The sequence below is a fragment of the Lagopus muta genome, chromosome 2, assembly GCF_023343835.1.
Source record: "Lagopus muta isolate bLagMut1 chromosome 2, bLagMut1 primary, whole genome shotgun sequence".
NCBI lineage: Eukaryota > Metazoa > Chordata > Aves > Galliformes > Phasianidae > Lagopus > Lagopus muta.
In genome coordinates this window covers 23,099,466-23,171,554 of record NC_064434.1, presented here as the reverse complement: position 1 = coordinate 23,171,554, position 72,089 = coordinate 23,099,466, and the positions used below count along the sequence as shown (strand labels likewise).

At 37.5% G+C, this 72,089-nt stretch overlaps 1 protein-coding gene across 6 annotated transcripts; it reads right to left on the bottom strand.

Annotated features, from left to right (window-relative positions):
* Nucleotides 1-21,785: 21,785 nt before the first annotated feature.
* TINAG (tubulointerstitial nephritis antigen) lies at nt 21,786-69,911 on the bottom strand. Of its 6 annotated transcripts, none has more exons than XM_048935976.1 (12): nt 69,807-69,911; nt 65,877-66,303; nt 62,537-62,600; nt 61,493-61,582; nt 59,870-59,984; nt 53,647-53,770; nt 51,212-51,362; nt 43,721-43,901; nt 43,000-43,045; nt 38,376-38,481; nt 23,075-23,120; nt 21,786-22,006 (listed from the first exon to the last, which is right to left on the bottom strand). In XM_048935976.1, exons 2-12 carry the CDS (start codon nt 66,244-66,246, stop codon nt 21,896-21,898), a joined length of 1,404 nt encoding a protein of 467 aa, XP_048791933.1. In that variant the 5' UTR covers nt 66,247-66,303; nt 69,807-69,911; the 3' UTR covers nt 21,786-21,895. The 6 variants fall into 6 exon arrangements, 5 of the variants coding, with proteins under 5 accessions (XP_048791933.1, XP_048791931.1, XP_048791932.1 ...); XM_048935974.1 differs by having other exon boundaries at nt 65,877-66,351; nt 69,807-69,906; XM_048935975.1 differs by having other exon boundaries at nt 65,877-66,351; nt 69,744-69,834.
* Nucleotides 69,912-72,089: the final 2,178 nt, after the last annotated feature.

Here is a 72,089-nt window from a genome sequence, read left to right as displayed (position 1 = left end):
TTGTTCTTGAGTTCCAGCCAAAGGTGTCTGTTCAGCCAGTCCACCCTCCTTGCCCATTTGGCTTGTCTTCCATGACTTGGGAGATGGTCAGCTCCTGAACCTTTAAAATTACTTGCTTAAAGTATTCCCAACCTTCCTGGGCTCCCATGCCCTCCAAAACTCCCTCCCAGGGGGCCCTCTCAATCATCGTCTTAAAGAGGTTAAAGCCTGCCCTCCAGAAGTCTAAGGTTGAAGTTCTGCTGACTTCCCTCCGTGGTTCAACAAGGATTGAGAAATCCAGCATCTCGTGATCACTTTGCCCCAGATGGCCCCCAACCTTTACATTCCCCACAAGACCTTCTCTGTTAACAAATAGCAGTACCAGGATTTTGCTTCCCCTCGTTGGCTCCTTCACCAGCTGTGTCAGGAAGTTATCTCCCACACACCTTAGAAACCTCTAGAACTGTTCCCTATCTGCTGTACTATAAACCCAGCAGATGTCTGGGAAGTTGAAGTCCCCCACAAGATCAAGGGGAAGACACCTTGAGACCTGACCCAACTGTCCATAAAGCGTCTCGTCCACCTCTTCATCCTCCTTGGGTAGCCTGTAGCACACTCCCACAATAATAACAGTCTTACTGGTCTTTGCTTTTATTCTGACCCATCACCATCATTGGTTTCCATACATTCACGTTCTTCCTTAACATAGAGGGCTACACCACCGCCTTTCCTGCCTCGCCTATCTCTTTTGAAAAGTTGGTAGTCATCCATCACAGCACTTCAGGTGTGCAAGTCATTCCACCACGTTTCCATGATGGCAAGAAGATATGTAAAAGAGAAAAAGAAAACAGAAGAGTGGAATTAGTAATAGCTCACCCCAAAAAATCAGATCTCTAATGAAATAAGTATTTAAATTTTGGATGCTTACTCAGACTTTAGACACTTTATATGATTCTGTGAAGTCTGTGGAATATCATGCTCAGATTTCACATCCGATATAGTTTATAAATCACAGAATGACTGAATGGTTTGTAATAGAATGAAGCTTAAAGCCGACTCAGTTCCAACCCCTGCACATAAGCAGGGCTGCCCCACCACCACCTCAGGCTGCTCAGGATTCATCCAACCTGGCTTTAAGCACCTCCAGGGCGAGGGCATACACAGTTTCTATTCCAGAATCTCACCACCTTCTAAGTAAAAAAATTCCTCCTAATATCAAATCTAAATCTGCCCTCTTTCAGTTTAAAACTGTTCCTCCCTGTTCTATCACCATCAGACTGTGTAAAAAGTCAGTATCCCTGTTTATAAGCTCCTTTTGAGTAATGCAAAGCTCAGTGAGGTAACTTGTGAATGCAGAGGACATTTTGGACACAGAGGACATAGACAAAAGCCTAGTACTGATGGTGAAGACAAAGTTTAGCTTTGTTCTATTTGACTTAACATTTTTCTCTTTAATTGAAGCTACAGCTTTGACATAAGTTAAAATAGTTTTAAAATTAATTCTTACTACTGATTTCAGTCCACAATTGACAGTGTATTTTTGGGAAGCTGTTGTTGCATGCAAGTCATACATATCATGGCCAGAATTGTGTTGTAATGAGCTGAGGCAGTCAACAACAGCCGTAAAATAGCCTTAAAAATAGAAAAAAAAAATCTAAATACCAAAAAGAGAAAAATACAAGAATACTCACCAATGAAACAATCTCCATTAGAATATTTTTATCAACTCTATCCTGGTCCTCTTTTTTCTTTTTAAGTTCTGAATCTGCCAACAATGTGCTTGATATATTTCAAGCTGAGTAGAATAATAAGAAATAATGGAAAAGTGAGATAACATGGAGAACTTTGCTTCCACCCATTCAGATCTGGTCTAAGAGTGCATGAGATGGGGAAGGGAGCTCTATCCTTACTATATCAGGCATCAGAGATATCAGTGCCAGACACTAAATTCCTCTTATGATGCCTTCCCAAAAGACTATCTTCATCTCTTCATTCATCTCTTCATCCATCTCTCTCTCTCTCTCCTTTTTTTTTTTTTTTTTTTTTTTTTTTTTTTTAAATCAGAGGAGGAGTCTCACATTAAATCAGCACCTGAATTGAATGGATTAGTTGCTACCAACAAGCTGATTATACATGATTATTTTAAAACATGACACACCTGACATTATTTTACACTTGAATAATAAAAATAGCCTTATCTGTAACAATTTAATGTGCTAACTCATGTTTCATTTCAACTACTTATTTTAAGGTGCAGTGCATGAACTGATTTCTGGTACTTTGAAAGAGATACGTTTCATTCACATTTCGATTTCTTGATGTAAATGGTTTGCCCATTCCTTAATAATCTCAACATATAAGGTTTTAATGCTTGCTTTGATTTCATAAATTTAGGTTGGATACATTTCCCCTTAACAAATCCTCCTATGTCGTCTAAGCAGAATTTTCCAATCCTTACATGAAATTATATAGCTTCAAATCTGTAACATAGTATAATAACACTTGCCATTAATTTATAACGTAATTTTAAACCTGCAAGAACATTTCCCACCAAAGTACTTCCAGCAGAAGAACCTAAAAAAGACTGTATTCAAATGAGTTGTTTTGTTATCTATTCTTTTGGTTTAGCTCTTCATTAGCATTTTCTTTTTTAAACAGCAAAGTGACCATGCTTGGGTGCTTTGATTAATTAGTTAACCTTCAGTTTAGGTGTACTCTGTAACTTGATAAGATGCGTCCTAGGGTAAAAATAATGGGACCGTAGCTCTGAATTGTTAGATATGCACCTATTAAGTTCTCTCCTGCCTTTCCCCACTTGCCCAAGATATTTTTTCATAAAATTACTCACTGATCATGAATTTGATTTATGAGTGTCAATAAGAAAAAAGACCTTTCAGCTTTAGGGAGTTTGATTGTTTCAATGTGATAAAGAAATTATTGAAATTGTCAATGCAAGTTCCTCTGAACTCTTCATAAGATCAATTCCATCCAAAACAAAACAAGAATAATGCTTTCATTTAGAGTTACAATCTAAATTTCACTAAGGGAAAATGATATAGTGCAGCCATTCTGTTTTCAAAAAATCAGTATTAGACATTTTACATAAAGCTTGTAGTACTATAGATGTGATACAAGATGTTGGAGGGAGGTGTAGAAAGAGTTGTAAAATAAATTATTGCACAAGTATAGATTGGCTGTTACTCTTTGTTTATTATTATTTTTGAAGCGAGTAGATTATACCATTTCACATTTGCAAGGTTACTTTCTTGTGGATAAGATTCAAAGTTATTCTGCTAATAGAGTCTTCAGATGAGTCATGGTGATTCTTCTTGCTCATCTTCTGGCTCATAGATTTCTGTGCAATTAAGTCAAACACTCTGAACTTAGAGCTAAATCAGTCAAAATAAAATAAAGTTGAATATTACTTATATAATAAACCTGCTATTACAGATTCAGGACTCAGGATTCAGATACCAGGACAAGGGGAAATGGTGTTAAGTTGAGGGAGGGGAGATTTAGGTTGGATGTCAGGGGGAAGTTCCGTACAGAGAGAGTGGTGAGGTGCTGGAACAGCTGCCCAGAGAGGTTGTGGATGCCCTGTCCTGGAGGTGTTCAAGGCCAGATTGGATGGGACCCTGGGCAGCCTGGTCTAGTATTAAATGTGGAGGTTGGTGGCCCTGCATGTGGCAGGGGGGGTGGAGATTCATGATCCCTGAGGTCCCTTCCAACCCTGGCCATTCTGTGATTCTGTGATTCTGTGATTCTGTGGTCTCTGAGATTTGGTCTTTAGATAAATGCTCGTACCTTGTTATATGGCAGGAACAAATATTGCAGCATCCAGTTTGGACAAACATCTCAGTTGCTAAATGCAAATAAAGCAAAGATAAAGTCATCACCTTTTATTCCTCTGAGAGAATGAAATAAATCCAGCAATAATAGAAAGTTATGTGTGAGCTGTTATTCAGTAGCTGAGATCACTGATTAGGGTGACTGACACATTACTGTGTGGCCTCAGCAATCCTCTCTGAATTAGAATGCTTGGAAAATGATGCTATTCCAGGTTGTTAAATATTGTAAAAGTTTTCATGAAGAAGTTTTTTGTTTTTTTTTTTTTCTAATTGTGTTTTTTCCAGGCTGCTCTGGCTTTTAACAGCATGAATTTATTTTTATATTACTGATCTGGAGACCAATCACATACTGTGACAAGAATGTTCTTTAAAGAAAAAGATACAAATTCATGTGCCATTAAAAACTGGCAGGTGTAAACACAGTTGTGAAGAAAAAATATACCTTACCAATTTGTAAAAAAAATGAAAGTCTGGTTTTGTAACTCAGCTGATTTCCTGTGGGAAAAATGTGTAGATGTGTACAAGAGGAATATTTCATTGGCTTTCAGATAGAATCAGTCTATTACATTTTTCAGAAGTGCCAGATATTTAAGACAGGGCAATAGTACAGATATCTAGTGCTTAGCAAATTAATAAGGACATTCTGGAGTTGGTCTGTATAGAACAGCATTATTGAGCTTGGCCTTTGCAGACAGAAAATGGATCAGAGAAATCTCTTGATACATTGAGGACAGGAGGCTGAGATCTTGTACTTTTTGCAGCTTTTATCTTCTTGTGCTCTCATAGGACCATAAGATAAGGTCATCTATTTCAGCCCCCAGTCCCATCCCGTTCTTTGCAAGCTTTTAATTAACTTTTTGCTTGCCTCAAGCAGATTTATTTCTTTTCTTTTTTTCTTTTCTTTTTCTTTTTTCTCTTCCCTTTTTTTTTTCTTTGTTCCTTTTTTCTTTTTCCTTTTTTTCTCTTTATTTACTTTCTTTTCTATTTCTTTCTTTTTTCTTTTTGCTTCTTTCCCCCCCCCCTTCTTTAAGATTCTATTCTATATAAGGACTCAGCTATTTCCAAAAAGCAGAAGGTTCTTCAAAGGTAAGAAAATCCACATGAAACAGCACCTCAGGCAAAAGCCTCTGGAACCCACAGTGTGACCCAGCCTGGAGTAACCCCATAGTTTTAGTTATATTTAGAGTACAGAGTATAATTTCTGCCCATCTTGGGAAACCTGATCTTACTTATTGTTATACCCTTTTATCTATTGCTGGTGCAGACAATGCACATACTAAATACACAGTATCATTTCCTTGTTAATATTAATTTTCTGTGAAATCTATGGAATCCCTGCTGTATGCTGCAACTGTGTTCTTTGAGGTAAGCTAGCAAAAAACATCAGCTTACAAAAATTGCTTGTAATAATTCTCACTTCCCTGGATTTCAGATATGCATGAATATAGCTAGGGGTTTTACCAAAGCTCATCTGGTTTTTTTTTTCATCTTCTTTTATTGATGGCAGACATTCAAAATGATTATTTCCTGCTATACACATCCATGTTCTCATTTTGTAATTCAAGCCCAATTTTACGCAACAGATAACACTGACTCTCAGCTTTTCATTCATAGATGTGAAGATTATTGCAGTGTTCCTGAAGTAACTATGCATGATATAAAAGCATTTCTTTTACTGTCTTTAGAGTTACAACTCTCAGTTTCTCCAGATAAGCCTATTATAAAAGCCTCACTCATGCAGAGCATGATTCACCTTCTGTGATTTGTGATCACCTAATATATCTGTATCCCACGTTCTCTTATTCACCAACTATACAAGACCAGACAGCGGAATCCTGACCTGATTGAAACTCTGTGGGAATTTTCATGTTGCCTTCAATAGGACTAGAATTTCACCTGAAATCTTTGTAGCCTTGGCATAAAAATCTTTTATTTTATTTTATAGTTAGTGGTTGGGGGTGGAGAATATAGAGACATGCAGTGATACTGTTCACATTTTCTTTTAGGTATATCCTTTCCATTTGTGAGACACATCCATCAATAGGATCAGAGTGGATATCTAGGTGGAGTAGTCCAAATTTGCCAGTGTGGGAGTTTGTAGGATGAAATCTGCATAAGCATTTATTTTGTCAGTGCTTCTAAAGACCTAGACTTAAGATATCACAACAACACTTTTGCTTTGCCAGTGCAAGTGTTCTGATCTCTGGGTCTGGGTGATCAAAGTTTTAAACGAATCAGTGAAACAAAATAATCCAGAAAATTTATTACTTATTCATTATTTTATTTATTATTTTATGCTTTAGAGAGGAAAATTCACAGATAACTCCTGAAAATGCTCCTCTTCAAGCTTTCTGCAATCACATCAAAATATGTTTCTGTTTTGCGGAGAACAAGTTATACATGCAAGACTTTCATTTTCTTTTGAAGGTCACACAAAAAATATCATCCAGATTTCTGTACTCATCTGCTTTTGACAATGAGCTGTCAGATAATGAATCCTTTTATGCTGTCAGGAACTGTTCAGAACCCAATAGGAAGACAGAAAATCAAGCAATTACTTTTCTTTGCATTATAATCTCTCAGATTTCTTAGATAGCAAAATACCATTAAGGATGCAATAAAAGTAGAAAACTGTTCATCAGAAAGGTCTGTAGGGTGTTCTTTTTCAGATGACTGGAATATCAACCTGATTGTCAACTTCTCTGAGCCACTTACAAGTATTCACTGCCTAATCTAAAAAAACTAAAAATAAAAAATATTTTTTCAGTACTCTTTTTCATTACACTTTTCACGTTCTAAACTGGGACATGTGCTCTCAATTCAGAAAATGGGTATCTCAACGCAGAAAGTGGCTAGAATGAAAAAAAGACAACCAAGAGCCAAAAAGGAATAATGTATTTTTAAGTAAGACAAAATACTGCATTCAATTTTGAAATGATCATGCTAAGATAAGCATCTCATGCATAAGACCTTTCTTAAATAATAACAATAATAATAATGAAGAACAAAGAGAGGGATTGACTCTAACAGTTACTTAGACTGTATACACTTACAACTTATAAAGGATGCAATCATAGAATCATAGAATGGCCTGGATTGAAAAGGACCATAAAGATCATCTAGTTTCAACCCCCCTGCTATGTGCAGGGTCGCCAACCACCAGACCAGGCTGCCCTGAACCACATCCAGCCTGGCCTTGAATGCCTCCAGGGATGGGGCATCCACAGCCTCCTTGGGCAACCTGTTCCAGTGCATCACCACCCTCTGTGTGAAAATCTTCCTCCTAATATCTAACTTAAACCTCCCCTGTCTCAGTTTAAAACCATTCCCCCTTGCCCTATTGCTATCCACCCTCATGAACAGTCGTTCCCGCTCCTGGAAGGGAGTTTAAATGCTCCCTTCAAGTATTGGAAGGCCACAATGAGGTCTCCCCAGAACCTTCTCTTTTCCTAAGCAATCCCAGTTCCCTCAATCTTTCCTCATAGGAGAGGTGCTCCAGCCCTCTGATCATCTTAGCGGCCCTCCTCTGGAGCCATTCCAAGAGCTCCACATCCTTCCTGTGCTGGGGGCCCCAGACCTGGATGCAGTGCTGCATATGGCTCACAAGAGCCAAGTAGAGGGGGACAATCGCCTCCCTCTCCCTGCTGGCCACCCCTTTTTAATGCAGCCCAGAACATAGTTGGCCTTCTGGGCTGCAAGCGCACACTGCTGGCTCATGTCCAGCTTGTCGTCCACCAGGACCCCCAAGTCCTTCTCCACAGGGCTGCTCCCAAGGAGATCTTCCCCCAGTTTTATAAACACCTGGGATTGCCACAACCCAAGTGCAACACCTTGCACTTGGCCTTATTGAACTTCATCTTGCTCACCTCAGCCCACTTCTTCAGGTGTCTATAAATTCATAATCTTTTACTCACTAAAAAGGAGAGTAGCCACTATTTTCCATCTCTTTTATTATTAAGCTGTAGCACAACAGGGAAGCTCCTCTTGAAGCTATTCCACTGGCCAATGACTGAAATGGTCACCTTATACAAAATAGTGGAAATAAGGACTGTTTTTTGGTGTACTTGCTTCTCACATGAATGACCAAATTGTTAAGATAGAAAATCGTGCCTTTCTCCTAAAGCAAGGCCAAGTTTTATGCCTATCAATTGCATGCAAATCCTATACATGTGTGCCGGGGGTGATGTGGTGGTAGCTCAGAAACTAGGGACCATGATCAGAGCCCCTTCTCTGCAGCTCTGGGGCAGGTTGAGGTACAAGATTCAGATCCTTGGCCCTTGAGTATTGTCAGAAAAACTAACTGCAAGCAACCAGAAACAGACCCTCCAGGCAGCTTGTTAACCACAGAAGTCAAAATATCTATTTTATCTGTGTGTCTTTAATGTTCAGTAGCAGCTGAAAAAGGATTTTTTACCATCAACTTTGGAGCCTGACTCCAAATTCAACTGAAATCCTGATTTGTCTTTTGTGCATGTTATTACTTGTTCCTTTTATTCACCTCCATGATTTCTCGGAAAAATTCTTGCTGTGCATTTTCGGAAGACACAGCGCTAGTCAGAGCTTGTAACCACTGTAAGGACTTGTCTCAAAGCCCTGCAATTAGGTAAAGGTCTTTTTTATTGATTTCAGCAGAACAAATTCAATTGCTCATCGTTCAGTGATTCTTAATAACAGTTCAATATTTTTCCCTAATGATTTCCCAATTAACATTACTTGTAAAATAGAGATGCTACCTTTAGTGCACATAACAGAGCAGTGCTTTTCCTCCACCTACAGCACTTGAATAACTTCAGTATGAATATGCTTCCCTCCTCATTAAACTCAGAATTCATGCACAAATGCTTTGCACCACCTAACTTTCATCTACCCTACACTCCAGGATTGAAAGCATGTTGGTTTTTTTTTAGGATAGAGATGTGCATGCTTTAATCTTCTTGTTGTGGCCTGTGGAGAATAGTACTGGGTGGCTTATGGGAAGCACCCAGGAGCTATGGAGCACTGCGTCCTGTTCTCAGTAGTCAGATATCTCTGCTATCTCTATTTGCTGGTCCTGTCCTGGACAGCTTTCTGAAAAAAAGCAGGTAGAAGAAGGAGAAGGAAGAAAGGAGCTCTGATCCTCTCCCTGGAATACATTTCATATTAGCAGTGGAGGAAAAACAAGAAATACTAATAACCACTAGAGTTTTAACTGTGTGCAAGGCTCACCCTTACCTTCTAGGAGTCTATTCACTAAATATCTGATTCACATTCTTTGCTTGATTTTACTTTAAGTCCTAAGCATGCTTTTGAGTCAGGCTCTAAGGCATACATAGTAACATAATAGCTATCTGAGGGGCTCAAAATGGTAGTTGCTTTGACCCATATCCCAGTGGTGTTAATAGCTATTCAGAATCCTCTATAATAAGCAGCTGCAGTAATTTGTTCTTTTTGATGTATGCTTACTAAGCATAGCCCCTATCATTGACCTTGGCATCAGTGAGAGCACAACAGACCCCAGAGGTTTTTGTGCATGTGTTAGTTTATTTGAAATGATTACTGCTATGACCTCTTTTTTCCAATAATGAAGTATACTTGCTGCATGCCATAATAGCACTGAATATTTTACATTGTTATCAGTCATCCTGACCAGTTACTAGCTGTTGTTAAATCTACCATACATTAGAACTATTACTACACAAAAATTCTGCCCAAATTCAAAATTCTGCCCTGCTGTGTCCATTACGCTCACATTTTACAATGGGGAGTTGAGTAGACCACAGATTCTGTTACATGTTGTTTTGTTCTCAGAAACAAATTTTACGTACTTTAATGCAGTTATGTTGCAACAAAGAAGCATTTATCAGCTTTCCTATATGAATTTTTTAGTTTTTGTTCTATTTAAAATTAAAGTCCTAAAAGTATTTCCCATGAATTTAGAGACTAAGCCATCCTTCAGAAAACACAACTAAAATAAATTCTCTTTGTTTGTAGGTATTCTCTTTGGATGAGATTTAATATAAATCATCTCCATGAGTCTTTGTAAAGTCTGCAAATGAAACAGGGTAATGAAATTCTCTGTAAAGAGGTGTTCTCTCTTATGCCATGACATTATAACATGAAAGAAAGATCAGATTTATAGCTGGTAGTCAATCAGGGCTGTCTCCTACTATTATTAAATGGTTGTTCATTGTTCTCCAATATTTTAAATTGACATATTTCCAGATAATAATTCTTATTTTGGGGGATTTTGACTGTTTTCTTAATCAGTGTTTCATATGCTATTCGTTCTTAGGAAATAACCAGGTCAGTGGATCTGAATGCAAAGTCTCCAGAGGAAAAAAATAAAGCTTTTCTCCCATCCCAATGGGGTATATATAGCCCTTGAACAAAACCTGTTACAAAATGATTCGTGACATTTCATACTAACCCTTAAATGCTAATCTAGTCTGTCTCCCATGTTGTTTCAGACAGTGCTAAGAACATGGATTTAAATTCTAGATCCTGTAGCAACAGCATTTGAAGCAATCATTCAAGTTTCCAAAAACCCCAAGAGGAAGAAGCAAATTGTCTGGGAAATTCTGTGTTACATAAGTGCCTTTTATCCAGCAGAGCAAGAACCCTCAGACCATATAGTGGTCCAGAAAGTGTCTTCCACTATGCTATCAAGAAAAGCAGACAGGGAGGTTGTTTGCTATGAGAGGTGTCTTCTGGCAGACAAATCAAGTAGGAGAGATAGAATGTGTGATTAGGTTAATGGATTTCAAAGAAAGACCAATAAATTATCAACATAATGTACATAAAGATTTCTAGTGGAGGGGAAACTGCTTAGGAAAATATACAGTAGTATTAGAAATGGAAAATGAACTGTTCTTCTTTCTCTCCATAGAGCACCCACGCCACACATTTGAAGAGGGATTACTTCCAACAATGGACATGGATGCAAAGTTGTTTGAATATGCTTATGACTATCTTGTAGAGCGGAAGCAAAATAAAATTGGTGGTTGCCTGTTCTCTGATGCAGCACGCACCAAGGTGCTGCCTTCCAGGAGTTCAGATGCATGACTGCATGAACAATTACCAAGGCTCAACAAAGCTCACTCTGGCTACAGTGTTGTGATGGAGGGGACACCTGAGCAGAAGTGACAACAAGCTGTGGATCTGAAGGAAAGGAAGTAAAGAATTTGTGTGAGACAATGATCATCTGTTTCCAGCCCAGGACAACGGCCACACATGGTCAGAGACACAGATGCACAGCTGCAGATCAACAGAAGAAAAAGAGACAGATTATAAAACAAGACAGCAGGACACGAATGGAGTACTTTAGATCCAGGATATTAAGATGACACACAAATAATAAAAGATTCTTCAGTTCTGAACACCTTTCAAAGACTGGTTGTGAATGCAGAAGTAGAAGGCAGTTCAGGAGTCAGTAATCATAATATTACAAAGCATTTCATCCCTAGAAGGGAAAAGAAAATATTAAAGCAAAAACAAACAAACAAACAAACAAACAAAAAACACAAAAAAACCCACAACCAGATGCAAAAAATCTGCTTATCACCTAGAAGATACAATGATACACAATGATAAGTGTGGATTTGTAAGAAAGAAATAATGTTGAAACAACCCAATTTCCATGACACGACAGCAGATCTGGTAGTTTGGTGAAATCATGTATCTTGAATTTAATAGAACTATAGATCTTGTGTAACAAGGCATTCATTTGACATCCTTCGGAAGCTGGCTAATGATTAACTCACCACAAAATGGATAGGTAATTGAAGAAAACAGTTTTCAAGAGGTTAAAATGTAAAGGATGAATCAAATAGTATAGGAGGCTTTTGTGGGCTCCATAATCTTTAATAGCTTCATTAGGGACCTCAATAAAATACTTCAACAAATATGCAAAAGTTACCAACTGAGGAGATAAGCTTACTGGAAGAGGAGGATGAGAATGAAACATTACCTTGACCAAGAAACTGTCAGAAAAACAAATAAAGAAGAACAAATGCCAGTCCGGTGTCTTGTTGTCCATAAGAGATAGATGCAATCATGCACCCAAATCAGTTAAAAAAACAAGCAACTACAAGTAGTATGAATACAAAAACAGTGTTTGTAATGGTTGCTTACCAATTGGTCATAAGGAAGTAGTGCCCTCAATAGTAAATAAAGGCCATCATATTGAAAGATAAAAAATTCAATTGTTTGAATCACAGGAAGTAAGCATTCCCAGTGTGTTCTATACAGCACATGTGCCCAGAAGGACATATCTTTCCATTTGGGAATGATACACTTCCAAAAGATTAGTCCATTGGACTGATCAGAGATGTAGCAAGTTTGGTCAAAGGGGAAACGTGAAAATGTGACTAGTCAAAAGAAAAGAAAGCTACGAGGAAATATGATGAAAAGCTTAAACATCTGGTGGTTAAAAACAACAACAACAACAACAAAAAAAAAAAAAAAAAAAAAAAAAAAAAAAAAAAAAAAAAACCTTTTTCATCAAAATGAATGAAGAAGTATTGTCCAGAATTGCAGTTGTGTGGGTTTATATAAAGCAGCAAGAAAGCCTTCTAATGGGAAAGACAGGTAAGTACCTGAGTGGAGTGTTTAGAGATTATGAAGAACATCCTCTTCTGCAGGTTTTGAGAACTGCCCAGGGATCTGCCAGGAATGGTTTAGATATGGCTTTAGATAGGGGAGGAAATATGACTTTTCTGTTATTTTGAGCAAAATCCTACTTAAAGAAAAGGAAAAGAGTACACAGGATAATACCAACAGTCTACATTAGATAACAAGAGCCATTGTAGAGAATACTCATTGCTGACATCGCTTTTCCAGTAAGCACACTTTATAAGTTTGCTATTTATAGTTTCATATCCAGCACCCATCCCTGCATCTCCAGCACACATTCCCTGATGCTTGTTTAGTTCTGACTCTTTAGCTGAAACCAGCTTGTGATTCTGAAAGCCTGACAGCATTTTTCATGCAGTAAGGCATAGCAACTGTACAGTGTAACCAAGGAATCAAACTGTCATCCAAAATCTTCTCAAAAAGACTTTTCTGGAATTGAACATACTTGAGGTCTAACACAATGTCGCTCTACTCCTGTCAGTCCCATTTCAGCTCATTCTTGTGCTGAGCTGAGGCTGTTTGTGATTCCCCACCTTTGACAACACATTTTGTTCTATTTACTGGAATTCCATGTAGGCTGGAAGGAACTTTTAAGTTCTGCTTGCCTAATGTATCAGAAAGAAGTATGATCACTCAGCTGGAAACAGTACATTTCTCTGCCTTAATAGCATGCAGACAGCTACTGCTTTTGAACTCCTTTTTTTTTTTTTTTTTTTTTGTTCCTCTAATGTGTTTGTCCTCATGGCAATTTCATTAAAGAAACAAAGCTTCATGCATTTTTTAAACTAAGAAGAAAAATTTTCCCTATTTGCTCAAAACCTTTAGACTATTATTCACTGACACAATTTGACCTCTGTTTCATTCTGCAGGAAATGGCATAATCCAAGCCAGTGAAGTTTTCCCACTCACATTTTACTCAAAACAGTGCAGCTTTAATAGATACAAAAAGAAAACAGTGCTTAGCATGAATGCTTGCTTTTCTCTTAGCCACAGGAAATGCATAATGGAAGATCACTTAACTACTCCATGTGCTGGGTTTTTTTACGTTCTTAATGGACCTAGCAGATTGCCCAGTCTGCCTCTTGTCTCTGGTAGGAATTTGAACAGGTGCTTTGGGAAGAAACATAGGAAACACCACACATAGAATTATCCTTCCCTAGCGTGCATTCTACTGCTATTAATTCTACGAGTTATATTTAGAAATACTTGTTTTGAAAATTAGTTGTCAAATATATCCCTTAAAAGAAAATAGTGTAATTACTACAGTGTAGGAGGGAAAAAAAAAAAAAAAAAACATTGCTCCCATGAAAATATTTATCTTTTACATTACCCATTACTGGAAAAGAGAGGATTATTATCTACCTCAAAGCCAAACTTTTCCTAGTCTCATGCTGAGACTAGGAAGAACAAAGGTTTCTTTTTGTTGCTCTTTCAGTCAAGCAGGGGTGTCCAACCCCCAGACCTCTGCCCAAACATGGATCAGCAAAGCCCTGAGGACAGAACTGCCGTGCCCAACTCCTGAGACAGGGAAATGGGCAAGCAGGGGAAGGGGATGGGCACAAAGAGATTCAACCCACATATGAGTTTTGATGTTAAAGGAAACCAAAACTCCCAAGTGCATGGATAAGGCCTAATGACACTGAATCCCAAAGAGCAAGAGCCTAAACAAGTCAGAGCGGCCACCAGGGATAACTGGCAGTTAAATATGCTTTCCTTCCTACTCAGTCTATCTGTGAACACTGTAGCTGCTTGCATTTAATTTCTGCAGCTATGTCCTTTATGCTGTACTTACTATAAACTGGCTTTCAGGCTACTAATTTTTAATTTTCTCAGAGTGGAAGAATTTTGCATTACACAGCCGTACTCTTCAGAGCAGCAGCAGGATGTGTAAATTAGCTCAGGAACAAGATGCTGTGTGAGAGATCTGCCTGCTTAGAGAGCAGCAGGAGAGGGATGCACACTTGGGTATTTTGGATCCCTTGGGAATCTGTAACAAAAGCAACAGCAAAATTCTGACTTCACTGAGGAAGCAGCACAAAACAGTGCTAGTTGGTTGTTTTTGTGACACATACAGACAAAACAAAACAAAACAAAACAAAACAACAAAAAAAAACCCAAACCAAAAAGAAGTATGTGAACAGTTTATAATGAGCAGCACTTGGTGTTACGTAGCAAGATATTGCTGCACATGATTAATGATTCATGGACTCAGAAAATTGTTTGAATAGGAAGGTACCCTTAAAGACCCTCTTGTCCAACTCCTCTGCAATGAACAGGGACATCTACAGCTAGATCAGGTTGCTCAGAGCCCTGTCCAAGCTGATCTTGAGTATCCACAGGGACAAAAGGCCTGCCACCTCTCTGGGCAACCTGCTCCAGTGCTTCTGACTGAAACACTGATGTCATTTATCTGGACTTCAGTAAGGCCTTTGACACACTCTCTCATAACATCTTCCTTTCTAAATTGGAAAGATATGGATTTGGTGTCTAATGGATGAGGAACTGGTTGTGAGATCATACCCAGAGAGCAGTAATACTGCTTCGTGAAGTGTAGTCATGACATTTCTGAGAGCACTTGGCAGCTACATGGCAAATTATGAACTAAGGAAAGCTTTTAAAACAAAAAAATACCAAAACAACAAATGCACAGTGAATGGAGAAGGCATATGGAAATGGATTGATGTATGTTTCTAAATGTACACTGCAACTGAAGCTGCAGGTGGCTTGAAAGAACAAATGGTACTCAAGAAAAGTCTACTAAACATACTCTGGCCTAGGTTACTGAAATGGCCCTTGGATTTTTCTACAAGTGTCTGGCTGGTAGGATGAGAAGTGACTGAAATGGAATAATGAGCAGGAACAAGCCAGCTGATTGGGCTTAACCCAGTAATGGGGGCTCTGAAGGGTGATTTAGCATTTAAATGCAAATGCCAGGTAGCACCAGGGTGAGCTCTGTCTCAGCCACATAGACTTTCTTTAGAAACTAACAAAACTATTTGAGCAGGTAGACTAGGTAGGAATAGAATTAAGAATATTTGATTTTTTTTTTTAATTCTTTTTTTCTCGAGGGGGTAAGGTGTTATATTCCTTGTTCTTCAGGAATGTGTGAGGAAGGTCCAGCAAACATTCAAAAATCTTGAATCACTTTCAGTAGTTTATGCTCGTTGTGGCTTAATCATTGTGCAGTAAGGGACGCTTTGGAGCTGGCAGGGAGACAAATAAAGTCTGCCTGTACTTGCATCTCTACATTAAGTTCCTACATATTTCATGATATTTCAAATGCCTTTGAGTCTTCTCATAGACATTTGTGAAGAGAGGAACTTGAACATTCATGTGACAGCTCATGCAAATTCCCTAAACTTCACTTCGTTGGGAAGACGTGGTAGAAACAAGATAATAACACTTTGTTGAAATAAAAACTACTTAAGAAAACAAAGTATTAATAACATTAAAGCCCCAAGGTTGATGATAAGACACAAATATTTCTCTCCTAATAGCTATGTCACTTTTGGAGGTTTTCTACTGAAGGCATGCTCTCCTTTATCAAAGCAAAAGAATAATCTATTTCATACGGAAATACTGTGTGATGGGATATCAGTTACTGCACTTCACTTTTTCCTCAATTTTTAAAATAAATGATGTTTTCATAACTTATGAAGATTAATTCGTTAAGAATTTTGAATAACTTCAGGATATTCTGAAGGTTAAATAATTTACATTTGATGATTTGCTATAATTTATTAGTCAGAATGAGGAAAGCCACTAGAGATTATTGAATACTTAGGTAGTCAGTGCTACATCCAAAACACTAGTCAAGAAATTCTCAGAAGTATGTGTCTCTCTAAAATAATTACTGCAACATCTTTCTCCTAGACACATAACATTGTTGTTATCAGAGACAAAACCCAAATGACATTCAGACTGACCCAGTCCGGCTGTCCTTTTGTTCTCATGTTTCAAGATTTTCAATTCCTAATCAAGCATTTTGAATGCTGAAGGACAGACATCTCAATGAATCCTTTGGTGGCCTTTGGCAAAATCTTATTATATTAATTATGTTTCAAAAGTATGAATTGGCAGAGCTAGGTGTAAGATAAAAATCAAGCTTCAAATGCCTAATATTAAAATATATATTAAAAGAGTGTTTCTCTTTACTAGATATTGGAGTTTCTGGAGTCTTACATGCCTGGAGACATTCAAGGCCAGGCTGGATGTGGGTCTGGGCAGCATGGTCTTGTGTATGGCAACCCTGCACATAGCAGGGGAGTTGAAACTCGATGATCTTTATGGTCCTTTTCAACTCAAGCCATTCTATAATGTATTATTCTATACATGGGAAACTGAAGCACAGAAAAATGCAGAAACTTCCTCTGTCTGACACATATACTACAGACAGAGAGTAACACACCATTTTTTCAGGTTGAGAACCAGATTATATATTTAGCTTCTAAGCTGAAATTTAACTCAGTTTGCCTTCTGAATCCAGATGTCATGAGATAATTTTATTACAATGAGAATATAACCAAATTCCCAACTGTGATCATTACATCTCTACAGGAAAATATGAACTAGATATGACTGTGGTGATTTAAAAAGATCTTTTCAATTTCAGAAAGAGGTCTTTCACTAACTGCTTACAACGTCTTCTAATAAGCATGTGTCACCACAAATTGATCCTGAGGAAAGGATCAAGAGACGCTACTAAAAAATAAGAGTATACATTTTAAAAAAGACAGTATTTCCTAATAAATATGCCAAATTCTCTAACATTCAGAAACATTAAAGAGTAAAAAATACATATTTGTATTAAAAATGCATGCATAATTATTAGATAGCTCCACAACCTAGAAACTAAGCAAGTATTTTATATTCCTGAATTCCAGCGATGGGAGAGTTTCAGAATGTGAATAAATGTGAATAATCTGTGAATAACTTTACCATTTTAAAAAGAGATTGCAAAGATCACACAGTTATAGAAGAATGGCTTGAAATACGAAAAAGACTCTACCTAATTGTTTTTTAATTTATGATTTACTTTGATCTCACGATCCCATGAGATACAACTTACAAATACTTAACTGCAGGATTTACCCACACTTCTTTTAAGAATGCAATGTGCTTCTTTTACTTTGAAACATGACATTGATTATTATCTTTATTAAAACTAGATTGAGTGCAAAGTACAGTCAAGATAAATAAAGACCAGCAGAACAATGCCATTACAGATGATGCACATCTAAAGAGCCTAATGAATGAGATGCGTTCATTCTTTCAACTCCATTCATCTCAGAGAAAATTACAGCCAGAATGGAGAAATTGTTAATGAAACTTTCTGCCCTTCTAAAAACAGAAATCCCAGCTTGAAAATGAGCCTGTGCTTCTCTAGAGTATAAAGAGAATGAAAATGTAGCTATAAATAAGATTTGGAACAATTTTGCTGCATTAAAATGTTTGTTGATGTTCTGTAAGCCTGTTTTATCCCTTTTGAAAAACTTTCTATACCTTTCTATGGTAAGGAGCTGAACTTTTTAAAAGTGAGAAAGAGGGAGAAAGGGAGAGAAAAGTGGGGAGAACAAGGAGGGAGGAAAGAGTGTCTCCGCTTGAGCAGAGGTTGGGCCAGATGGACCCACAGGTCTCTTCCAGCACCATCATTCTGTGATGTGAGCCCAAGACACACAGTTACCTGCCATTTTCTACAATGGAACACCTCGGTTATGGTGGATCACAGGAGATCTGAGAGGTGAACTCATTTAACTAGCTGATCTTGAAGCAAACCTGCAAAAGCCTCTGCATCAATACAAGAACCTGTATGTACATTCATACACAACATTTTGTAACTTTAAATCAGGCTCTTAATTGATAAGTCAACTGGAAAACAGATATCAATTTGTTCATATCGAAATACGAAACACAGTGTAAAGTAAAAAGCAAAGTACAGCATGGTACTGCTGGTATATGAAGGATTACATGGCTTTATCAGACAGAATCTCTTATATCTTTATTCCAGGCACTATTTTTTGTGCATTTTAGAAAGCAAAGACTCTCTTTAAGATAAATGAAATATTGATTTTAGGTTCAAGCTAGACTCCATTAAGACACTCTTTTAAAGTCACATTGTGTCTGCAAAGAGTGAAGTTTTATGAACATAAATCAGTTTTCTAATACACATAAGTGAGCTTTTCATAAGCACCCAATATAATTCACCGAACTTCTCTGTTCATCAATAGAACTTGACTGGCTGCCTTCCTAACCACTTTCAGAAGACCTTCCCTGCATGTCTACTATTGAATGTACCACTGATGAATACGTTATACTAGAGACAGCCAGTTTCATTCTGAATAGAAAAGCAGTAGAAGTAACACACAATCAATAACTTACAGAAGCCTTTTGTGTGTGTTGAAAGTAGATGGTTTAAAAGCATATTTGAATAAAAGTAAGAACTTCTGGCCAACGTGCCACATGGTTTGGAATGCCTATGGATCTACTAGCTCCATCTACACTGACAGATGCAGCTTTAAACTCCAAAAGGTCTTTTAACAGGATCTTAGATTGTTGCTAGAACCATGAAATGGAGGGCAACACAGCTTACATCTCAAAGGGGCACTCCAGCCAGGGCTGCATTGTCCTTCATCTTGTTCTGTTTGGGTGATCATCAGATCTGGAAATCAATCTAATAGAATCAAAAAGTTGATTGCATGATTATCTTACTCTTCAAATAGTCCAACGTTTTCCTGCATCTCTGACATTTCTCTCTGATAGCCTAATCAAGAGAGGGGTAGAGTAGATTACAGGTAGGCAGGTGTTGTGGCTTAATCTGTCAGGTGGCTAAGCACCATACAGTCATTTGCTCACTACCTGTCCCAGCTGAAATTAAGGCAGCTGGTCATACCAAGGGAGGCAAAAAGATACACAGAGCCTGGCAACTAGTTCTGTATGTGTGTATGTGACAGCTATCTTGTTATTAAATGTAGTACAACAGAATCTGAAAAGGTAGGTGGCATCAAAGCTGCTGTTATACCCCTTCACATTCTTCTGCAATTGTCACTTGTGAGGTCTGTCTATCGAGAAAATGTGGTGCCCAGGAATTAGGATAATTTTTTTATTCTCCTGCTCTGCTGGAGTAAATTCTAACAGCCTCTCTGAAACTGCATGGAAACTTACAGGAACTCAGTTACAAGCATACACAGATGGCTTACTTTTATCTATACTTATATATCTATACTATCTATACTATACTATATCAAATTTACTGTCAAAAACATGAGCATGTTTATAATAACAAGATTAATACACAAATGAAAACACACTGAGAGGCAATACCTGAAGAGGAAGCAGAGAAGCATCAGAACACTGAATAAAAAATCTACTTTAAAAATTGCTAATTATTGAAATGCCATCTGTTCCTCCAAACACTCAGAAGCAGAAAGTTTTCCAGTGTAATGGAACAGTTAATTCTTCATAGTTCAGACAAATGAGTGATTCGTTATAATTTTTCTCATTCTATCTGGGACTTTTTCCTGGGTGAATCATTGTGAAATTATTTACCTTGAGAACACTGCATGGGCAGCCTCCCCCCTGGTGCTGTAGTATTTCTGCGTGTAGCATTGTTGTTTGCATCTTGGCCTGGTCCACCCACTAGATGCCAAACACACATTTTTTTAAATCCTGCTGCTCTGCTTCAGTGTAACTGCATTTATATCTTGTCAGAACCCATTTTGATTTTGGATACAATCAGCAAGGAAATAAAAGAGAAATGGGAGTGATTTCCAAGCCAAGCTGGGTGGAGTAAAGACATCAAGTTAATTCTTCTTTCACAGTGCTTAGCTCTTCTAAAACTTCTTGTGTTATAATTTGCTATAGATTTCAAATGATGAAAGTTTTTGTGTCTAAATTCAGTTTATTGTATGACACTAGAGGCCACAGAAGAGAATTGTTCTGCAGCAATATGATACAACATTTTTAAAATAGCTCTTTCAGTAGTGAACCACTACAAGTCAAGTCCCTAGTTTAGTTCAAGAAACATTAATTTAGTGGCAAGGACATCTATTGTATATTACCAACATTAACTGCTCTTGAAGGAAAAGCTATTACGCACCTATGCTGATGATAATGGAAGTCTAGTTCTTCATTTTCTAGAAATGAAAGACTGAGAAATAGTCTATTAAAGACAGAAAGTCGCACTGAATATTTGTTTACTGTAATTTAACGGCAGGATTTTCTCCCCATCTATATAACTTGCCACAGTTGTTTCTTTTGTAGGTAATTTTATGACTGATGATTCAGGTTGGCAAGTGCCCTTTGGAATAATTTAAAAGAGACTAAGAGAGACAGAGATTAGTTCATTTCTTCATATGCCAATAGTGGCAATATCTAAACTTTAAAAAATATACAGGCCGAAGGGCTCTCAAGCCCATCGAGGTCTGTAGCAATGCTGATGAGAGGGGATGTGTGGCAGTAGTAAGGGAGTGTTAGATCTGGAAAGGCCTTTAATTACGAATTACTTGCTGATACACATCTTGCTGGCCGGCTCCAGGAGCCATGTCTGGGCTACAGAGATGGCAGTGGGAACAAACACCAGAATGTCTTTTCTGACCTTTCCTCCAGGGCAGAAAAAATATCCTTCAGGAATAAGAGAACTGAGAGAATGAGAGAACTGGCATTGGTCTGCTTCTGGGTAAAACAATAAGTGGAACACAAGCAGCTGAGGAATTAAGCTTGTCTAGATCTTAATAGGGAAAAATTATCTCTTTTTTTCAGTTTTTCATTCAATTAAACTATTTAAATTGCACATTTTTAATTGCGGTTATGGGAATGGGAATATGTTGTTTCATTAGAAGCAGTTTTTATATTATGTAAAATACATAAACTTTATGAAACCTACAGTAAAAAATTAGTTTCCTGGAAGAGAAAATGATACACAGATACAATTTATGTAAGCTAGAATTGGAAACAGTTGTTCTGTAACAGGATTAGAATTCTAGTTACATTAATTTGTACTTTTTTTTATCTACTACAACCATGAGCAATTCTCTGTGAAGAGCACATCACATTTTTAAGGGGATTTGTGACCACACTATGTATCACAAAGAGATTAACACTACCAATATAACTCCATTTTTTTCAGGCACTGCTGAATCAGTCACCATTAATATAACAAAACAGTGATGAGATGTAAATAATAGGAGACAGAACTTCCCACTCTGTGAGACACCAAGGTCGTCAGTAGTCTTGGAGACAATTTGCTATTTGTACAGAGGAGTGTTTGTACCAGGTGAGACTGTACCACTCTTAGGATAGCTGCAGTGCGTTCAGTCAGGAAGGCCTAACGAACCACAGCAGAAAGAAATATAACATAAGAGATTAATTTTTTATTTGTCTAGAAAGACTCGATGTACAACAGTGGAAGAATAGATACACAAAGCACCATACAGTATAATACTTCAGGTAAAAGGCAGTGGCTATCCCAAAGTAGTTAAAATCAGCTTCTCAATATCACATTCATTTTGTCCACGTAGAATCCTAAAATAGCCATTTTCTCCCCAATACTTTCCCCATGAATTTGCTGCAATCTAAAGAAAAACAAAGAGGAAAAAAAATTAATGGTATTTTAAAATGCAAAATGTGAAGTTTAAAGGTAATCTCATGTGATATTTTTGTCTAATGAAAAAGTTTCTCAGATTCAATGAGAATAAAAATGCATTTTTTCCTTATGTCTACTTGTTTATTCCTTTTTATTTTGATCAAAATTTTAGTTCCAAAGCCAGAGTTAATTATAATGGACTACTATTGCTATTAGACTGTCTGATTTATTGAAGAAGAAACTATTAGGTAATCTAAATATCACCTGGAGGAAGTGGTAATTTAAACAATATTGGTAAACAGTATTGGTCAAAATTCAAATTAATGTTAACCTATTAATATTAGTTTCTTAACATTAATACGTTAACATATGTTGAAGAGACACAAGATATGAAAAATTGGCTTTTAACAAATCAGGTTTCATTCAGATTGTTATTGACATTTAGTTTCTAATGAATTCAGAAGGGTTTGTGCCTGAGATGTCAGTAGAACCAACAACCACAAGCCCTGCCATCAGCTATATGAATTCCAAATTACCTTCTGCTAAGCATCAGAATAATGGTATGAGCTGTTAATCTCAACCAAAATGATAAAATCTGACTGACTTTAAATTAATGAAAGGCTAAGTTTAATTTTTTGCTGACAGCTGGAAGACATTTTGCAATGCTATTTAAATTAATAGCTTGTCTTTTCAGAATATTTTCCCAAATAATATTGACACATATTGTTGAGTTTCATTCTCAGACCTCAAAAAGAAGGACATGTTTATGGACAAAAGTGAATAAGAGTTGTAGGAGAAAACACAGATATAAGTGTAAGGAGATCAGATGAAGTAGGATTTGAAATTGAGGAAGATCACGCTGTAGTTCAAGGGTCAACAGGATAAAACCTTGGCAGAAAGGGGGTAGAATTGTGCAGGAGACTTAAAGGTGAATGGAAAACAACAACAAAAGCAGATACTAAAAGAAAGAATGAAAGAAAAAGAAGGATTTTTTTTAAAATAATTTGTATTTTAGAAATGTCATCTCCTTCTTTGTAACAGAGTACTAAGGACTCACCCAGAACTTCTGTTTTTGTCCATTTTTGCCAGGTAATGATCCCCACCTGTTACAAGAGATGGTACAAGTGAGGCTTCTAATGCATTTGATCATATTTTGCAGCTTTAAACAAGCAACCAGAATAGAAAAGCTAATGATAGTTGCCCTAGTACCAGGGATGAAACAGCTTGACCAAGTGACGCCTCCACCAATGAAAATGAAGGTATTTGTCCTCCTAGCCACAAGTCAAATTGCCAGCAGGGACTAGAAAAACTTCTGAGCACAAGTGTGCCTATAGTGTCTCATTGCAATGATCTAATGTTTTCACTGACAGAATCTCTCCTCTGGAGAGTTTGCCAGCTGAAGTAACCCAACTGTGTAGGAGTATTTAAATTAATGTGAACACATTTCAATTCAGCTTAAGAACCACAGAAACTTTTTTTGTTAAAGATCTCATCTAACACCTTTACAAATGTAGCTGGTAAACTGGGACCAGCTGCTCTCAGCTCAGATTGAATTGCTGACAAACTAATTTGTTTTTCTGCACAGTGAGGGAAATGACATGTAAACCTGATATTTCTCTAACATCTTTCAGGACACGCTAAATGTTGTGGCAATATCCATGAAACCACACAAAGCCTGTCCCCTCCTCTGAGTGACAGGTGTTTTGTAGTTGGAGCTGAATTGCTCAGTGCTCTGAGATGATAAACTTCATTTTGCATGGATATTTGGTAGCAGAAGGTCCAAGGCCATCGTCTGGGTGTAGTTCGATCAGTGAATGCTACATTGCATGCCTTAGGTGCATGCGTATGTTTGCACATCTACTGACTGACTAAGGAACCCTGCTGGCTTTTCCTTAATTTTAAGGTGAATACTTGTTTAGTTGCTGTTCATAGGCCATGATGCTGGTGCCTGCTAAAGGGCACAAATAAAAAGAAAACCAAAGACGTGAACATCTATTACAGTTTTTTTTTCACAGTATAAATGAATCATAAAATGTACGAAATTATCGCACCAGAATCCTTACTAGTATATGACCAAAGTCAAATAATTTGGTGCATTTATGGTGCTCCAATCATTTTGAAAGGCAATTAGCAAAAATACAACAAGAAATCCTATGATGTGGATGGGGAAATCTGAGTTTCAAATCATCTTTGTAAAAAACATCCACAGCAGCATCAATTCCCCTGGGTTAACAGCAATGATCTGTGTGGAATAGCTGTACTTCTACTCAAAGGGGAAAACAAAAAAGCAAAAAAGACAAATTTAAAACCCCAGCTTCCAAATCTTTCAGAGTAACAGTTGATATGAAGAGACACTGAGCAGGATAAGCTCACAGTTTTTCACTGTAGTACCATGACTGTGTCTGAACTAAGAAACCAGGGATCTTTCCACCCTCATTTAAGCCAAGGACCTCAATGTCCTTCTCCTTGACAGAGATTTTGCAGGAAAGATATCCTGCAGCGTGTAACTGCCTCCTCATCCAGACACATGCTCTGCCTGTTGATATTTGCTGTTTCAATTTCCTTCAAATTTCACTGGTTGTATGACCGCAGGTTAGAGGTAAAATTCCACTGTGGCAAGTCATATTGCTTTTGTTTTCCAGACACTGCCAATCATGGGCTCAATGCTATCAGAAAAAAAAGTACAGAAGAATTAGATTAAAATGCTCACTTTGGAAGTAAAAGCTTCGTGGCTAGCATAGAGTTGAAGTCTGGATTACAGTTGTGATCCCAGCTGTAGCTACTACTCACTCAGCGCATGAAATCATAGAAACAATGTTGGTGATAATGACCACTTATTGTATTTGTTGTGTTTAAAAAAAGGTTTCATTATTTTTTTTCCTTATACCACCAGGAGAAAGTTTAGAGATTATTAATAATCTTTGCTATTTATTTGCCTAATGTGCTTTTGATACAATTAGTCATGATCATACATTTATTCATTTATATTCATTTATTCATATCAGATTGAGATTTACTTGTGGCCATTTTACTAAAAAATTACATCAGTTGCAGTTTGAAAGTCCACTATTTGCATCAGTCTTATGGATAGATGAAAATTTCCTTGTATTTTATGTTCTTGTATTCCTAATTCAGTACATTATCACTCTCATTTATCAGAGTGGCATGATGACCAGCTCTTGAGGTATCTCATCTTAAATTTCTGCCACTACATTGCTTTCTAACATGTTGTTTTCTAAAAAATCCCAAATTTGTTTTTATGTTTTGATAGAAATATACTGATTCTCCGAAATGTTCTAGAAGAAAACTTAGACAATAAAATAGAAACAGGTCCTTTTTTTCATCTTTGACAATAATGTAGCAATGAGTTTAATTTCCTGGATTTTATTCTATCTAATTGTATACAAAAAGCAATACTTGATATAAGCTCTCTATCTTACAGTTTAGAAAGAAGAGCTGTTTATTCAGTAATTCATTCCCACGTTGATTCATTTAAGTACTCTAAATAAAAATAAAATATACAATAGTCAAGAAAAGGGACTGTTCTCCCTTATTGGAGCAGTCTGTCTAGTTTTGACTTTCACAGACAAGAAAGACATGAACAGACTGGACCAAAATCATTAGTAACACCCTGAGCTGTTTGGATCTGGAGCACAAGATGTACAAGGAGAGGCTGAAGAAGCTGGCTCAGGAGAGGTTGCTTGGAGGAGATCTTTTTGTTGTCTCCAGTTTTATAAAATGGCAGCACAGAGAAGACAGACAGACTCTCCTGGGGTATGCACAGCCAATAGACAGAAGTTGACAGTCATGGTTTTCAGCAAGAGTAGTTGCAATTGGACATAAACAAAAGAAAGTATTTCACAGCATGAGTCACTAGTAGAATGAGAAGTTGTGGAATATCTGTCTTCAGATACACTCCAAAATTTTGGGACTTAGAAGCCCCAGGAGCTTGAATGAACTCTGAAACTGGTTCTTTGAGCTGAAGGATTGAAGTGAATGACCTTCAGACATCCTTTCTAGCCTAAACTACTTAATAATCTTAGCAATTGGACCTATGTTGGACTTGCTAATCCGCCATTCCATGAATTTATTTTGTATTCGGTATATAGCTCTTGTGTAACAGCTGTATAGCACAGTAGGTTAATAGACTGTGATGAGGCAGGTGATTTTGTCAGTTTTTTAACAGCTGTGGTTAAAGAACAGATGATAATGTTGGTTCATTTTTTACTGTTCAAAACCAGTCTTGAAGTTAATGCATGAATCAGGAGCAGGACTTAGCAGGAAAGGCAGAACAGACTGACAGCTCCACAGATGCTCATCTTTAGTGGCAGCAAACACAGCATGGAGTTCCAGGCCTTTTTGACAAAGCCTTTCCTAAATCTTGGCATGGTTGGTTCAGGCTCATTGTATAGGCTTGCTCAGATTCACCAGTTCTCATTTCTCCCAGGCTAATGTGCTTCTCTCCATCTGAAAAGCACTGAGCTGTAATGTAAACAGCTGTTGTTTTGTGAAATACGCTAGATATATACTGTTCAGTGTTGCAGCATTTTGGGTCCCGTGCCAGTTTGATTTGACATCTTGCCTCTGGGAATGCATGTCAGCTCCAGCTAAGAGCATTTCTGGAGACTTTCTGGCTCATTCATATTTGTATAGCCTTTAAAGATGAAGCAATTATTTCCAAAAACACCTAAGTGAAAGCTATTTCTGCTGTAGTACCTGTAGAAAAGGAGGAAATATTTTCTAACATAGATTTCTCAACTTTCTAAATGAGTCTTCCCAGCAGAAATATTTCATTTAATCTTTTAAATTTCTCCTTTTCTGTTTTCCTGCCTATATTCACGCTTTGGTAGTTTTCATAATTTCAGTCTTACTAATGAAATAAATTCATTCCATATTGTATCCCTTGGTTCTACCTATCACACCTTATGGCAAGCAAGCACAACTTCCACTTTAAGTTTAATTTAAGTTTAGTTTCCTCATAGAAAAATAATCCCTAAGTATCCTTTCTGCTGCAAAGTCAAGTGTCTGAGGGTGAAAGATTCATGATATAAATGAATAATAAATTCAGCTTAATTTTAGCTGCTCTTTTACCTGCTGCTGTAAGTACTGCTTCTTGAAGTATGAACAAAAACTAACGGACAAATTTGTTAAAAAGTAACACAAAATATTCAGAAATCTGAAAAAAAAGTCAGAGGAAATGTGAAACTTGTAAAACTCATAGCCATCCACTGCAATGAATAGAAATTGGATGGTATGTTATTTCAAAAATTCAGAAATCAATCATTTTTCAATAGAGTTTACATTCTATGTGTTGTCATAATTAGACTGAAGTCCGTGTCTTTTACTGTATCTGGTTCGTCACTGAGATGTGACTTCTTTATTTCCTATATATTTTTAAACATACTCAAATTACAAAGGTTTGTTCATCTGCCTAAATGCAGGTGTCTAGGGCCACTTGAGATGCCCTTGGATGCATGAAACATTCTCATGGCAGATGTGACATAGGACCAACAAGAAATCTGTGTTCTTTCAGAAATGTAATCAGGCAGCAACTTCTTTCCACAGCTGCTAGCACCAAATACCCCTGAGGGTACTAACAAATTCACAAGCAGATCGAGCTGAGTTACCCTCCAGGCTCCATTGCCTATGTTGACTATATCACCAGCTCTAAGTTGACAGTTTAGAAATCTAGCACGTCATGTCTACCATCAGAAACATAACTTCAGGTACTCGAATCTCAAGCTGAATCTGGACATATGTGCATATTGAAGTGTGAGCAAAGCAAAGGAAAAGGAAAATATTAGGAAATATATAATGAATAAAGTGTTGAATGGGTATCAACAATCTAATAATGCGCTGTCATAATATAAATACAATTTACAATAATTTTTCATCCTTGTATGCCTTAAATATCTTTTAAAAGAATAATTAAAAAAAAAAAAAAACGACACTCAAAAACCAAACAGTAGTTATGAGAAAAAAAACGCTGCCTGCAGAAATCAAATTTTACCTTGGAATTCCTCAAATCATCAAAACAGATTTATTTTTTAAATAAAGATATTCACTGTTTGGAGAAGCTGACTATCAGCTATCACAGTTGTAGTATAAAATTTCAGATTAAATGAAGAGGAGAATTAAGACACTACAGATGGAAGGACATGGATCCTGTAAATCTTAAAATTAGCAGGTACAATTTAAAAAAAAAAAAAAAACATTTAAAGGGGAGGTAAAATTATCTTAGTAAACAACACAGCAGTTATAACATATATCAGTTTCTCACAACACAGCAAGAATCATAGATAGTACAGTTTGGTTGAAGAAAATTAAGCCAGGAATATTGTGCTAAAAAAGTTGTTAAAACAATTTAGGCTGCATTTTATGTTCCCTCATTGCTTAGAGTATGAGCTGGTTGAGAGACCAACAACAGGCTGGAAAGGAAAATGACACTATCTAACTTTTATTGTGTGAGAGCTGTGCCTTGGAGTTTTAAGCATGGAAGTGAACCCCTTTGTGCTGGGCACTGTACGTGAAAAAATTCAGTACAAGAATAAATCTTGTTGCTATTATCTTCTTTCTGAAAGTAATTTTTAAAGAAAGAACACAAATAGGAATCTATTCATGAGTCTGAGAGGTATCCATATTTTGACTAGAAGTCCAAATCAGTGGGAATTAATGAATGCTAGTCATTTATTTATAGAAATTATGACACTTGTTAGAGTGGTTTGCTGATATAATTTCTCTAGTAGAGTCTATATACAGGTTGCTTTTTTCTGGCAGCTTATTCCTGAAATCCAATGGTTCTTTCAAAAGTCATTTTTCCTGAAGTAGGCTTTTGCAAACTCTATGCTCATTGTTAATGAAATCCTGACCCTCCTGAATGATCAGGTACTTCCCAGTACCTCCTGGGAAGCCTAGACCTTGGATGTTGAAGGGAAAATGATGTCACAGTGAGCAATAAATTAAACATGCAATCTGCTTTAGTTACGTTAACAACGTTAGAAAGGAGATGTAAAAAGCTGGGATTAAATATAGGCAAGGTCATGCACGTTTTCAGTGAAGAGCTATACAGTGTGTGACTGGAGTCCTACATTAAATCTGAGAAGTCACTGCTAGGAATAAGAAAAAGAAGTAAATGATTTTTGCGTGAGGAATGGGAAAAAGAAAAAATAAAAATGCACAGAGACTAACAACCTAGATGTGTGTAGAACTCAAACTCCCTGCAGAAAGAGAAAATTCAGTATCAGATATTAGTGTTTAGATAGAACTGTGGGAGAAAGTCAAGGAAATAAAACACCAAGAAAAAAAAATATATCCTACTAATAAAGTAATGTAAATACCAGAGGAATAGTTCCCAAGGGGAGATGACAGAGACTTTTAAAAGTAACTTAACAGATTTAGAGAGAAATATTACATTTTCTGGAAGATGATCAAAATAATCTAATAGCACTTTTTTTCCCTCTCTTGTTCATGTGATTATTTTAGCTGACATTTACTCTAAATTAACAACATGTTAAATGTGAACAGATGTTGGACCTCATTACCCACAGAGACAAGGAATCTATTAGGCTTATTTTTAACAAAGCTTTAGATCACTGATGTCCAATCCTTCAGTATTTTTTTGAAAAGCTTTCAATACAGCCCTTTACAAAATTTCCATTTTTACTGAGAACAAGAAGGGATTTCAAGGAGTCAAAAAGGAGAAGGTCTGAATGTTACACAAAATTACACAGTAATGAAGTTCTATGTGACAAAACTATTCTGTAAGAAATAGGCTATTTAGTTTTTCCAAACAAAAACTTCACCATCTTCAATGAAAAGTAACCTTGAATAAAAAGAAATAATTTAACCAAATTGCATTCAGTCTTCTTCGGGAGAAAAAATATTTCAGGTTACTCAGGGGAAACCAATTCCAACTTGTCGTGAAAACATAATTTATGCATTCTTTTTAGACAAAAGGATGAGCACATCTAAAAAGAAGGTCTTAAGAGTAAAGGAAAATAATACAAGTCTCTCAACCTATGAATTCATGCAGTTGATTAGAGTAGAGGTCAATGTTTTGCATTAAGCAAAGAGTTAAACTCTTTATGGAAGACAGATGCTCTAGGAACTGGCATTCTGCATCATCTTTCTAACTTCCCACATCCAACAACGTATATCCAGAACAGACTCTTCTGACATACAGACAGTCTCTACCTCACAGTCAAAAATACACGAACAACAAAATGCTATTTTCAACCACTACTTTCATTCTTTCTCAACCGGCTTTAACTCACACTTGCAGTTACCAGTTACACAGTTTGTAGACTCAATTTTGGATTCACTGAAGTCAGTGGCAAAGCCTACCATTTTCTAGAAAAAAGTCAAGATTTATCTCTGTTGCTGCTGTTTTGTTTTTTTTGTTGGTTTGTAATGTTTTGTGGTGTTTTTTTTTCTGGTTGCTGTTTGTTTTCTTCTTTACAGTGTCTCCTCTTTGTCATTATAGAATGCTTGTGCATTGAAAATCAGAACATTCAATAATTCTTTGACTAAAAGGAAGCACAGATAGAAGTCTTTAAAAACAGTATACACAGGAAACTCACATCACAGAGTCCTGAGGGAATTGGCTGACATAGTCACCAAGACACTCTTGATTATATTTGAAAAGTCATGGCAGTCAGACAAAGCCCTGATGACTGGAAAAATGGCAGTATAACATTCATTTTCAAGAAGGATAGAAAGGGTGACCTAGGAAACTACTGACCTGTTAGCCTCACTTCAGTGTCAAGCAATATCATGTAGCAGATCCTCCTGGAAGTTATGCTAAGGCATATAAAAGAGAGGGAGGAGATACGAGATAACCAGCATAGTTTCACCAAGAGTGGGTCCTGCCTGACCAAACTTGTCACTTTTTATGATGGTGTAACTGCATTAACAAACAAGGGAAGAGACACTGGTGTCATCCATCGGGATTTCAATAAGGCCTTTGACATGGTCTCTCATAAAGTCCTTCTCTTCAGATTGGGAAGATATGGATTTAATGGGTGAGATGAGGAACTGGTTGCAAGATTGTACCCAGAGAGTGATGGTCAATGGCACAACGTCTGGATGGAGATTGGTGACAAGTGGTGTTTTCCAGGAGTCAATGCACTGATACTCTTTAATATCTTCATCAGTGACATCAACAGTGGGAGTGCACCCCCAGCAAGTTTGCAGATGACACCAAGCTGTGTGGTGCAGCTGTCACACTTGAGGGACAGCATGTCACACACAGAGACCTAGACAGGCTTGAGCAATAGGCCCAGGAGAATCTCATGAGGTTCAACAGCCTGGGTTGTGGCAACTCTTGCTGTCAGTGCAAAATGAGGGATGTAAGGATGGAACACAGCCCTCCCAAAACTGCCTTGAGGGTACTGGTGGATGGTAAGATGGACATGAGCCAGCAGTGTGCTCTTGCAGCCCAGTAAGCCAACCATACCCTGAGCTGCATCCAAAGAAGAGTGGCCAGAAGGCCAGGAGTTGATATTTCCACTCTACTCTGCACTGGTAAGGCCTCACCTGGAGTGCTGTTTCCGGATGTGGAGTCCTCAGCACAAGAGAGACATGGACCTGTTGGAGCACATTCAGAGTAGGGCCACACAAGTCATCCAAAGGATGGAACACCTCTCTTATGAGAGCAGGTTGAGAGAGCTGGGGCTGTTTAGCCTGGAGAAGAGAAGGCGCTGCAGAAAACTGAGTGTGGACTTGAAATATCTAAAAGGGGGCTATAGGAAGGAAGGATAAGAAGACATGTTATCAGGGTCTGTGGTGGTAGGACAAGGGGAAATGGTTTCAAATTCAAAGAGGGTAGATTTAGACTGGACATAAGAAGTAAGTATTTTACAATAAAAGTGATAAGGCCTGGGAACAGGTTGTCCAGAGAGGTGGTGGAAGCACAGTACATTGGACACATTCAAGGTCAGGCTGGATGAAGCTCTGAGCAACCTGATGTAGCTGTAGGTTCCCCTGGTCATTGCAGAAGAGTTGGACTAGATGACCTTTAAAGGTCTCTTCTAGCTCAAACATTTCTATGATTCTATGAAACACTGTACATATTCTGTTTGTAAGGTTGTAGACTTTACTCATATTTTGTTTTTTTTGCTTTTTCCTTTTTTTCTTCCTTTTTTTCCCCAAATATTTTCATTTCTAATAGCTTCTGCATTCACAAAGATCTTCAGGTCAAATGGGGCAACTAGAAAACCTTTTATAACCTCCAGTGCAATATAAATCCTGTAATTTCTGAAATTATATATGTAAATAAATATCTCTGGCCCTTTCTATCCCTGAAAAAATTATTCGTGATCAAACATGACTTCATGTAGTCCAAATTCATCACATCCAATTTATGGGAAATGAGGTATTTAGATTAGGAAAAAAGACTCTGCAATCAAGACAGAGGTAAAACTTTTGAAGATATATCCTACCCAAATGCCAAACACAGACAATGTTAATAAAATAGACTAATTTCTCTCCTTAATACTAAGTCTTCAATCTAGGCTTTGCTATTTTAGTGTCATCATTTTGATCAAAAAGTAACCTATGAAATTTCTTTAACAAAAAAGACTGCCTTCCCATAGACTAGACCTACAGAGCAGAAGGATACAAAGGTTACTCAGTCCCTCTAATCTATTTTAATACAAAAGCTTTTATTTCATAAGATTCTCACAGTACCTCCTTCTACAGATAAAAAGACAGTGGGCCACAAATACATGCAGTCTGAAACTTTTCATCTAACTCTCCTCCTTGGCCTTGGTCATATAACTGCCATGATACTAACAGACACAATAAAAAGATTCACTGACTAGTGTTCTCTGCCAGAAAAAGTTTTTCAGAAAAGGATTACTGGAACTCAAAACTATGATTTTACACAGACTTCTTAGAACAAGAGCTAAGTGAAATTATCGGTATGTCAGTGGTGAAATTATTCTAAAAATACTACATTAACTAATAGTATGGGAGAAAATCTCATGGATTTAACTGCATAAATCTCCAAATAAAGTTTATCTTTTCCTGATGATCTTGTAATGTATTTTTCTTTGCTGTAAAATATTTTTGAGTATTATTTATTTTTAAAACTATAACGTATTATGTCAATTGTCTGAAATGAAAAGAAAGAAATGAAATGAAAGAAGAAGAAAGGAAATGAACTTATTTCCTATGAAAGAGGGAACTCATCCCAAGGTTTCTTTAGCTGAAAAGAAAATGTGGCTATTGATGGCCTAAAAAGATCTTCTTTGTTGTCACTGATAATCTGAGATGGAATGAGGACAAGTGATAAAGAAAATTGAGAGAAAAAATATATCTGCAAGGTCAAAAACAAAGGTGTCACTAACAGTAGTCACTGGCATCTCTTTCAAGCCTCTAGACTTTGCACTGTGAGTCATTTAAATGTATATTAAAGTGCTGTTGCACTGCCTGAATGTCTCCTCAACACTAAAACACAAGTTTTTGCTTCACGTGTCAATTTTAGAGTGACTGTGCTAAAAAACAATGAATTCAACTCATGCTTTTTCAGGGCGTTGATGTTTCAATTTCATTTATTCGCCTGCAATATTGAATTTAAATCTTCCAGTGGATAAAAATAGAAGGGACATCTCTCAGTATCCTCTTAATAAAGTTCTTTTCCATTCTAAGCATCTTCTAAATATCTGAAAACCTATACTGGTCATGAATCAGTACCTAAGGCTTTTAATAAAACTATACTTGTTCCATACAAGCTTTAAGGTGGCAGTAAGTATATCTGATTGCAGGCAAAGACTTGGGCTTTTTGAAACCCTTCTGAATTTTTCATTCTCAATGGAGAAGCAGATACAATTCTTTGAATGGAAATACACATCAGATATTGTAGCCTATCACGAATGTTGAACAGATAAAGATGAATAAGGATGAGAGAGAATCTGTCTGAACAGGTTGGAAACATTAGTGATGGATTTTTACTTGGGTATACCTGACTTTGAAGAAAGATATATTTGACTGAGGCAGAGCTGCTTAAGCCAACATTCTTCCTCCAAAGTTAATAGATTTTGCCATCCTTACACCATATCCAAATCTGCTTCACTGTTTTCTTTTTCTATAAACACCCCATTTCTCTTCTTTTTCTCAGTGAGATTTAGAAAGCCAAAGATGTAAAAGAATAAGAATAAGAATAAGGAGTAAGAAGTGCACCAGTTTTATAGAGAATATGCTATAGACTGGACTTTGGCAACTCAACTCTAACTCAAAAGTATAGATCTGGGAGGCAAATCTGCTACCAAATTCATTTTTATGTGAATTAAGTCTGTTTTTATTAAGATATCTTGAGGTAAGTGTTCAGTTCCATATATCTTTAGTCACTGATCCTAGTAATTTCAATCATTATTCTATTTAAAATGTGAGTGCAGAAAAAAATGTGAAAATTGCCAAATTCTGAACAGTTTGTCTTCATTAGCTCTTTGTAGTTCTGTTGTGCCTTTTCAGGTAGTTTTCATTCTGGTGTGGTTTTGAGTTGAAATTTAATGCATATATGCACATAAATCCATATACCTGTGTGTGTACATAGACACGAACAAGCATATGACATTTTGAGGATATTATCTTACCATAAACATTATGGACCATTGGTCAGTGAGTTTGTTGCACAAGCTGGCGTTACTTTATGACGTTTTTATAGTGGGATTCATCTAGTCTACCTTAGACATTTTAATGTTAGCTCTGCAAGTCTGACATTATCCCCAGGGGTTCCTTTACAAGTAACAAACAGAAGTTAAAAAAAAAAAACAAACAGCAATTAAACGCACTTAAGGACAGACAGAAAGAGCAGCACAACAGCCATGGATAATAAAGGAAACCATGACTGCCTAGCAGAGATGTAACTTCTAAATTCTACTCATCAAAACTTAAACGTTATGAATTCCAGTCTCTGTTACTCATTTTTTCTACTTACCTCACTGACTGCAGACAAGACACAGAAACTTGAGACATCTTACTTTGTCTGTCAGCATGTCAGTCTTGACTTCAGTCCATTGGAAACTTATTTCACTGTCCACAGAGACCATCTTTACACTCAAACCATCTGCAACCTGCAACACCCTCTGCCTGGCTGCTCCATATTTTTCTTTCTTGTTTCCTCACAGTTTTTTCCCCATGCTTTCCTTGAGCCTGAGGTCATACACTACATACTGGAGATAGATTTTTTTTAGACTTAGAGCTGATTTTATGAAGTAGAAACCTCAAAATGATAGAAAATAGTTAGTTTCAACTTGCATAGTGACAGAATTCAGTCAGCGTATTCAGTTAGACATTTATATGAGCCTGTTTGTGTTAAAAATGGTTTCGCTAAAATTTATATCTATTTTATAGCACTCTGTAGCCTTATACATAGTTGCAAGCATGAGGAGCTTATGGCCCTTTCAAAAGTGTTTTTGAGAGATTTCATATATCAGTTCATTGTGGTCATCCATTACTACAACTGCCTTTTACAAACATTAACTCATTTTTAGGAGTTATAAATTTAAAAATCAGATCACAATGAATATCAGCCTGCATAAAACTGCATATTTTTATCCTAGTGCATCATGTCTCTGCCCCTTTTTCTCTCACAAAAATTCTGTGATGCAAAATGAAAAGAATCATCACAATTTTTAATTCCAGTTCAGCATTCATGAGATTCTCATGAGCTTTTTTTTTCCTATGGAAAAGATTTTGCATTATCTTTTGCTCAAAACCAACAACAAAACATTATGCACACAAAACAAACAAACAAGAACAGAACAAGCTGTTGTAGATCGCAGAGAGCTTGTGTCTGGGCTATGCATTTTACATTCAAATTAGTTCAAAGTGTTGATATGAATGATATGAAAAAGTGACAGCTTCATTCTGAAAGTGTTTGAATCTTTACAAAGCAGTGTTTTAGACCTCATAGTGCTGAGTCACATTTAATCACTGGATTCATCATTGCTAGTAAAATGGTGCCCAGAGAGGTGGTAGATGGGGCTCTGAGTGATCTGATCGAGCTGCAGATGTCCTTGTTTATTACAGGGGAGTTAGAATCATAGAATAATAGAATCACCAAGGTTGGAAAAGACCACTAAGAACATCCAGTCCAACCATCTACCTACCACCTACCACCAGTATTTCTTGCAAAACCATGTCCCACAGCATAACATCTAAAAGTTTCTTGAACAACTCCAGGGTCAGTGACTCCACCACCGCCCTGGGCAGCCCATTCCAGTATCTGACCACACTCTTGGAGAAAAAGTATTTTCTAATGTTCATCCTGAACCTCACCTGGTGCAACTTGAGGCCATTCCGGCTACTCCTTGTATTGGTTATATGGGAGAAGGGCTGACCCCCACCTCACTGCAACCTCTGTTCATATATTTGTAGAGAGCAATAAAGTTTCCCTGAGTATCCTCTTATCCAGACTAAACAATCCCAGCTCTCTCAGATGCTCCTCATAAGGCTTGTGCTCCAGACCTCTCTTCAGTTGGACCAGATAACCTTCAAATGTCCTTTCCAACTTAAACAATTCTCTGATTCCCTGATAAGTTTAAGTACACCTGGTCTTGGGCTCAAACAATCTTCAACTTGTCAAAATTGGATCCAATTTTACAATTAAACAACTCTGCAAATATTTCACGTGGCATAGTCCCAGCAGTCAGAACACTTATACATTAGATGGTGAAAAAAAAGGGACATTCATTACAGTTTTGGATCCATTAGATCAGTTCAGCAATCTTCAACAAAAATTAGAAAGTAAATGTATTTCCCACATATTAAACTCCTAATCAGTCTGATGTTTCTTTGCCTTCTTTTTCTTCTTTTTCATTCACTTTTTTCTCATGTCCTTTGGCATATAAAAACACTTTCTTCCTACTCAGTGTTTTGCACAGACTGGTCCATACAATCCTCTGAGGCTACTGCAGGTCTAAGATGTCCTATTTTTTGCTTATAAATGGCTCCTTGACTGTTTCTTTTTTTGCGACCATCCTATTGGTTATCATTTAAATCAGCAGCTACTTCAGCACATTAATAGTCCTTGTCCCTTGCTCCTCAGCTATCATGTTGTTCCCCTGTGCAATTCTGGTCTAATCACTTTCCCCTGTGATGAGATTCATTAGGTTAGACAACATATTTTTATTTGAGGGAATAGCTATTACCACCCTACACTTGTGCCAAACACAGGAATCCCAACATCTGCACTTACAGCCCCATAGAGACTCATCCCTGAAGTTCCAATTTTCCTGTTTATCAATTTCTCTTCCAGATATACCTTAAATACAATACATATATATATATACCAAACATACAGGATTTCCTTCATAAACCTATTTTCCTAAAGTCCCTGTTTTCCAAAGTCCCTGCCAGTTTCTCTCTTTCATATCTTTGCAATGCTCTCTTCAGGAGCTTTTCCTCTGTTAGTCTTTGAGTCAGGACTTTTTGCAACTCTATAGGCTCGAGGCTGATCCTGCTTAAGTCTGCTGCTTCTGTCTAGCACTAGCAGACACACTCTTGTAATTCCTTGTCAGCAGTTTCCACAACCATTATAATTTCCATACCCTTTGCAAGGGTATCTATATCACAGATACAATAGGCAATTTATTTCCCTACACTTTCTTCTTGAAGAATCATGTCGGAGATACTCTCAGCAATCTTTCTCCAACAAGACTGAATCATTATTTGTTTTATATTCTACATCACCTACAGAATATTTGTTTGAGACTTATCTTCAGCCACTTGTCTGTTTAACTATTCCTTCAGTGATTTATTAAGTGCAACCTTGCATATTCCCTCCATGTTAGAGTAAAAAGCACTCTGATGCATTCTGTAACTCAAGTGCGTGCATTGTTAGATACTTGTCACCTGTTGGCACTGTTCAGCATTTGAGGGGAAATCAACTGATGTATTATTCATATTCTTCTGCAACAGTTTCAGACTGGGTGTGTTCTTCTTATGCACCCCAGATAAAACCAGCAGCACACCTGCAGCAGCTGATTTCTGTTTGGGGTGTGGAGAGCTCAGACTGCTGTGTAAATACAACTGTGCTGGCTAGTTAGGAGGCCACCGGCAGCGTTTACATTTCAGCTTGGATTCTGCTTGGTGACTTGTTCATTTCAGTTCAGGCCACAGCTTCTATCTTTGAAGTCTTAGAACATATGTCAGAGTGGATTAAAAGGCTGTGGGACTACCGCTCATTCCAACGACTTCTAAAATTCTCAGATATACAAAAATGAAACAAACAGAATCTTTCACTGGGAGGTAACAGCGCTACATCTCTGACAACAAAACCGTAAGATTCTAAACTGAGCAGTAATATTTCCTTGCTTTCATGATTAGCATGGAAAAAAGGGTAAAAGAATACTCACCCAAGGAGTTTCACTGAGTGAGTTTTCCATTTGGATCCCTCTTTGTAGGAGTGTCTATAGATTCCTTCTTTGTAAAGGAAAAAATCCTCATAGACTTTCATAATAGCTAAAAAAAAAAAAAAAAAAAAAAAAAAAAGAAAATGGTAGGAAAAATCAGCGCAGTCAGTAAATATTGCTTGTACTCTAGATTGCTCCTTTAATTTTAGCTGTCAGGTTTTGTGTCATACTGCATGAGTGTTCTTTGTAATTACAATAAATTCACTAAATACTCAGAAGTTGCCTCCTTTGAGTAAACCAAGGGAAATATTCCAACACACCTCTCAAAAGTCTCCTGCAAAATTAGTTGGCTTTCCCTGTCCTGGAAACTCCCTATGACAGATCTATTTCAATTTAAAAAAAAAAAAAAAAAAGAAGAAGAAGAAGAAATATCTCCTCCTATGGGCTTATGCAGGTTTTCTAAGTTCTGTACAAATCCAGTCCAATAAGACAAATCTCTTCAGGGTTCATGCATAAAATCCTCAGTTCTGAGAAGCATCTGCATAGTCCAGAGAAGTATTTACCTGCCAATGTATATGCATGTATGTAACATTCTATGAAATATGGCAGAGTGACAAACACTTGCAATTTTTATTTTTTTTTTTTAATTTAAACAGAGTTCATTGGGTAGACTGGAATCTCCTTATGGAAAAATAGATTTTCTATGTCTTTGTTCATTATGACTTTCAAATGAAAGTATTGTAAAACTGTGGATCAAAATACAGTTTGTTAATAACTATGTAAGGCCAACAAGCTGACGAACTGTAAATTTCGTGCAAGAGAATGAATATTACTATCTGCACTTTACATCTTTTCATAGGATTATCACTTGCTTCAATTTTAAGGAAAATATTTTGAGGGTTTTTTTCAGTTCATTCTGCTATGTTAGTTCCATTTGTTTTGTTACTTGCTGGGCTACAAGTTCTAGAGAAAATATTTTCCAGCTTACATTACATAAATAGAAATGTGAATACAGGCTTAATTTCAGTCTGCATTTAGCTTATGATTTTAGCACACTTATATTTGCCTAGAACAGCTCCCCTGTGAAGAAAGGTTGAGCGTACTGGCTCTGTTCAGCCTTGAGAAAAGAAAACTGAGAGAGCATCTGATTAATGTTTATAAGTATCTTAAGTGTGGGAGTCAAATGGAAGTGGCCAACTTCTTTTCAGCAGTCTGTGGGGACAGGACCAGGGGAACGGCCATAAACTGGAGCATAGGAAGTTCCTATAGGAAACCCATAGGGAGCCTGCTTTGCAGGGGCTTAGACTCCGTGGTCTCTTGAGGTCCCTTCCAGCCCCTACAATTCTGTGATTATGTGAAATTGCCACACTGCCTGGAATGTGAGAATTAATGAAACTCAGTTTCTTAAAGTCTTGTGCCTCAGGAATCCTATAACGTACATGTCTCAGTGACAATTTTAATGTGGTTGGAGTAGTAAAACATATGTGCCTTGTATAGATCTGCACTATCCATTGAGTAAGGCAAGCTCATGATGCATTTTTTTATTCATCTGGCATGTTTTCAGATTAATTTCCCCTACATGAATATTGTCAAAAACTTGAAGGAAATAGTCTTTATGACCTCTTGGTCTCTATCAAATTGGCTTGAAACAGAAAGCATTCTCAAATTTTAGGAGGCAGTAAGATGGGAGGAAAAAAAACAGCTCAAAACATGGTCATTTATATAGGTTACATTTACCCAGGAAACCCGGCTGAAAATATACATTGTTAATAATGTCTGTCATGTCCCAAATTTATGCAGATAGAAACACACAGAGAATAAGCAACCATGATGGTAAGTGGCAAGAAATGGGAAGAGTTTTATCAGTTAAATAAGAAAAATAAATTTAATGAATAATGCCAGAGCTTCTGCCCGAGCTGTCTGCAGAATGAGAGCTCACAGTTATTGATAGCAACAGTCCAAGTGGAAAATAGCACAAACTTTACCCTTGTCTTCTAGCTGCAAGGTCAGGACTCAACAAAATTTCCCTGCAAAGGTTTACCCCTTCCTATCGCAGGTTCTCCAGTGTATAAATCTGGGAATTCCTGTGATTATCCCTGTATCAGTAATATCAAGGTCTGTTTGTTCAATTTCAGTGAACAATTTATTCTGTATCAGCACCTCTAAATCAAAAGTATGTTCTTGGCTCGTTGAAGAACTATCATATCTATCATACTGAAATGAAATACAACATTTGAAATATATTTGCAAAGTAACTTCAACCTATATGAGAAAATTTCAGCTGGTTGTGTATTACATGTACATAAGTGGAATATGTATATATTCTGTATATGTAGATCTGTATATAATTGTATATATATATTTGCATATATGCATATATATTTATTCATACCTACTTTAAAAGCCTGCATATTAATCAGGAGCTGTGTTCATTAAGTGTACAGTAGATAGAAAGGTGATAATTCGAAGTCAAGCACTGAGATATTTTTATTTTTGCAGAGACCTTGTCCTGATATGGACTGTGACTTGGAAGGGATCTCACTTTTCCAGCCAGCTGTGTGCCATCCCACATCAAAGCAACCATGCATTTTCCAAAATGAAAGAATTAATGATTAATGAATTGGAAGAGGCACTAATTTTTGTGCCTCACTGTAGTTTATGCATAAACTACCTTAGTCATGCTGAGCTGTCAGATCCTTGCATAAACACAGCAGATTCATTCTACTATGGATTCATCCTACTATGGATTCCACTGAATACAATTCTTAAATTAGAATCCATGTATCTTAGACATATAAAGATACAAAACCCAAAAATGTAGTAGCTATCAGAGAAAAAAAAGTGTAGCACAGTACATTAATGCAGGTTAGTGCTTTCTCTAAATCTGTGGGAGTATATGTAATTTTCCGTTATTTCCAAGATCATGATAAGTAAAATTACAAATTTCTTGTATTGCCAATGTGTTTTTAGCTTTGATTTTGAGAGCAGCTAACATTACAGAAGAGATTCTTATCCTATGTCAGCACTATATAGGAGTATGTCATAAAATCCATTAAACAAAAACTATGCGCAGTATTTGATTGTCTACTGGAAAATTTTCAAAGCATTAGTAAAACTACACAACGTTTATTTCAAAGTTAATTTTAAAAGAAACTAGAATTTCATCATCTGCACTTCAAACTGCTAATTGTTCTGCTCACCACATAAAACAATGATGTTTGCCAGAGAGAAGCTGTCATTCAAACTCGAAAGCTGTATAGGAGAAAGTTTTTAACTATATTCCTACACCCACTTTTTCAGAATTGTTAAGAATATATGTATCCTTCATAATATTGAATGTGCACAAAGAAAACAAAATTATTAATCGTTAAACAAGATGATTTTCATCATCTTGGAAGGTTTTTGAAAATTATCCAGCTATTAAATATTACTCATTACATTAGATAAGATTGGTCATAAGTACTTTGTAAGATCTTGAGGAATGACAAGTGAAGGAAAATGGAAAATCATTTTCAGTAGCTGAAGATCACTTTCAGGATGTTCTGAAAAAAAAATGCATGATATCGTTTTAAAGTTAGAATCATATCCTGATTGCATTTGTATTATGGGAAGATAGAATAAGAACAGTGACAAACTATTAGATCAGTAACAGATACTGATTTACAGATAATAAACAGATAGTAACAGATACTCATTTAAGGATCTCATATAACACGAAGGAAGAATGGACAGAGAATCACACTCAGTTGTAGAAGCTCTCAGATACATGCTCTTTTAAGATCTAGATTTTATTTTTCACATACAATATTACCTTGCGACTGAAAACACATTGACATTCCAAAAATGATATGAATCATTGTGTGATTAAAACTTAACAAACATCTGAATCTAGATAATTTTATGTGGAAGATTCAGTACAGATAGATTAAAATAGCAAACTACGTGTATATAGCAGGGGAAGGCAGTATTAGAGAGCAGTCTGAAATTCTGTTTTCGGGATTTGAACTGTTTCCTTATCTCAAAATAAGTAGAAACACTGTTCACTTCCAGACAAAATTCAGTGTGGGAAAGAATGTTTCCCTTGAGCAAACAAAGTTGGGCAGAAGAAGACTAACAGTACTGATTTTGTCAAAGTTGAGCTTCGAATTGCAGCTGCTCATATAGAAATTTAAGAAGTAATTTCAACATCACAGTACACTGAAATGAATTATATCTAATCCTGTATTTTTCAGTAATGAAATGGAGGCCATGATAATTCATTATATAACTCAAGTCAATTGAAATAAGAAAGTCTCCTGGTTTTGCATTGGTTGTCCATCCAGATCAGATGGATATCCAGCACAATGCCCTTTCCCCATCCCCAGATGCTGTCAGCACCATCTACAGCTGCAACCAGTCAGGTTTTTCATTCCCCCACATCCTGCTGAAGTATCTTTATTTCCCTAGAAGATCTGAGCCCTTGCACACCAGAAGTTACATCAATGCTGGATACCCTGGGTGAATTACTGCACATACGTCTCTTTTATTCACCATGGAAAGCAATTCGTGATTTCTAATATTTAGCTACAATATCGTTGTACATTAATTACTTCAATGACAGTATTAGCATATTTCAAACTTACCATACCTTGCACAGGTCCTTTGGCCATGATTTCTTCCATTATATCAGTTTCCTGAGAGAAAGGAAGAGCAGCAGCAGAGAAGGCAAGGGAAGAAAATACATTATGTTAAATAACATAAATTCAATACCATACAAACATAAAAACATACCAATTTATTACCATATGCATATATTGTATACATACATATGTATAAAAGGTTATATATAACATATGTAACAGGTTACCCAGAGAAGTTGTGAATGCCTCCTCCCTGGAAGCATTCAAGGCCAGGCTGGATGGGGCTCTGAGCAATCTAGTCTACAGGGAGGTGCTTTTGCCTATAGCAGGGAGGTTTTAACTAGGTGGTCTCAAAGATCACTTCCAACCCAAACCATTCTATGTTGTATGTATATGGCATAAAATATACCACTTGTATTTCTGCTAAAGCATATTTGGTTTACCAAATGAGAAAAACTATCAATATGATTAAGAAGAAATAATTTATGGCATTTATGACTGCATAATTTCATTTCTATCTTTAATTTCTAAAGAACCACAGCAGCATAACTTTGAAGAGATAAACTGAGAAACTACAAAGAATATAATATCTCAAGTGCAATAAAAAAAAAAAAACACCTCTCCTTAAAAGCGTTCAAGCAAAGTGCAAATATTTCCATCTACCAAATTATTTTCAAGCCCCAAAGGACAAAATGAAAATGACAGGATGTGTGCACAGCATGAACTTACTTTTGAGGAGACCCTGTAGTGAGAGCCGCAGCGATATAACCGATTGGAATCTTCTAAAGCATTGGGACAGGGCCCATTTGTATGATTTTTTCCATATTCACTGGACACATAACAGTGATTTTCACTTGGTGAATCCACATGATGCTTCCAAAATGATGGATAGCAGGCATAGGATACGACCCTGATCAATTAAAAATAGATGTAATAAGATTTTTTTAACTTTTATTCCAAGTTCATAATTATTTTACCACTGTAAGTTTATGGAGGCATTCATTCTTCAAACATATGAACATTTGATAAACCACAAAGTCTACATTCATTGAAAATGGCTTGTGAAATGTGCATCTTTGCATCAAAAACTTTTAAGTGAAATTATTTCCTAGCTTTATCTATATTTTCTGAAGGAATGCTGCTGAAAAGCTACAGGCCTCTTTATTTCTTTCAGCTAAAATGTGTCTGACCTCATATTTTTCTCACATATAATGTGAAAATTTGCTCACTTTTCTTTGTAAACTTTATTGACAGAAGAATTCTCTGTAACTTTTTTTAAAGGTCTGGGTAAAAATAATTGGTTTGCTGACAAACGAGTGAATTTGATGGTTCTTCCAAAGAGAGGCACGATGCTTAGCAATTAATACTAGCAGCTTTGTTCACACTAACAAAAGCCTTCCGGAAGAAATGCACTTCCTTAAAAGATAAACAAGTGGGAAGTAAGTACAAGTGAGAGCACAGAACTGAGTTAATGAGCGCTCCAGCTGCAGAGACATACTAGGAAAAGCATTTAGACATGGCCTGGTGACTGGGTTGATTATCTTGATTCATGGGAAAAATAAAAATCTCTATAGCGATGCTGGCAGGAGGCACTTTTCTGTAACAAAATACATAACAGAGAAAGGGTAAAACTCAACAGGCTTCAGTGGTGGAATTTATAATTGTACTGTTTTGCAATAACTTTCAGGAATTTATGCTTACAAAGAAGATGAGAATACGGTTAAGGAATTGCTTTATCTGTAGGATTGGTTTTCCCATCACGTGAGAAATTTCATCTTGGCAGGTTAAAACTCAGGCTGAACTCAGAAAGTATACTTTGATATAAAGTTAGGAAGCAGAGAAGGACAGGGCATTGCCTGCAAGAAAATGTGGACCAAAAGAATAAACAGAGGTAGACTTAAAGGCTGGTGAATATGTGTCACCTAATATTCAGAAAAGGTTGGTGACAATCCTAGGGGGAGTAGGCCACAGGGCTTCTTCTGTAGGACCCTCGTTGTTGACAGCAGGATCCTTTCTGCTAAATGTCACTAAAATGACAGACATGCCGTAATAGTGTTACATGTCTGGTCTATGCAGATCCTGAAGACCATCCTCACTATTTCTTAGAAACATTTCTCAAAAGCTTTTCCAAATGCAGAGGATTTGCAGTCACAAATACAGTAAGTAAAATTTTCACACCGCCATTAGAAATCTGCATCAATGGTTTTGCTTTCAGGGTTTCAGAGTATATTTACAGAAATTAAGACTCCTTTTGAACAATTTAAATGAAATTATATATTCTACAAAGATTGTGTTTTGAAAATACTAAGACCAGTCATCGCTGGGCAGCTTTTATTGTAATAAAGATTTCAAAATAATTAAAATTAGTAGATTGCAAGAATCGTGGAGGAAATATTCAATAGAAAATACATGAAATTAATTGATTGTTCATAAGTAATCAAAGATAAATCTTTGAATTGCAAAGAGAGCTTCTTCTGGATGATTCTTCTCTAGCCTAAGGCTTCATAGACTCAAGGGAATTTAGCACTGATTCTGTCAGAGGATGATTGCAGAGGGGCTGCAGTAAATCACCTAAGATTTAAACTTATGCTAATTTTGGATGTAAAAGTCTCCAAAGTGCTAAATCAAAGTAGCTTTGAAGAACAGGCTAAGAGCCATCCTTTCATCCAAGTATAGAGAAGGATAATAAAAAAAAGAAGTCAAAAAAAATGGTAAGGAGAGGTTTTAATTCTTTACCTTGGCAATACATCAAAACCCTAATTACAATGAACTGCTTCCTCATACAGTAAGTTTCTTTATTTTAAATTGCTTTTTCTGAATTGTTCAACCATTTTGACTGTTTGGCTAACTGAACATCCTTTTTCCTTCAATAAATTGAAGCAAGCAAGCTTAAAATGCCCTTGCTATCAATTTGAAATATTCAAGTAAAGGCACACTGAATCTTCCACTAATTATTTTATAATTTTCATACTCTAGGTCTTTCTAGTTTTCCATATTACAATGCTAGATGTTTGTAAAACAATACACACATTTCTGTGATGATATCATGAACACATATCAGAAGGCCTCTTCTAAAGACTGAATTCAGAGAGCACAATAACACTATCTGGCAGAGCAAATTCTCAGCCACAAAGCACTACTTTTTAAACAGAATCATCACTACTAGCTGTGCATTTTCAACAGCAATGAACAAGAGCCCACATTCCATGCTTGTAAAGATCTGCACCAGTGGAAGTGACACACTGTTATTGGCACCACTGCTGAAACACACCATCCACCTTCTCACTGTGCTCACATCCACTGTTTAATCTCCATAAACATTCAGCAAACATCAGTGAACATCAGTGGGAGCAACTTTTTCTGCATGGAGGAATTTGATGACACATCATTGCTTCATACACACTTCCATTTTGGATAGCATTGTGTCAGACTGCCCCTTTCCTGCTATCTGTTGCACAGCAACAAAATGGAACAGAATACTGGTGAGCAGTTCAACCTTTACTGCAGTATTACCAGCATCTGCCTCTGACACTGTGGACAACACAATAAAATGGGAGGCATTAAATTCAGAGCAGCCCTCGTATTTTAGTAGGTCACCGGATATACTCAACTTGCTGAACCTGAAAAAGGACCAACTATATTCACACAGACTGAAGGATAATTAGATTTGCTTGTGTTTACTTATCCATCAGGATTTTTACAAGATTAGTACATGTGTGCTTCAACTACTCTGGGTATTTTCCCATTAAGCTTTTGATGGTAGAACAATTGACTATGAGGACAAAGTCTTTTTTCTTAGCAAATTTCTTGCTCCCAAAGTAGACCAACATGCCCAGAAACTGCAAGAAGCAGAAACTCTGTCTACATGAAAAGTAACTGTCCATCTAAGGGTAATTAGGCTGATATCATTTAGATCTTCAATTTACTCACAGTGTGAGTAAATCCTTTCAATCCTTTCCAAAATATCTGAAGACAGTCTGTATTCCCAACTTTCAATTCAGTAATGATAGGCATTTAAGCCGCATGTACATGGGCTGTTATTGCTTGTTACACAATTGATTACCCTTCATTTCCATGGCTGTGTAGAAATAACAGCTTGTTTTGTGTTCACGTGCATATATTTATATAAATTGTAATTTCCAGCACCACATTCAAAAAAAGATATTTTCAAACCAAACTGATTCCTCACAATTTGTGACTTGCTTTTGAGATTTTTAAAATTAAGAATAATTGGAATTAGAATAAAGATATATTCTTTAATTAATGGAGAAAGACAGAGAGAAAAGGAGAGTTAAACAGCCATTTGGCTACTCATCTAGCAGTTTTCACTCATGTGTGCTCAGTTTTTATGAAAGTTCTCCTTATCAAGCTTTATGGAAATCTTCCACTGACTTCACTGAGATAGTTTAGACTAGCACTCTTTTTTCCTGAAAATCTATCAAAAATTGGAGATAAGCACACTTCAGAAATCAGAAAACCAGGAACTCTAATACATCATTGAACACCTGCTGTGAAAATTTACAACTTCACATAGAAAATCAATGTGCTTTCTACCTATTGCAGGCTACGGAGATAATGAAAAAAAAAAAAAAAATTGATTGCCATATACAGGCTCATAAAATAAAAGTTACCTGAAAGTGTGAGGAAGCAAGCACCATTTCTCAGGACTTATTCAAAAGACACTTCAGACTTTTACCCCATACATTTCCAATTTTTCATAGTGAAAATAAAGTATTGTGGGCATTAGAAAGAAAAATGACTCAGTGATCCACATTAGTGAACCATTACTTTTACTTAAGCTTTTAGATGAATGTGTTATCCTTTGCTCTTGGGGCTAGAAAGACCTTTGCTCAGACTCTGTATAGCCATTCTTGTGTTCCTCCATTATCTGTCCTCACTCTTTGGATTTTATTTTAAGGTGGAATTCTGATGGATCTTTTGAACTTGAAGAACACAAATCAGGATTTAGAACTGTTTATAAAAACGGGAAGTAGAAATATTTTCAGGTTTGGTACTTTAATAGTGAATCAATAATGGGGGATAAATACAGGTGGCAGGCAAACATCTGTAAGAGTGCAGTGATGCTGTATGTGTAGGAGGTGGCTCAGGAGCAACACGAATGATGTGTGATGGACTGAGAAGATGGCTGTAGACTGTAGAGATGTGTCAGATATCTGGAGAACTTGCCCTCCAAACTGGTTACTCAGACAGTCAGCTGAAAAGTCTCTGGTGAATACATTGAGATGTCAAGAAAAGGAGTAACAGTGAACATCCTTTGAAAAGTGAAGTATAGATATAGCTGGGTAAATAAAGTGCTTCATACATTTTCAGCACAACTTCTTTTTTTTATTAGTTAGAAGGAACTAACTGTTGTATGCCTAAACTGCTTCTGGAGAATGCTGTGTCAGTAACCACACTTCTTTAGGTTAAAAAATAAATAGCTTCTTGCTATATGAAGAAATTCATTATTATGGGGTCATGGTGGATATATCCATACTGAGCTAATAGACAGGGAGAACAGAAACCCAGAAAATCTATCCTATTTCTGCATTCCTTAGGCTATTTTCTTTAAAAACAACTATCTCCAACAGCTGTGGAGATAATACTGATCAAAATGAATCTTATTTACACTGGAAAATCTTATGCTCCTATCCTTAGCATGGTAGATAAACAACTCTAGCAAGAGTAATATTTACTCTGTTAAGAGCATGAGCTACAGATTAGAAGGACCGTATTCAATTTCTTAAAATGTAAAGCCATAACTAATTTCTTTACTTCATCTTTACTTAAATGAGACGCTGAGGCTTTTACCAAGGTGAAGTCCCTGGGTTCCTGTTGTATTCACTTAGCTGGAGGGTCTTCCACTCAAAAAATGTCAAAACTAGTTCAATGTTTAAGCCCTGGAATCCTCATCTGATCTGATAAAAAATAGATTACCTTTCTGGTACACTTGAGGACAAGCAGAATGATTGCTTTATATACTCAATGTCTGTTTGAATGACAGTGCTTTGGTCTTCACCTGGATCCCCTGGCTACCATGACAACTATGACGTATGATGCAGCACATCTGACATTCTCCTGATCTGTTCATGGATTGTTTGCTTTTTCATAAGCTAAAATTAAAAGTTGACAGACAGCAGACCTGAGATCTCTCTGCCAATGAATACGAGGTATGTGAAAGAAAGATTAAGGGATGGGAGTGCATGAAAGTGAGGGGAAGCAGATTATTGTATGGAGCAGAAAGCCCAAAAATAAGTTACACATTGTGAGAAACAGCTGAAGTATAGAGTATATAAAATCAAGTTATTGCAAATCCTCCTAGAAGCTGTTTCCAGGCACATAAAGGTCAAGGACTTGATTGGAAACAGCACAGATTCACCAGGGCAAATCATGTGTCCCCATGATGAGGTGGCCAGATGAAGTAATCTGGTTATAATGACATGACTAGCTTCACCGTGAATAAGAAAAGCATAGGATGCAATTTACCTTGACTTTAGCAACACTTTCAGCAGTTTCTACATCAGCCTGTGAGAGAGTGGGGCTGGGTAAGTCAGTTACAAAGCCAAAAACCGAAATAGACTGTCCTGTGACTAATGACTAGTGGCTCTTTACTAGTGACATTCCCTACCTTAAGATTGTGTCATTTATTAAGAACCTTGACAGTGGATGGTAAAACATGCTCAGTAAATCTGTGGAGGATGCCAGACTGTTGGTGAGTAGTCAGTATGGTGGAGGGCAGGGCTGTTATTCATAGGGACACTGAGAAGACGGAGAAAGAAGGTGACAGAAATTTCATGAAGTTTAACAAAGACACGTATCCTACTGGAGAGACAAAACTGCCCATGCAGCAGTGCTGTGTACAAACCAGTTTAACAGGAAAGTGTCTGCAGCATCAGGTTGAATGTGTGGTAGCAGTGGGCCCTCTCAACAAAAGCGGATCCACAATACCGGTTTGTGTTAGCAAGAGCATAGCCAAGGCATTGTGAAAAATGGTTATTTCCCTCAAACTGTCACTTGTGGGCTCACATCTGGAACGCCGTGTTCAGGCATGGGATCCAAGATAATGACAATGACAAGCTGGGCAAGTAAAGGGCCATAAAGGTGCTGAAGGCACTGAAGACGTGATATACAAAGAGAAACTGAGGGATATTAATATTTTTGGTCTGGACAAGCCTAAACGGAGTTCTAACTACTGTCTTCAACTACATAAGAAGAGATCACAGAGGAGACAGAATAAGACTCTTCTTTGAGATGTACATCTGAAAGGTACTGTTGGCAAGTTTTGCCAAGGAAGACACTAATTAGATAAAATAAATTTTAAATAAGTTCTTTGCTGCAAGAATGATTGAGCATTGCAAGAAAGGCTATGGAACACCCATCCCTGGAGATTCTCAAAACATGACAGGGGACATGATCATAAGAAATCTTGTCTAATTTTGAAACTACTCATACTTTGAGCAGGTGATCTCCAAAATAAATAATAATAGTAATAAAACATTCATTCCAAACTAAGCAATTCTGTGTTTCTATAGAGTATTACTTGCCATTTTAGCAGACTTCTAACTGTCCACTTTGGGTTTGTGGATTGTTAATTTTGAGAAGTTCAGCTTGAAGGAAGAAAGAGTAAGGTACAGTCCTTGCTACTGTGTTGCATTTTGGAACAATCTTGAGATAACATGATTACAATTTGTTTTATTTGAAGACAGAGTTCAAACAGTTGGAATATTTAAAATACTGTATTACGCAACTGGTTGCTTTCTCAAGGCTGTTTAACATCAAGAGCATGTATCCCAAACATAATATACAAGTTCTGACTGCATTTATGATATTTTCCTAGACACAAAAAGAAAGACTTTCCTTGTGTTTCTTGTAGTTGGAGAGGTTACCATAATGAAAAAAACGAGATATAATGAGGCTTGGAGAAAGGGAGCTAGATAGTTGAATAGTTTACGCAGCAAGAGCCCTTAGCCATCTTGTTCAAAATAGGCTTTACTTACTTTTTTGGGAATGCTTCCTAGTTCCTGGACTTCACTATGGTATTTTGAAGAAGGTGTACATTAGAATGTGATTGTCCTGATGAGACAAATATGGGTCTAAGATCTTAGATCTCTGATCTAAGAGAGCGCTAAATCTTTTCATCACAAAAGATCAGAAATCATCATTATAACACATGTAACTTATTCAAGTTAAGATAAACTGAAACATAAATAAAATATTTACCCATGCGTTTTCAAATATCTCCAAGCATTTTCAATATTGCCACCACCACATCCATGTTGATTCCTGGTATCACAAGAGATCAGGTTCTGAACAGAAAGGTTGTCTGTGATTTGGCCATCAGAATGAATTGTTATTCTATCTGCTGCAACACCTGTTTTGAAAGAAATTGTGTTATCAAAACCAAATAATTACTCAGAGCTTCTCAGTGGTTGTTTTGAAAGAGTGACTGAAATACATCAACACTTTCTGTCTGGGGACATATTTTTACAAGACAATTGGGATATTATATATAATAGGATATCATTATGGATATACAGGATATACGTTAGGAAATCCTACTTTTCTGAAAGAGTGGTCAGGCACTGGAATGGGCTGCCCAGGGGGGTGGTGGAGTCACCAACCCTGGAGGTGTTCAAGGAACGTTTGGATTTTGTGTTGAGGGACATGGTTTAGTGAGTACTATAGGTGATAGGTGGATGGTTGGACTGGATGATCTTGAAGGTCTTTCCCAGCGTTGGTGACTCTGTGATCCTGTGATAATATATGTATACTATATAATATATATAATATACAGTATTATATATATATCTGTATATATAAAATATAATATGATATTGTATAACAATTTTAAGAGTGGTAAAAATGTAAAGTACCATAAGCAACTTATTAATAGATATACTAGTATATATTTAAATATCAAACTAGATATTTACATAATTTCATATAATAATCTCTATATTTGTACTTGCATATTCATCTATAGTTAAATTCAGCAGAAGATATGAGGGCTGCTCTGAAAGTAATGCCTCCCATTTTATTATATGGATCCTGAACATTAGAGGTGGATGTTGGCAGCATGGCTGTAGAGGCTCAATCTTCCCACCAATATTTGATTACATCTTGTTGCTGTGTGACAGATGGCAGCAGAGGGGCAACCTGACACAATGTCATCTGACGTGGAAGTGCATATGAAGCAACGGTGTAGCATTTAATTCCTCCATGTGGAAAATATTGCACCCATTGATGTTCAGTGACGTTTGCTGAATGTTTATGGAAACCAAACAGTGGATGTGAGCACAGTGAGGCAGTGGGTGGTGCATTACAGCAGTGACAACAGTAAAATGAAAGATAAGCCACGTTCTGGATGGCCATGCACAAGAGTCACACCACAAAATGAAGAGTGCCTCCATCAGCTCATCTGCACAGATCGACTAGTGGTGAAAAATAGTGCTTTGTAGCTGACAATCTGCTCTAGCAAATAGTGTTACTGTGATCTTTATATCTGTTGTAGTTTCCAATGGAAATAAATAGGAAACATTATTTTTGGAGCAAACTACATACAAATATTTCCCAACTGTCTGCAGCTGAATTTCTGAAGCTCTTTTCTTTCTTTTCTATATCCATTCCTTTATATGAGGAGGAGAGAAAAACAAAATAGAAAGAAAATATTAATTGGAAGTAAGTAGATGCTTAAGTGGAGAAAATATGTGGAATTACTGATATTAAGGTGTAATGTGGGATTCACATAAAATTATCTTTCTGAGAAAGTTGAACCACAGATGTCTGAACTAGATCAGATAGTCATGATTCTAAGTTCTTACATATTTATTCATGGCTTAAAGACAGACAGATTAACTAAATTGTAAGTGAAATTAAGACACCTCCTTATGCTGTGATTTGAAGAACCAGAAACCTGCATCAATCAGGACCTGTTGTTCAGATCAAGTCAAAGCTTGACTGCATAATTTTTTCCTCAATCTGTAGATATCTTAATATGTACTGAGATTTACTGCTACATAGAAAAATTAATTGAACTGATCACTATAATTTCATTGAAAAAGTGACACAAACACACATGTCCACTTTTCATAAAACTAGAGGTTTTATCACATGATGTTGAATTGCACTACTGACATTGGTTTATTTACAGAATTAGAGAATAAGTTTTTTTCCACAAACACCTGAGAAATTTCAGAGTCTTCCCAAAATCACTGAAAAGTTTACACTTCATTACTTGAATTTCAAGGATTAGACAATGGCAAATGCACAGATATATATGTGTATATGTATATAAAAATGACATCTACTTGTTTTAAAACATTCAAGTCAAGCAAAGAATATAGACGAGTAAGAGTCACTTCATTCCTAATGATAAACTGCACCAGTGGGTTTATTCCTACATCCTGTCACAAAAGAAGTCTCCATATGATACAAAAACTTATGAAAAGCAAAGGAAAATCTCTACAGCTTAAATTGGGTCATCTTAGAATGAAAAGTGTAGCAATTTCAGTTGTTAATTTTTGCTAATAAAAACTGAGCAGAAAGTTCAAATTACTTGATTACTATTCAACATAAGTTTTCATTATACATTTAATATACATAATATTTTTGAAAGGAGGGGAAAAAAAAAGAAAAAAAAGAAGAAAGATTATTACTTGCGGTTGAAAATGCCCAGGATGCTCCACAGTTTCGTTGGTCCAAAGGATCATGAATCCAATCAGGCCATGCATAAGTGGCTGAAAAAAACTCAGGAAATTTTTCTTCCAGAAGGGAGCTTCCCTAAAACAAAATGCAGTAGATGTATATCTGCTTCATTTCCTAACTTTGTCTTCAAAATGATCCCATTTTTGTTTTAAATATTCATAATGTTTGAATTGAGGAAGCCTCAAGCATTGGCAGCTGTGACTTGCCAAGCATTTATGTGGTGGTTGCCCTGTGCCTGGGTGCTGTGGGTGCCCTGAGAGCTGAAGGCTTTCTGGCACTCCAGTAGCTGTGCTGAAAAGCTGAGCTGTACAGCTGCCAATCTGAGTAAACTGTCCAGTTTTTATCTGATTTTTATCTCAAGCAACATTTCCCTATGAAACACGTCAATTATGACCCAGCTGACATTTTTGGAAGGAAAAGCATTCTGCTGCAAACAGTAATGAAGTTAGGAACATGTTACCCTATTCATCTTGACATGCTTTCCACTTGGCTGGAAATAGGAAATTCTAGTTACCAGTGGGGAATCAGCAGAGGGTAAATTCATTGATTCATCTTTTACACAGAGGTTTTTCAATTTCCAGCACTTTCTCATTCCAGAATGAAAACCACTGATTTTCTTTCTACTTTGCAATCTGATGTTGAGTTGATATGAATTCATGGGCTGTTCAGAAAAAATGTTTTGAACAGTCATTTTTTGCATACTTTTCTCTCTGTCTTAATTTATGTCCTGTAAGAATTGCACAAATACCCACATATGCAGGAGCCATCTGGTACAGCTGCTAATAATCTGCCCTATGTTTGACATAACAAAAACACTAAACAATTAAAAACAATGAAATAACTTTATGGACAGTGCTTATACTGCACAAGAAAAAAGGAATGGCCACACAGCCACTCTGGACACCCAGCCTAGAAATTTGTCTCAAACAATTGCTCAGAGCAACTATTCCAGATGAAAACACAATATACAGAATATGAGATCCTGCTCCCAAACAAAACACTCCCTGATAATTATTTGTTACTAGCAAGATCACACGTGGAAACAAAGGCTTCTATCCTATTAAAAAATCCTTTATTTTATTTTGGTTTACTTATCCTTGTTCTTCTGATTCCGAAAGTCCTTGCTGTACAATTATTCTGAATTGCCTGTGTGGCTTACAAGATCAGATGCCTATTCCTTAGACAATTTAAATATTTGAGCCCAGTTCTTACAAGCTCTTTTAGGACTACTTGGGAAATCAAACTTTACAACTTTGGCTGTGTCCAGATGATTTTCTGGCATGCACTGGGAAACAGTAACATCTTCATCCAGTTTGCATATGCTGATTTTCTTCCCGCAGAAAAATCAACAGTTGAGAAGAAGTGGGTGAGGGAAAAATAAGCTTGTGCCTCAGGTCTTTATCAGCTATGAAACTGGAATCAGTCACAGCAGATGGATTGATACCATCTCTGCATGCCCCAGACCTAGTAATTCTGAAGCATTTGAGATTTATGAAGTTTACATACAGCCTGAGAGTCCAAAATACCATTACTCACTTTTAAAGTATATTGCCAATGCTTAATTCACTTATATTCATCTGAAAGTTATACCTTCACATGTAACAAATCAGTAATATTAATCTTGCTAAGATATTAATATTTTCATTAATTACAATCAGAATTCTGATTTCTTCAAAATTTTGAAGAAATATGGGACTTGCAGCCACAAATGACATACACAAAAAGTCTGCAAAGTTAAATATCTCGCTTAATCTCGCTTAATTAATAATGATCTTTCCAGGTAGACATCAAAGCAAACAAAACCACAGCTCTAAAGTTTCCAGCAACAGAAAGCTGCATTTAAGAGATCCAACCCTTGCAGAAGTGTCTGGTGCTTTATAGATGTGGATGGATGAAACTGCAACCATGGAGTCACTGCAGTCTCTTTTGCAGATGGTTTCCTGAAGTCAGAGGGAGTTGTACTGACCCAAGACGATGGCATGGAGCTTCACCAGGGGAGATGGGGTTGGGTGTTAGGAAAAGGTCCTTCACCAGAGGAGAACAGGTTCCCCCCAGGCTGCAGGCACAGCCCCAGGATGCTGAAGATCAAGGAGAATTTGACAACACCCTAGGACATAAGGTTTGATTTCTGAGTGCTCCTGTGTGGAGCCAGGAGCCAGACTCAATGGCCTTTGTGGGTTACTTCCAACTCGAGTTATTCTGTGATTCTGTGATTCATGAGCAAGCACAAGCACAAGGTTGACTTTGAAGAATAATTGCATTGACAAAATCCCAGATTAATAATGTTTCATAATCTGTTCATATCAAGAATAAATAAGCAAAATTTGGCAAATGTTGTTAAGCACACTATCTTGAGCAATGACCACTTACATTCTGAATAAGGTAGATGAGAAAAAGAAAATTCATAATAGATCTTTGGTCTGAGCCAATGTGTTAACTTATATACCTCTTAAGCTACTGCCAATGTATTTAATAGCCTCAAATTGTAAATCCTAGAACAAATCCCTCATTAGCCTTCAGCCCTGCCATTATGAAATGCAGGACTGACCTGTAGCCAGAAACATTAGCTTTTTGTCTGAGTAATTGCTACCCTAATATTGAGAAGCTAATATTGTTGTTCTGTGACAAATGGTGAGTCCAGACAATTGTTTCTCAACGTATTCTCCATAATCCACCATTACACAGCACAATGGAATCAGGAAAATGACTGGCAAACTCTTTTAAACTTTCACATGTTTTCTGTGCAGTGAATACGTGTGAAGGTTTAAAAGAGTTTGCCAGTCTGGGCAAAAGAGGAAAGTTAGGAGTTTTAAAGGAATACTTAGACTTCACCTCCAACTTCAGAGGAGTTAGATGGTCCATCAGAGAAAAAAAAGGCTGAAGATAACTGAATTTGCAAATTTGGGAATAATGAAATAGCTTTGTTTTGTTTTGTTTTGTTTTCTCCAAGAGAAAGCAATATTTTTTCTTCCTTCCTTTCTTTCTTTCTTTCTTTCTTTTTTTTTAAACACAGTATTGTATTTATTCTTTGGTGTTGAAAAGAAAAAGAGGAGTTTTCAAGACATCACAAGCCTTTGTAAAGGCAATAGCAGAGTTTTTAAAAGCCCTATAAGTAACTGCAAAAAGCTTCTGTTTTCCCTAAGAGGATATGTACCTCTGTCACTCAGTAATGTTGTGAAAGCAGATTTGCAGTTGGATATGTCAGTCAATGAAACAACAGAAAAACCTATACTCTACAAACAAATACTGCTAAGAACTAAAACTCTGCTCTGGATATGAAATGATTAACACAGAAGTACTTTACAACCTGGAATCTTTTTTCCCCTGGCACGAATGAGCAAAGAGTCCTTTCTATACAAAAACCTGTTTCTCTCAAGCACCCTGAAGACACAATGGAAAACAGCAACCTCTTAGTTACCAGGTGCTGTCATTTATTTCTGAGACAGTAGCATGCTGAATAAATGGTTTTTATTTCAAATCAGAAAGTGTGGCATTTAATGAATGGAGAACTATAGTTTTCTTTCTCCATTGGCAAAGCTAGCAGCTTTTAATCAGATCAGCACTGACTAGAGCCAAAAGCTCTCAAACGCTAATTGTGACATTTTTATCAGCTATGTACGTGACTTCGGGCAAATGACTCTCAGTTTTCTCACCTGCAAAATGGGAAAGACAGTAATAATCCCAGAGAATGCAAAAAAAATTTAATTAGCCCTTTTTTATGTACAGTAAGTAAGCAGTTCCCCGGCCTGCAGGTAAATTAGTACTCAACAAGGTCACTTGAAGGCCAAACCATTAAGGTTTGAAGACAGTCTCGGAAAAGAGATTTTTAAAAAACATTCATTCCTGTATTTCTCATCATTGATGCCTTTTTACTCTCTTCTCAGCCATCACCTGGATACAAAAGATTAATAGAAACACTTTAATAAAGCTTACCTGGTTTTTATTACTTGGGTCTTTTTAAAAGTACTGGTATACTTCACAAAATATCAGAAAAAAAATCATGGAAGGGGAAGCAGAAGTCGATCCTATGACTGCTGTTGGTCTGTCAATTGAAAGAAATTACTTCTACCCCTGGTGAGCCTGATCCACACTATGAACTTGTTGGATCATGTTGTGACAGTGGATATTGGGACAGCTATGAAGAGATGCTTTACCACATCTTCACTCAGTAAATATTTAAATCCTGATAACTGCCATTTCACATGGAATTATCTTCTGATGAAATTTTTGCTTACATGAGTGGAGGTATTTTTTCTTACATTTATGGAAAGTATTAAAATGTGTCAGACAGAAAATTTCCTGAGACAGAACAAAGACACTAAAGAGGTGATGTTCTAGAAAACTACAGAATAGGACACAATTAGAGAGTTTTGAAGCTTCACAGGAAGTTTCAGAGAAAAATATTTTTACATCAAAACAATCCAAGACAGAAACCCTAGGGTATGAATAAGAAAGTTTTGATGCTTCTGAAGAGAAACCATAGGTTGGAGATGGGCTTCTGTATAATTCAGACTGATTTTCTGTATGTTCAGAGCTCTGGAGAAACTGGAAAAGTCATGAAGGTGTTACTACTTTGTATTTTTAGCAGTGAGAAAGATTTTTCAGGCTCCTGTGCAAAGCATGTGCCTCTAGCAACTTCCAGGACTTCTTGAGGGTTAAATGGATAAATGCATGGAGTTGGATTTCAGAGAATACATTCAAGCTCCTGGAAGTTTCTGGAAGGGCCAAAAATAGTTGAGTTAGGGCTTTCAGATTTTGTAAGAAGGTAGCATTGGAGAACATGTGCCTGAGAAATGAGCCTGTGGAAACAAGGCCATAAGTAGTGCACCAGCCAAAGAAGCTACAGGAAACTTAACAGCAAAGAATTAATGGGCTGGATATAATGAAAGAGCACTGTGTGAGCAGCTAATTCAAACTGAATAGAAGAGAGGAAATATGGAAAATATCTTATTTTACCCTTCCTTTTCTTGTTTCCCTAGATGTTACTTGTCTAACGTGGGAATAGGCAGAAGTCAGTGTAAATGTCAATCTCTGAGCTAGGTGCAATATACCCACTTTTTGTTCCTGCCATACAAGCCTTACACTCTATTTCTCAAGAATAAAAGTAAACAACAGTAAAAATTAACTCAAATTTTCTTGAATCTCAATGTTGAACAACAGCAATTTGCACCAATTCCCCCACACAGTAAATATTGCACTGAAATCTGTTATGCCATTTTCTTTCTTTCTTTTTTTTTTTTTTTCTTTCCTTTTTGACAGAACATTTTCAAATGAAATCAATCCTTCTTTGGCTGAGAAGAGTAGTCTAGCAGAGTGCATGAGGCAGATTGCCAAAGCCCAATTTCTGTCAACTTCTGGCTCTGACAATCCTCTTTGGTATAATTTCCAGCAAGCCAGTCTTTTGCTTCAAGAAAAAGAGTTAAGGTTGTGAAAATTATTGCACATGATCCTCTCCCTCTCTCCCATATTCCTTGCCAATTGTTAGCTAAGCACTGCTGTCCCTGCAACTCCTCCCATCTGGAATCCCATCTACTTTATCCATATAAAACAATCAATGACAACTGACTTCCAACAGATATTCCAATGGCATCATTTGCCTGAACTATGTAAAAACCAAAGGCCAAAATGTGTTATAGTTACTGCATTTTGCAGATCTTTGATCTATCTACTTACTCCTTAGTTTCAAACTAAAAGAAGGGAGATTTAGATTCATTATTAGGAGGAAATTCTTTCAACAGAGAATGGTGAGACACTGGAACAGGTTGTCCAGAAAAGCTCTGGATTCCCCATCCCTAGAGGTTTCAAGGCGAGGCTGGATATGGCTTTGAGCAACCTGGTCTAATGAAAAGTCTCCCTGCCCACAGCAGGTGGCGGTTGGAACTAGATGATGTTTAAGGTCCCTTCTAACCCAAATCATTCTATGATTCTAACACTGATAAGTGAATATTAGTGCACAGTTTCCCAATGTATAGCACTTGCTTTTACTCCTCCTTGTTTGATACTGATGGATATAGCCACACTTTCTATGGATAGGAAAACTATTCTAGGACTTTCACATGCAATGTGGAGGCACTTAGTCCTTAATACCTTAATCATAATCTTATAATTGTCCACATTGTTTTCCAAAAAAATAAGTTATTAAAAATAAATAAATCAATAGCACACAATACATACTGGAATTGCTTTCATATTCAGCAAGGAATGAGATGGAGGTAGTGTGCCCAAGCGCTTTCTGAAACCTTCTTCCAGTGTCATGCCCCAGAACGGAGTATAGTTGTCAGCTTTCCATCTTCCTCACAGACAGAAAACAAGCAAACAAAGCAAGGTTAGAGACACTGTTCATAATATCTTCTCTTCTACTCCTTCTTTAGAAGAGCACCACTAAAAATAACGTCCAGAAATAAATGTTTCAAATTATGTTTCAAGACATTCTGTTAGATACGAATGAGGCTATTCCTCTGTGGGTAAATGTAGGCTGGAAGAACACGATATGAAAACTGGTGATTTGAGGTCAGCATCATATCAGCCTTCAGCAGATGAGTGTGCAATGCTTCAGAGAAATACTAGAAAATAAGGTGCTCGATCAAAGCAATTAAAGTTGTCTTGAAGTTGTGCTCACATAATGCTTCAAACCAGGTGACAACAGCTTCACACAGTGGGTTACATTGCCTTCAAATGCTGAAACGCCAGTAGTAGTTATGAGACACTGCTGACGCAGCAGAAAGCCCAGCTGTTCTGCCTGTTCTGCACCAAGATTCAGAGAAAGGGCTGTCTTTAAGTACTCCCTCCCTGCTCTATCTGAGGAAGGTAGGCCAAACTCAGAACCGAGCATTAGCCCCTTCAAAACATATACACAACAAAAAAGAACACACATTTGGAGCAAACTAAAATTGTGTGCATTACTGGAGAAGGCCTGAGTCAAGGGGAGGGTGCTCTCTTTACCCATTTATTTCTTGATTGCTTGTGTATGTGGAAGACAGGTAGAATTCACACTCCCTAAAAGAGAAGCCTTGTTACTCAGCCTGCCTGTAGTCACTGAGAATATAAACACCTGCAGAATCTAGTCTCTCAGGTGGCCTTAACTACCCTGTGGCTGCTGGTGCCCAACTCAATTGTCTATCCTACCTCCCTTAGTTTAAATCTCTCCCATCAAGTACAGTCTGTTTCAGCACAGAGTCACGGTTTGAAACCTGAGCACTTCCATAGACTTCATTAGTGAATTTAGCTCCTCGACTTCTAGGCAGGCAATCTTCCAAGGCACTGCTCTCCATTGCAAGGAATAAAAACTGGTAGCAAGAAAACCACTGATATCTCACAAAGTTCTGATATCTTGATCCCTTTGGCCTATTCTCCCTTCTTCCAATACTACCTGGTATGGTTCTGGTATGTAGAATGACCTTCTGGAAAGTGGGCAATAAATAAATAAATATATGAATGTGTCTCCTAACTATTAAAGTGAAGAATAAGGAAGATGTTCTGAAGAGCATTTTGTGAGCAAAAGAATTATAGTAATTTGGAGAATATTTTAGATAGGACTAGGACGAGATTTTCAGTATCTTTCTATTTTAAAATCTATATTTTGCTAGTTTTAGAAGTTTCACAGATGTACATTTACTATTGCGTAGTACATAGGATGTAATTGGGGAGGGGAGGGGCAGAGAGAACCATGTAACTTGTAATTTGCACTTACATGCTATGAGCTTTCAAGTGGATCACAACACTTTGGCATTTTTTCTATTAAAAAGCTTTACTATTACAGCACTATAATACCTTTACTTAAAATAGAAGTATTCTCACCCGTAATCTCCAGAATTGATGTGGTGAATCAAGTCTGGGCGAACAAGGCATACTTCATTTGAACACTTCCAGTTACTTTGGATGCATTTGCTGAAAGGGCAAGAATATAATTGAGCAGAAAATGAATCGTACTTTTACAGTAGAATGAAGAATGGGGAAGAGGAAAAGCCTAAACTACAAATGTCACAGTAAAAACAAAATCATGCATAGTGCCACTTCACTACCTAATGAATCCTAATTGGAATGAGGTGGTAAGGTTACAGCTTGTGGAAAATCTCATCTTTGACAAAATTTGCTTCCATTTCTGTGAGGTCAAGCCAGGGAGAAAAGAACGATGTACTGAAAATAAGTTTTTTTGCTGAAGTTCCACTTTGGAGAACCAGAAAGGAGCTCCATGGCTGTAGACACCTTTCTCCAGGTATCTTGAGACAAGTTCAGGGCAGATGGAGCACAAGCCCTATTTGGATGTTCCTGGAGCACATTGGACTGTCCTGATTTTGGAGGTGCAGGGGACCACCTGCTGAATGCCAGGGATGGCAACAGAGCATCCCTGCTGTTCCATCTGATGTCCCAGGACAGGGAATGGGGTGTTCAAACAGTTTATCTATTTTCTACATAAGTTAAATTCTCCCCTTTTAAAATAAAATTAGAGGTGATCACTTTTGCCAAAGTAATGGAGGAAGCTGCTATAAAAATATTCCTCCAGACTTTAATAATACCTGTTTTCTCTGTATTCAGGTAAGTTTACAGATCTGTGATGAAACCATTTCAACTCAGAGCCAGTATACTGAACAGGAACAGAACTTAGGTCACTGAGGGGGAGACATTAATACTCATGTTTTCATGTGATTTGATTTGATTAGGAAGTCCATCCTCCTTCACCATTCTTTTATGTTGGCTGTAGAACAATTATATGATTTCTTAATACTGTACTACTCTTCCAAGCATTAAGTTAAATATGAATTTAGGGATGCTAAGCAAATTAATTCCTATTTCATGATATATGCTAAAATAATTTCAATTTTGTGTTCTCTGAAACATTACCAGGAATTGCAGTTGTCTTTAATTATTGCTCCTTCTCCGTAATATCGGCCATCTTTATAACAACCTGCCAACATAACACATAGACGTGTGAAAAAAAAATTGTTCTTGAAGTCAGTTAACTCAAAACTCTTGCTACTATTGAATTAATTGGTTTAATGCATTGTATGTGATATTATGCAAGTAATGTATACATTACTTAAGTGAAAGACAGTATTTTTCATGCTTCCTCTACAGATACTAGTAAGCCTAAAGGTACAAATGAAGATCTCCTTCATTGACATGAGAGAAATATTCACCTCTAAGCCATAATTAATTTTATACCACAGTGCAGAAGTGGACTAGAGATGATGCATTAATTATAAATGCCTATTTCACCCTGTTAATCATGCAGCAGACTGCATGAACTAGCACAGACATAGGTGAGATATATCTCACCCAAGCACTGTGAGGCCTGAAGTTTCTGCTCTAATTCAATTTCTGCTAGCAGCAGAGACATTTCTCAGAAAATACCCAAGGCAAATTACTCAGGTGTCATGACTTGCCATAGAGTGCCCCAGTGCCAGGATCAGACAGTAGGTGGAAGTAGGCATCAAGCAAGATATTTCATTTACAGCCAGGGAAGGAAGTATTAAAGTGTTGTATCAGCGGCAGGAGGAAGCCCCACTGGAGCTCTGCTGGCAGCCCTCCCACCCACACTCAAGAAAAAATGCAAACCTGAACAAGTACAAAAGAAACTTTCTACTAATGTATGCCTGGGGAATTGAAGATTAAGAACAGAGTTCCTTAGCCTAGCAAAATTAGGACTTGAAGGGTCAGGAGTACTTACTGCCTCTAAATGTGTCTAAAGCATCAGCGTCAAAAAGTAGAGATATCAAAGCTGAAAGACATCAGCTGCATAAGAAAAAGGGCAGATTGTCCAGCCATCAAGGTATTAGACTGGAATATTAATATTCTGGGAGATATAGTGAGAAATAAGTGGGAAATTATTTCATTTTCAGGTGCATCCTGATGACTTATATGAAGATTGTGCTTGGAAGGAAGTGGACTTAATAAATCAAGACCTGCCTCTTGGTTCAATCTTCCCAAATTCCTGTAATTCTCACCTAATCTGCCCCAACATCTGTGTAATTACTTTTGTAACTCAAATGTCTCCAGACATATATACTCTGTAGGCCAGAGTCGGACTGCACAGTGTGAAATCACAATCTGTGTCTCTTTTGTAACATCACCACTGTGAGATCTAGTGTGTTGGCTCAGATAAATCTTTTAGTACCATCAGAGTAAGTGAAACAGAAAGATCAAAAAAATAAGTGCATTCTATAAGTAAAACTCTAACAGTTCTCCTAATAATAACACCACCACCAAATCCAGACTTTCTGTCCAGTGTCTAAGACGTACATAACAGGACTGTGTGCACATCTTCTCCTGAAACGATACAGGGAAGCCATTGCAGCGCACTGAATGCTGGATTCGTAAAGACAAAGTCAAAGCAGTTTCACAAAGTTATCCTTGCAGTGGCCCCCAGCCTGGTGCACGCGAATGCTTAGGGTGCACACAATAGCTTACTGTGCTGTGCACCGCGGCAGTGGATAAATTGGGATGCAGAAATGCAGCATTGTGCCCTTTTATTGATATTCCTTCTATCCCATGCAAAGCACTGAAGTTTATTGGTTTGTTTAAAGCAGCATGTGTCGGAAAGCACTGAGAGCTAAACCACAGGCAATAAGAAGATCAAAATCTTCCAGGTGTATGTGGTCTGGTAGTGCCTTAACAATTCTTGGCCAAAGGCAGCAGCACAGTCTCAGTTAGTAAAAGTTAGCCAATACACTTGCAGTGTTTCTAAAAATGCTTCATTGTTTGCTTCATCTTCTGACATTCAGTCTTTTTTTCTCCATTTCTTCCTTCCAATTTCATTCTCTGTTCCCTATTCCTCAGACACTTCAGTTCTAGAATATTCCTTCTGAGTTTTATTTTCTCCTGCTGTATTTTGCCTGCTTTGGTGCTCTCCTTTAATCCTTTAGGTTGTTTGTATAGCAAGTATCCAATAAAAAGACTTCAGAAAGCTGAAGATTTTCCATCAACAAAGAAACAAAGCAGGACCAGAAAAACAACAGCTTGTTTAGAAGCAAGATGTAAATTAAATATGACAATACCTCACCTACAGAGCAAATAAAGGTGCTCAAATAGGTAAAATATCATTATTATCTATGACAGGCATGTACAACAGTTACATAACAGTGAAAAGAGAAGTAAAAGTTGAATTGAAAAAGGCAATAAAAATATTTCACCTCACCAATTCCCTTATCTAAACCTCCTGTTACATTTTTACCTGTCGGAGGTACACCTGTCCCGGGACCCACATGGCAAACTACCACAGATTCTGTAGTGATTTCCTTCCATGAGCAGCCTGCAAAACTAGACCCCAAGGTCTCAGCTCTGGAGCAGAAATAGTGCTTAGAGCGTAAGCAGAGCTAATGAGAGCAACTCCCAGTCTGCTGGAAATAATACACAACAGTGCAGCCTACGTAAATACAAAAGAAATGTCTTTATTTACACAAATTGGACAACGTTCTTTGAGAAGATTAGAAACACTTTGGAAAATCAAGTTTGTTTTGCAGCCTTTAGCATTTTTGGTGCTGCCACTTATCAGATATGGCTGTGTGCCTGGCTTAAGAGCACAGCCTCCTGAAGAGCCTGTGGTCTGACTGCAGGACTGCAAGCAGCAGAGATGCCTCGAAGAAAGAGTTAATTTTTAAAGCTCATGGTGTTATCGTTTCAGTTTTAGGCTGTTGAAAGTTTGGTACAATCTCTATATTTTCAGCCAGATTTATCGTGGTAAGAAGCTGCCTAGGTTTAAAATTCACAATTCTAGACATGTAGCACCAGCTAACTTCTAGCACCCTCTGCAGGAACCAAGTGAGGACCAGATGTTTGTAGATCCATTCTGTAATCTTTAGTTACAAAACCAAAAGACTGAGATTAGAGTACTCCTGGGGGAACTTCCACTACAAGCTGAGTAATAAAACACTAAAAAAGAACAAAATGTTGGCCAGAAATCCTGTCTATTCACATCCCTTCATCTACTTCTGCACTGAGCTGCTGTAAGAGTGGTTCTGTCCAACAGTTCGGATCTAGCCAACTCTAAAAATACATCCTAGAGACAAAGAAATAGCAGCAAACATAATTATTACTCTGATTTCATATTCAGTGCCTTTGTCCCCTGTATCTGTAGGCACATTTTTAGGATGCATACACTCTAAAGATTAACTGGCAGTTTTACTTCCAAGCATATTTTTGTCATGATGCACTAATGCCATCTGAGCCTTTTCTCCATACCCACCTGATGCTGAAGGTGGCCAAGGCTCATCAGACCTGGTGGGCTCAACGGTGTTCTCACAAGTATCCCAGTAGTCAGCGCAGCAGTCTATGGGGCCAGGAGGACCTGAGGCACAGAACTGGTCACAGTAACATATAGCTGCTCTGGAAGCAATGTTAAAGCTGCAGTCATCATTCCTTCCTGTGCAGCAGCCTCGTATCCTGCAGGACTTGCCCTGATATAGACTCCTTTTCAGCCTGTTCCACTTTGCAGAACCACTGTCTTCAAGAGAATAATGTTCCTTGGTCAAATTTCTTCTAGCATCAAGCCGCTTTGCCGTCCAAACTTCACTTGCAATGCAATATAAGAGCAAGATCTGACTTTTGAGCCACATTCTTCTGACTCTAGCCACCTTTTTAAGACTCACTGTTCTTCAGTAACAGTCCATTTACTGTAGATATAATAGCTCCAGTTACCAGTCACAAATCTGAAAAGAAACCTGCAGACTACAGCTTTATTACGAGGACTCTGTATGTGTTAATCATTACTCAGACCTATTATAAACAGATTTATTTGCCCAAGCTAAAAAAAAAAAAAGAAGACACAGACTGGAAATTGAGCTATAGCAATGTATCCATAATTATTAAATGTTGGATGCGTTCTTTGGCAAGTGGGAAATTTTCTGGTAAAGGTTTATTATGCAGAATATACATGGCCCAATATTTTAAACATCTTGTTTTAAATATCTAAAATGAAAACAATGTGAGGAATGAGCATATGGTGTCAAAGGAAGATCTCTTTCCTTCTGGCTTCATTTACCTTCCATGTGATTGGAAACTGTACCAAACTTACATTGCATTTCACCTGCACTTGCCTAGTTGATATGCAGGGCTATACATCACTGACTGTCACTACAGTAAATATACCCTGTGTGCCCCATTTCAATCTCATTTCCATTGATCTGGCTTTCCTTTACAAGCTTGATTTTACAGTTTTATCATGGGAAAATTTAAAAAGTCAGGTGATATTCAGTATAAGCTATCATCCAAATCTATTATTTTAATATTCACATTTCTTTAGTCAAAATGAACATAGTAGTATCAGTAACTATAGTAATAAATGCCCACCAATGAGTGTGCATTCTGATTTAAAGAGGAAATTGCTGGAATAATAAAACCACAAAGAAAGGCTGAGCAGATCTGAAAAGTGTAACAATGGTGTAACAACCATTGATCCATCAGCTCCAGGTTTTTGGACCACATTCCTGAAGAAATCTGCATGGTCCTATTGCCAAACCTTAAAATATTCAGGGGAAAAAAAAAAAAAAGAGCAGCAGAGTATTTTGAAGGTGCTAGGGGTGGTAACACATAAGGCTAAATTGCATAAAAATAACATAGTTTGAAAAATAAACAGTTACAAGACAATTTAAGTCTTCAAAGCTATGAAAGCAGAGGTAAAAAATAGTCATTCTTCCTTCTCTATTTGGTAGTGAACGAGAAGACCATGAAGAAGTCAACAGCAGGGAGTGGAGGGAGTCTTTCCCTCTGTGATTGCAGCTGGGCTATTCGGTGATGCAGAAGGTCACAGAATTAAAAGGCAGCGACTCTTGAGAGCACAGCTGGCAATACAGCTATCTGGATGCATAGCTGGGAATGGCAGAGACCTTCAGGGGGAATATGTGTGTGTTTATGTGCACAAGTAATCCAAAATCAGTTCTTTAATATGATTTCAGTCAGCACTGTTTTCATTGAGCACACCCCCCACACTGTCTCTGTCACAGATAAAGAACTGTGGCTGAGGGAAAATTACATCAGACTACCTGATTTTTATTTTGATTTTTGAAAGCAATTTTCTGAATGGAAGTCAATAGAAAAGGCGAGGTCAGCAGCACGCAGAAATTGTACATCACATAAATCGTAACCTTCGGAGTTGTTGTGTGCTTTTTAAGTTAGTTTTGCTTAGGAGGCAAAAATCTGGGCAAAGTTAAGTCTGTCACTGAGTATTATAATGCATCACATAAAAGATAAGGAAAGTTCATCCACGTGTGCTCATGGAAATTCAAATAAATCACTTACTAGAACTGATAACCCTTTTCCTTATGTCTACATGCCTTCTTTCTTCTGTGTGGTTCTAAGCAAATGATTCTTTGCACTGCCACTAGCAAAATGAAAATCTTTGCTATAACAGATCTTTGGAAATAATTTTACAAGTGTATGTCCTTACTCTGATTAAGCAGAGGAAACAAAGAAGGCTACCGTATGTCCATCCCTTGGCATCTGTTTGAGCCTTTTGAGAAAAAATCTGTTTTGGTTCAGCAAATATTTCAATTTCAGTAGTTTCGTTTGGAAGAAAAGTAGTTCTCTGTAAACAGTAGGAGATCACATGCTGACTTATCTGTAACTATTTAGGAACAGTTAAATGTAATCCTCATTCTCTATTGAAGATTAACCTATTCCAAGCACACCAGCTCTGCCAAGCTCTTCAATTAGGATCATAGCTGTAATTCTTGTCCTCACAGTTAGGTACAAAAATATCTGAGTCGTATCTCTCTCAGCACTCCCCACTGTCTAGCCTTGAGTTAAAAAATACACACCACACACTTGTCAGGAATCCAGAAGTTATTAATGTCACTGTACACTTGGCAAAGCACCAAAATGAAAGGCAGTTTAAAGTGTCCAGGAATCTCTTCCACATCCTTCTTTTAAAATTCTTTCTGTTCTATTTGAATGAGCCCCTGGACACCTTAAAATCCCATTCCTAATCACTTTTAGAGCAGTGGTGAAAGCACTGGACAGGCAGATTCTGGGTACTGAGGGTCAATCCCAGCTCAGATCACTGAGCACACCCCACCAGAGAACTATGCTGCCTTTCCTTTGCCTGACTCTCAGCCAGGGCACCAATCCTCAGCTATCTCATTTGCCAGTAGACACAACTCACTGTATCGAAGAGAACATGCAATTGCTTATCGTGAGTTCAAATTCTGCAGAGATACAGACCATCTCTTTCTTTGAACTCAATGGCAACTTAGCTAGTGACACCTTGCACAAAACGCAGCATTGATGTATATACTAGCTGCTATAGATTACATTTACTACTTCTTAGTATTAATGGCTGCAACGAGGAAAAAATTTTTAAGCCAACCATGTCACCAGACGTATTATCTCACAGTTTTCTTTCTCCCATGTACTGGTGGATGAATAGGATTAACCCTTCCAAATAGTATACTACATAGTGTTAAAGCAGAGAAAAGCTGCATTAAAATGTTTTTCTCACTAGGTACCCTATTTAGCAACTGCCTGGCACCTCACTGCTGTGAGTTGTTATCACAGCATCAAGCAGTGCCACTTTTAATTAAAACCTTTCAGGACTACCTATCTCAGTTCTCACCATGATACCTGGATGGTTACATGCAACTCAGAATTGAGGTCACTGAGATGACAAATAGTATCAGTAGAGTCCTCCCACAGGGCACTTTCCTACGTGCAAACTCTGGGACCAGTGTGTTAAAGTCAAAGCTAGAAAAAGAGAAACTGACCCCAATTGCCCATGCCAAAGAAAACTGGTTCTTCACACACATACAAATGCTCAAGAGGAGCCAAGGCCCACAGGTGAAAGACTATTTAGAAGGTACCAAGTGGTTACTACAGCCTCATAGCCTTGTCTCTCATTGCACCTGTCACGTCGTGCCCATGAGGGGAGGGAGAGGTGACCAGGTTCACAAATACCCTAGTTAGATTAAGATGAAAAAATACTCAAGATCTGTACATAAGAGGAAAAAAAAACAACTTTATAACAGATTTCTATAAAACAGTTATCCTATATGCATCAGCCCCCTCACAACTATATCTGCCTAAGCTGTGGAGTTTTGTAGGAAGTTCAAGTAAGCCTTACATTACATAACAACTTTAACAGAAAGAGAGGGAAAAAAGAGATAAAAAGGAGGAAAGAGATCACCAGTCCTGGATCAAGCGCCAAGCCTGCCGATGGAGAGCTTCACATCGCATAGAGCGAAGAAGGGAAGCAGCAGCAGTGAGAAGCTGGGCTAGCAGCAGAGGAGAAAAAGGGCCAGGCTGGCATCTCCTATCCCCTATTTATAGTATCAAAGAAAAAAATTAAAGGGACGTTCCCCTCTAGCCCCTATTTATAGTTGTTGGCTCCAATTCGAGGATTGGTTGAGACACCAGACACAAGCCAAAACAAAGGTGACAGCAGGCCCCCTCCTGTGACCTGGCCATTTCTTGGACATTGTTCTGTACTCTTCCAGGAGGGGCTGAGACATAAAATTAAGAGGTCCTTCTTTGACAACTGTCTCTCGAGGCATTGTTTGGGCTTGCCCCTTACACCACCACAGCAATTCATTATGCATGCTTCCCACCTCAGCTGCACCCCACAGCCAACCTCCCAGCCCCAGATGATGCCATCTCATGCTCATTGTTGGCCATGCTCCTAAGGCCATAGTTAGCCCACTCTGGATTCAGTCAAGTAAATACATGTGAAGAATGGACCGAACTGAACGTGCACGAACCAGGACAGTGTCAGTGCCTTCCTCAACAGTGCTTCTCTAGGGTTTGGCAAGTGTGGGAAAAGCAGTCCTTATGTTATGTAAAAAAGCAGGCTTGTGTTTGTATATGAATCTCTCAAAAAACACAGCTGAGGATGAAAATCTTGGTCCCACCATTTGATGGGTCACATGCCACCTTGGTTATGCTTTTATTGAGAGTGTTGTGGACAGATGAGAGTGTGCACGTAGCTCAGAGAGGTGATGCCTGCAGTGAGTTTGCCAGTCCCAGTTTGAGTTCTCACCAGCTGGTTAGAGATGATAGAGAAGGGGAAAGTAACATCTTTAACAGGGAGTATGGATTCTCAAAGGAAGTTTTGTCACTACTGCATGGCAGATGTATACTCACTCATGTTCATTTCAAATATGAGGCCATTTCTGATCCTGCCAGTGACTGCTGGTACCTTAAGCCTAAATCTTCTGTGACTGTAGAATTATAGAATCATTGAGGTTGGAAAAGACCTCCAACATCATCTAGTCCAACTGACCACCAACCACCAATATTGCTCACTAAGCCACATCCCCATGTCCCACATCTACACGTTTGTGGAATAACTCCAGGGACAGTAACTCCACCACCTCCTTGGACAGCCTGTTCCAGTGCATGACCACCCTTTCAGAGAAGCAGATTACAAGGGCAGAAGTAGAGGTGGCTTTCCCAGACTGAACAAATCATCCATGTTTCTTGCATCCAAGCAGGCTCAGAGGTGTTTGGGATACATGCAAGTGTTAAGTTTGATATCATTGCAATGTGAGAGTCACCAGACCTCTTCCAAAGGAGCCAACCCAGAGCACTCTCTTCTGTTCATGTTTAAGGTACTCCATGCCATTGCTTTGTGGTGAATGACTGGTGTAGAAGTAGAATCACAGAATCATAGAATCCTTAGAGTTAGAAGGGACCTTTAAAGATCATCTCGTCCAAATCCCCTGCAGTGAACAGGGACATCTACAGCTAGGTCAGGTTGCCCAGGGCCTGATCCAACCTTGCCTTGAAGTTCTCCAGGAGTGGGGCATCAACCACGTCTCTGGATCTAACCTAAATATACCCTCTTTATGCTTGAAATCATTTCCCCTTGTTCTATTACCACAGACATTGTGCAAGAGTCAGTCCCCTTCTTTCCTGTAGCTTGCCTTCAGATACTGAAAGGTCACCTCAGAGCCTTCCCTTCTCCAAGAGCCTTCCTTCTCTGACCAGCCCCAGCTCTCCCAGCCTGTCCTCATAGGAGAGGTATTCCATCTCTTTGATCATTTTTGTGGCTCTGGACTCACTCCAGCAGGTCCATGTCTCTCCTGTACTGAGGACTTCACATCTGGATGCAGTACTCCAGGCGAGGTCTCACCAGTGCAGTGCTTCCCTTGAACTTCTGGTCACACTGCTTTTGATGCAGCCTGGGATATGGCTGGCCTTATGAACAGCGAGAGCACATTGCTGTCTCATGTCCAGCTTCCCATCCACCAGTATCCCTAGATCTTTTTTGTCAGGGCTGCACTCAATGCTTTCATCCCTCAGCTTGTATTGGTAATGGATGTTGCCTTGACCCAGTGCAAGACCTTGCCTAGGAACACCCTGTATATTGCTAGATGGCACTCCTTGAATCAATGACAGCAGTCTTGCATAGTCACCAGATCATTTTTGATCAGACACCTTTTAAGATGTACAAAGTGATTGCAAGAATGAT

Bases quoted from the DNA above. Each gene is read 5' to 3' on its own strand.
- TINAG (XM_048935976.1), bottom strand. From the start codon at position 66,246: ATGTGGCTCAAAAGTCAGATCTTGCTCTTATATTGCATTGCAAGTGAA. The intron at 51,363-53,646 runs GTAATAATCTTT...CTTTCAAAACAG, and splicing joins CTGGGCATTTTCAACCGCAA to GTGTTGCAGCAGATAGAATA. The intron at 23,121-38,375 runs GTGAGTATTCTT...CTCTTGTAACAG, and splicing joins CACTCAGTGAAACTCCTTGG to GTGGGGATCATTACCTGGCA.